This window comes from Cryptomeria japonica, chromosome 4 (genome assembly GCF_030272615.1).
Source record: "Cryptomeria japonica chromosome 4, Sugi_1.0, whole genome shotgun sequence".
Taxonomy (NCBI): domain Eukaryota; kingdom Viridiplantae; phylum Streptophyta; class Pinopsida; order Cupressales; family Cupressaceae; genus Cryptomeria; species Cryptomeria japonica.
This window is the reverse complement of record NC_081408.1, coordinates 128,102,523-128,174,611: the sequence shown is the minus strand read 5'-3', so window position 1 is coordinate 128,174,611 and position 72,089 is coordinate 128,102,523. Positions and strand designations below refer to the sequence as shown.

Sequence of the window (72,089 nt, the reverse complement as noted above, 5' to 3'; positions counted from 1 at the left end):
TTTCCATAATAGATGTTTATGTAAGCAATAGATGATGATCCATGGATGATCATGCTCACCCTTTTATATCTATTATAACAATAATAGGTTAGTCACAATATAAATCCATATCTTAAACTTTGAACATCATTAAGGGTAGCATAGATGTCACCTTATATAGATCATTAAATAACATAATGTGACATGGTAAGGTGTTGGTAAGGAAGAAAGAAATTGTATAAATTTTGAGGCTTGGGGGTTAAAAAAAAAAAAAAATACTCAAATCTTAGCATGCTAATAAAGATGGAAACACTGAAAAACCTCATCATGCTGAACTAAATTGATCTTCTCTATACTTGCTATTCTCATGTCATCAAATTTACCTCTAAGACTTTCTTCCTTAGATTTTTGAACATGTTTGTCACCATCATAGATTAGTTCTAATTCATGTACATCAATGTATTTAGTATTAGACACTGTACTTACAATAGATTCCAATGCTTGATTGTTCTCCTATTGCTCCTTAAGCTGATCTAGAGTCAAAAGACCGGTAAGGGGTACATATTTAGAAGTAACATGTTGCCAAAACTAAGAACCTATACCTTTGATGTAAATCTTCATTTTGTCCTTCCATATTGTGTAGTTGTCCTTTGTAAACATCAGACCCTCGTTCTTGATCATCTTTCTCCGAATCTTTTCCTCATGTGGTTAAGCTTCCACACACAAATGACCAATGCTTTGATACCAATTGTTATTTGTGAGGATCCAGTATTTACTAAGAGGGAGGGTAAATCGGTAATTACACTTAAAAATTTTAAGAATCACCACCAACTTTATTGAAAACAACTCATAAACAGTACCATTAATAACTAAAATCATACTGCTAATCAGATTTATCAAACTGCTCTTCTAAACATGTTCATCAATATGCATGCAATAGAAAGATATCAAATCAACACATAAGAAATCAATCAACACATGAACACCACGATTTTCACGTAGAAACCCAAATGAGAAAAACCATGGTGGGAATTGGTACCCCAATATTTTTGTACTCTTTTGAAATGTGCCCTATTAGGAGCCTAGCTCGGCTAGGAGCTTACAATTATGCCTAATTAGGAGCAGAACCTGTTAGGAGTCCCCTTGTTAAGGGATGTACCTCAGCCCTCTTAGGAGCTTTACTCTGTTAGGAGTAACCTTGTGAAAGGATTTAGATCCCAAGCTAATGATTCACCCAATGAAGGGATTTCTGTCAGGACCTACCCAATTAAGGTATTTTGACTTTGCTACAACTGTTAGGGAACAACAGATGTATGATCTAAAAAATAGCATGCTTGCTTGTACAAATCCTTTTCTACTCCAATCTGCTTCACTCTTGCAGATGCACACACTGGTTCGACCACACACTCTTTTCTTTGATCAGCGACATAGTAAATAATCACAGACTTACCCTAAATAGACTTTACAACTTAGTCGGTTACAAAACCCTAATATTTATATCATAGATCATCACATATCTTTACAAATCATTATAGATCATCAAATAAATCATTACAATTAATTATGAATCAATTGCACTCATTGAATGATCATCGCACTTTGATTTGATACACTTTCATACCCTTAGCTCATTCTACTAAGCACTTTACTTATTTCCAAGAAATTCGCTCTTTGATCGTGCCAAAACATCATTTAAAGTCTTCATACGGATTTAGCCACATCATCACCATCTTTCAAACATAATGTAATACACCACTGAACTCAAAATCATTACCGGTTATTAGATTTGAATACCGGTTCTTAAACCCTACTAAAACCCTATAGAAAATGCATCAGTCAATCATAAACATGACTTCTAGTAGCAAAAACATGATGCGGTTCTGGTCACAACCTTATTACAATGATACAAACACATATTCCAAAACGCAACACCAAATTATTCACCAATCTCAAGATCCAATTACTTAAGCATAACACAGTTTCACATTTATCGGTTAAAGTCATATTTGCTAGTTAACTGTCAAATGCATTCCATAGCTTTCGGGTCAATCATAGATGACTTAAATAACATGATAGAACAATATAACCATAGTTTCCATCAATGACAACACAAACTGATCATCAAGTCATCAAACAACATCTCAACTATATCATCACCAATAGTCCTTCTACTAGTTCATCAATATCATCGATAGTTATGCCAATATGCCAACAAAAAGAAGAGAAAATGAAGGATGGAAGGCACAAAATAATTGAGAAGACTAAAATTATAATTGAAAGAAAGGAAAACAAAGTTGGAAGGAAAGATATGTACTCAAGAAGGAAAATAACACAATAAAATATGACTAAGATAGACATAAGAGATAAATAATAGAGTTTAACAAGGAAGAAAGAGAAATTATCTTTCATCGAGGGAGTAAAAAATATTTTAGGAAAAATATATCTGAAATCTTCAATATCAATAATAGAGATAGATAGAGAAAAGGGTAAGGTTGGTAGATAGAATAAAATAGTCCAAGATGATAAGATTGCTATCCATTAATAGAAAATCACCATGCAATTCATTTGTACTCTTTAGTAAAATCAATATTAATAAAAATGACATGCTAATAAGTATATTGAGCCACTTGTATTACCTCTCATATATAAATAATATTATCTTAAAAAGAATTTAATTTCATCCTTAATTAAATATCCCTAAGATTTATAATGAAATGGTTCTATATAAAAATTGTCAAGGTATTCAACTATAATATACCCACAAGGTTTATAAAATTCACAAGAAAATACATTTAGACCAAATAACTTTTCATTAGACATGGAAAATATGCATCCCTCAAATCATTTTAGTGAGACAATAATCACAAGTAATATTTTGGAAGCTGGAGACCTAGTACTAAACCTCATTAAGGGATTATTATAAAGTATAACATTACTTTGGAGTAAAATATTTATTAGAAAATGCTTGATAATAGTGTTAGGAAAATGCCTTTAGAATTTTGAAAAGCTCCTTGATGACATGCTACGTTTAATTAATTTTCTTTATATATTAAGAAGTATGTTGGAGCATAAGGGATGAAAAGTTGTTAGAGATCCTACTTCCTATCATGAAGCTAGTGAAGTTGAACATTGGTTTGGTCTCCCCTTACTGGGTGAGCATCCATAATTTTATATTTGTGTTTAAGATAAGCCACTTATGGTTAAGTACCTAAATCAAATCATTGCACATATAAGGTGATAATGGATTAAAAACTCTTCAAGATGGTAGCCTCATTAGGAGTTACAATGAAATAATACCAACTAATACCTAATAAGATATAGAGGAAATTTGTAGTATTAGTTATTGCCTCATTCGAACAAGCCTACTAGGCAATCCCATGAATAGGGCGTGATTTTAAATTTTAAGAATATTGAGGTTGTGTTGATGTGACAATATGAATGGACATCAATGAGTTGAGAAAAATTGAATTCCTGTATCGTTGGGCTTGATAACTTGCTATCCAAATTAAATTTATTAAAAAATTTCTAACAAAAGACAATAAAAAATAATTGTTCCATTGATAATTAATATGATATTATTAAAAGAAAAGAATTCTAAAAACATAACATGATCTAAGTGTTTAAATAACTATAACCCCAAGTCATAGAGTACTCAAGTGTACCACATCATATGGTAGTGCTAAGATTGGGATAATTTTTTAAATCAACTCTATGATATTAAAGTCCCTACACATAACTCTAGCGGTGGATGTACATGAATTAGTAATTCATCTCCAAAGGGTATATCTCAAAAAAAAATTCATTTCAAGAATTAATATTAATAACTTCAAAAGAGTTTGAAATTAAGGATTGTGTAGGAGCGGAGCGATGGCAGCCTGGTGTAGGTCATGGCGTCCGAGCTAAGGAGACCCTAGCCGCATTGTTTTGTGTGGGGGTTCGGGGGTTTAAGTGTTAGCGGAGCTGGGGTTGGCTGCGGCAGAGGGCCGTAGCCTCTCCTTCTTTTTCATTTTATTTTCTATATTAATTTGTGGGGTGGATTTTTGTGTTGGGTATTCGGGGTTTTTTCTATTTCTTCTGTCTGGTTTCGTCCTGCGTGGATCTGCATTTTGGCAATTTTCGTGCATGCTTGTGGCGGCAAGATTATGGTGGATTCAAATGGTAGCAGCCATAAGGCTTCATCGGAGGCTAGGGTTTCTTTTGACCCTTCTCCTTCGGGGCACGCATTCATTTCAGAGGTTGGGGCCAAACCCTCGATGGGAGGTGTCAACCAAGGGAAGAATGACCGTCTGGAGTGGAGTATGGATCGTCCGGTTCTGATGATCCAACTATAGACTATTTCAGAAGAGGTGACTTATTGGAGCAACCGTGTTCTCATCTACAATTTTTTGGGGCTGCATCTTCTCCTACAGGTCTTGGAAACTTGGGCTAGAAAGGTTTGGAATCCAGAAGGGGATATTTGGGCTAGAAAGGTTTGGAATCCAGAAGGGGATATGGAGATTTTGGGTGCCCCGAAAAACTATTTTATAGTGATCTTCTCATCCATGGCAGATAGAATCAGGGCATTTGAAGGAGGCCCGTATTTCTTCAATAAGGTGGGATTGTTTATGAAGCCCTGGCATGTGGCTTTCAGCTCTGTTGAAGAATTACCCTCGAGAGTTCTATCTAGGTCCACCTCCATAGACTACCGCTTGAGTTTTGACAGAATGATATTTTTAATTCGATTGCACTTCTTATTGGTAAGCATGTGGGATCTGCTTCTCAAATGTAGGACCACAAGGTAATTTATTTTGCACACATTTGTGCTAAAATTGATTTGAATAGCCCTCTCCCCAATTATGTGGAAATTTGTTTAGAATCTTCTTCTTCGGTTCAGCAGTTGGAATATGAGACTCTGCCATTTAGATGCAGGCTATGTCATGAGTATGGACATTTTCAAAAGATGTTCCCTTGGTCTAATCAATAAGGGGAAACACACTTCAAAACTTGTTGCTAAGATGGACTAGGGTAAAGCTACACTAGGTGGGGATAGTGTGGATAAGGATGGATTTGTCTTGGTTAAGTATTCTATTTGGGGACAAGGCCAAAAGAGAACCTTAAGGGAAGGGAAAAGTGAGGAGAATTTTAATAGGTTTGATGTTTTGGATGATTTGGTTTAGGAGGAAGGTATCCTTATGAAGTAACTTCAAGTGCGAAACCGATGCCTCTTGGTAAGGTTGTAAGCCAAGAGCGGGTTGATTTGGATGCAACCCCAACAAAAAAATAGGATGGTCAAATGAATATAGATTTACCTTTTAAATCTGTAGAGGGACACAACTCAAAAATCAAGGTGTCTTTAAAGGAGGATGAGACAAAAAGACCTAAGACACAGGCTCCTCTGACAGAGATCCCTAGACTTGGAAAGAATAGTAGAGTGACTCAAAACTTTGGATTGCAGCGAAAACCCTTTAAAAGGGGCTCTCTTGAGAGGCCTTTGAGAATAGGGCATAAAAAATATTAAAAAAAGGTTAAATTAATGGGGGATACATTTGTGGACTCAAGGTTAGTTAAGACTATTGGCATACATATTATCCAATCTCATAAATGACAGTTCCATCTTGGAATGTGAGGAGTTTGAACAACGCCTCTAGACAAAAGGTTGTTCATAGATTAATTAAATCTTAGTCTCCTAATATATTCTTTATTAAGGAAACTAAGCTAAGAAAGGATGATTTGGCTAATTGTTCTTCTCGTGTCTGGCCCCATGTCCATTGGCAAGGAGTTGGTGCTCATGATAGTTCAAGGGGGGTAGGTCTTTTCTAGAACTTGAGGAAGGTTACTCCCTTGTGGTGAATTTCTAGCCATTGGTCCATTTCTATGGTTGCTTCTAGCTTTAAGACTAGAGCAAGATGTTGTTTATCTAATATTTATGCTTCCACTGATGTCTCAGGTAAGTCTCGTCTTTGGTCTCACATCATTCTTGTTCGATCCCTTTCTCCCTTGAATTATGGTTGGTGATTCTAATAATGTTACTAGCTTATATGAAAAAAGAGGTGAGTTAGTTAAGTTGGACCCTTCTTCAAATTTTCTCAGAGATAATATTGGCCTCTTCAATCTCATTGACGTGAAGCCCATTGATGGTGTCTTTACATAGAATAATAGGAGAAGTGGTGTAGAATTTATTTCAAAAAGGCTAGATAGGTTTCAAGTTTCATGCTACTAGGTCAACAACAGGTGCTCTACCAACTTAGAAATTCTGGATTTGAGCGGCTCTAATCACTGGCATATCAAGTTTTCTACTACCTCTTATAGAATCTCCAAAAACCCTTCTTTCAAATTTTAATTAATGTGGTTGTGGGATTAGTCTCTTTAGGATCTTATGATAGACTGATGGTACTAAGGGATGCCTGGTCATGGTAGGGATATGTATAGTTTTGGGAATATGCTTCAACATGTGAAATACAAGCTCAAGAGGTGGAATAAACAATGTTTTGGGAACTTGCATCCTGGGAAGATGGAAGTGTAGTCTAGGTTGGACAATGTCACTCATTAGATTCAGGATCAAGGGATGACTTCTAATCTTAGTAAAGTTGAGTCATTATCTCTTAAGGATTTAGAGGAGAGAGAGTTCCCTAGGGGGATTTTCTAGAAGCACAAGTCTAGAGTTGATTTGCTTCAGGATGTGTTGGAACTCTGTTACTTCTCTCATCTCTTCGGATGGGGCTCACTCTCACCCAGGGAAGAAATTTATAGAGAAGTTGTCAATTACTTTTCAAATTTGTTCACCAAAGAGGACCCCATAGCTATGGTGGAAGAGAGAGCTATTTTGAATTGTACCCCCTAGTCTCTGTTGAGATGAATGATTCTCTCTTGCATCCCATTTTGTTGCCTAAATTGGAGGAAGTTGTGTTTCATATGAAAAAAGGTAAGGCTCCTAGCCCATATGGGTTTCCAATTGAATTCTTTCAAGAATTTTGGGAGATTATTAAATTTGATCTTCTAGCAGTGGTTCAAGAATCTGATAGGAATAAACAAATTCTAAGTTCTATGAATTCTACCTTCTTGCCTCTCATTCCTAAGAACGAGGGGGCTAGTAGTTTTGACTAATTCAGGCCTATTTCTTTATGTAATGTGATCTACACGATTATCACCAAATTGATTGCTAAAATACTTAAACCATTTCTTTATGCTTTGATCTCTATCGAGCAAGGTGGTTTTTTGGGTGGAAGACATATTTTTGATGGTTTTGTGATAGCGATGAAGGCATTTAGTCTATGGCAACCTCTAAGGAGAAAGATAAGTTTATTAAACTTGACATGGCTAAAGATTATGATCGGATGAGCTGGGATTTATTACAAAATATCTTCTTGGCCTTTAGCTTTGAAGAGGAGTGGGTGAATTGGGTTCTCAGCTATGTGACTTCGACTTCCTTTTTTGTTCTTATTAATGGGGAACCTTTTGAGTTGTTTAGTGCTTCTTGAGGACTTCAACAAGGGGACCCTTTATCTCCCTATCTATTCATCATCATGCTAGAAGGACTTGGCAAATTTATTAAATTTCAGGTTAGGTAGGGTCTTATTCAGGGCTAGAGCTAGAACAATGCTCTTCCTCCCTATTCTCATCTTTATTTTGTGGGCGACACTGGGTTGATGGGCATGGAAATAATCAATGAGGCAATGAAATTTAGGAGAACCTTGGACATCTATTTGAAAGCTTCAGGTCAGAGAATTAATGAAGATAAATATTCCATCTTTTTCTTTAATACTCCTTAGCTTATTTAGAGAAGCACTACTGAGATCCTCTAATTTTAGTTTGGTTCTCTTCCCTTGATGTACCTATTATTATGAGGATCTAGTTACTATTGAGAAGGGGTGGTGAATTAGTAGTAAAAAAAATCTACAATACTTCAAAAGATTGTACCGGTAACTAAAAAATTTCTTTAATCTGATTTACCAAACCATTCATTTAAGTGTTCATCAATATGCAAATAAAGTAATGATATCAAATTCTGAAATAAACAATGCAACCACCACCACATGAACACATAGATTTTTCACATGGAAACCCAAATGAGAAAAACTATGGTGGAAATTAGCACCCACAAAATATTTGCACTCTTTTGGAATGCACTTGGTTAAGGGACTAGCCTTGTTAGGAGCTTTACAATATGCCTAGTTAAGAGAAGACCCTATTAGGAATCACTTGGTGAAGGGATTTTTCCTTAGGCCTGTTAGGATCTCTACACTATTAGGAGTAACCTTGTTAGAGGATTGAGAAATAAAGTTAATGAGCCACCCGGTGAAGAGATTTACAATACCAAACCTGTTAAAGTATACCTGGTTAAGGGATTTCAAACTATTGTAACTGTTAGGGAACAATAGGGAAAAGGATCTAATCACAACACTTCCTTGCTTGCTAGTACAGATCCTTTCCAGCTCAATCTCTACTACACACATGTAGACTCTTCAATCTAGTTCGACACACTCTTTTTCTCAAACCACTAACACAAAATCTCTTCTCCAACTCGACCTAAATACACTTTTCAACTAGGTTGGTTACATAACCCTAAGTATATTCAAAATATAATGAATTTACATTTAAGCATGACAAAATAATCCACCAAAATACATTCTAGATCATTACAATAAACTTCTAGACAATTTCCATCATTGAATGATTCCTACATATCACCACACATCGATTTGATAAGAAATCAAACCCTTGTCACATTCTACTAAGAACTTCATTGTTACCGAGGAAATTCAATCCTTGTACGTGCTCAAATACCATCTTATCATTACGCATTGTTTCTTACACATCATCTCTAAGTTATGAACATGATAAGATCCACCACCAAACTTTAAATCATTAGTAGTTAAAGATCTATTACCAGTATACAATGGTGTCATTTGGGTTGACAAACGTGCCTTCAGTTCTCATGAGCCTCATGAATGGGGTTTTTTGCACCTACCTTGATCATTTCATCATTGTGTTCTTGGATGACATATTGATTTATTCTAGAACTATGGAAGAGCATGAGGGTCACTTACGTCAGGTATTGTAGTGCTTGAGGGAGAATCAGTTTTATGCCAATTTGGCAAAGTGTGACTTCTTCTAGTCTAAGGTGAACTATCTTGGTCATGTGGTTTTAGGAGAAGGTGTATCTATGGATCCTTCAAAGATCCAAGCCATTATGGATTGGCCAGTGCCGACCAATGTTTCAGAAGTTCAGAGTTTTATGGGTTTGGCTGTATATTGCCATCGCTTTGTTCAGGGTTTTTCCTGGATAGGACACCCGATTACTTCTCTTCAAAGGAAGGGGAAGAAGTTTGTTTGGTCAGAGAAGTGTGAGTTAGATTTTCATACCTTGAAGGAACTGCTTATCAGTGCTTCGATTTTGGCAGTTCCTAATCCATCTAGAGATTTTATGGTATGCATAGATGCCTCTTTGGAAGGTATAGGTGCAGTGCTTATGCAGGATGGACATGTGGTTGCTTATGAGTCTTGCAAACTCAAGAACCATGAGTTGAACTATCCAATTCACAATTTAGAGTTGGTAGCTATAGTTCATGCTTTGGTTAGGTGGTGGCATTTCCTTTTAGGGCATCAGTTTGAGTTGCATAGTGACCACCACAGTTCGTAGTATATCTCCATGCAACCGAACTTGAATGCTCGATAGCAGAGATAGATGGAATTCCTCTGCGAGTAAGATTTTGAGGTTCGCTATATTCAGGGGAAAGAGAACGTGGTGGCAGATTCTTTGAGTTGTAGGTGGCATGAGATTTCAGCATTGTCCCTTGGAGTAGACTTGAGAGGGAGGATTCTTGGAGTTCTTCCTCAGGATACTTGGTATCAAGATGTTAGAGCAGTGATAGAGTCCAGAAGGCCTTTAGAGGGTAGATTTTCTAGATATAGGCTTGAGGCAGATGGACTTCTTCATCACCTTGGAGGGATCTATGTACCTCGTTTGGATGGTCTTCACATTTTGATCAATACTGAGGCCCATCGTGCACCTTACTTGGCACAGTCAGGTGTGAAAAAGATGCACGCAGATCTTAGACAGGTTAATCATTGGGATGGTATGAAACGTGACATTGTTGATTTTGTGTCGAGATATTTAAAATGTTAGCGAGGGCAGGGCTTTTACAGCCTAATTTGGTACCAGATTGGAAACGGGATATCATTTCCATGGATTTCATTCTTGGGTTGCCTGTCTCTTTGGTATGCATAGATGCCTCTTTGGAAGGTATAGGTGCAGTGCTTATGCAAGATGGACATGTGGTTGCTTATGAGTCATTCAAACTCAAGAACCACGAGTTGAACTATCTAGTTCACGATTCAAAGTTGGCAGCTGTAGTTCATGTGTTTGGTTAGGTGGCGACATTTCCTTTTAGGGCATCGGTTTGAGCTACATAGTGACCACCATAGTTTGTAGTATATCTCCATGCAGCCGAACTTGAATGCTCGATAGCAAAGATGGATGGAATTCCTCTACGAGTAAGATTTTGAGGTTAACTATATTCAGGGGAAAGAGAATGTCGTGGCAGATGCTTTGAGTTGTAGGTGGCATGAGATTTAAGCATTGTCCCTTGGAGTACACTTGAGAGAGAGGATTCTTGGAGTTCTTCCTTAGGATACTTGGTATCAAGATGTTAGAGCCATGATAGAGTCTAGAAGGCCTTTAGAGGGTAGATTTTCTGGATATAACCTTGAGGCAGATAGACTTCTCCATCACCTTGGAGGGATCTATGTACCTCCTTTGGAGGGTCTTTGCATTTTGATAAATACTGAGGCCCATCGTGCACCTTACTCAGCACATCCAAGTGTGAAGAAGATGGACATAGATCTTAGACAGGTTAATCATTGTGCTGGTATGAAATGCGACATTGCTGATTTTGTGTTGAGATGTTTAGAATGTCAGCTAGGGTAGGGCTTTTACAGCCTAATTTGGTACCAGATTGGAAATGGGATATCATTTCCATGGATTTCATTGTTGGGTTGCCTATCTCTTCACATCGTCATGATGCCATCATGGTCATTATCGACAAATTGACAAAGGTTGCTCACTTTATTCCTATTCGAGTTTCCTATATGATACCAGTGGTGGCACAAGTCTTCTTGAAAGATGTGGTGAGATTGCATGGGATTCTAACGTGGATCATCTCTGATAGAGATCTTGTCTTTGCCTCAGCATTGTGGACCTCACTTCAGCATACTTTGGGGACTGAGTTAAAATTTAGTTCAGCGTATCACCCAGAGATAGATGGTCAGATAGAGTGAGTGAATCAGGTTTTAGAGGACATGCTTCGCATGTATGTTATGGACCAGCAGTCATGCTGGGAGGATTATATCTATCTAGTGGAGTTTGCTTATAACAATGGATATCATAGCTCCATAGGTATATCCCCCTTTCAGGCATTTTATGTTCATCCTTTCCGCACTCCTTTGAGTTGGGATTGGCTAGAGGACAGGGTGCTTGTAGGACCAGATATTCTTCGAGAGATGGAGCAACAGGTTGAGCAGATTCGTGAGTATTTGGTAGCTACACAGGATAGGAAGAAGAAGTATGCACATGCTCATAACTATCCAGCTATTGACATGTCTAAGAATCTGATAGTTCACTCTAAGACTAACCATATATCAATAAAGTATAACTTTATGAAGGACAAGGTAGAAGGAAAGGAAGTCAAATTGGTTTATGTGAACACTAAAGAGCAAATTGTAGATATATTCACTAAACCACTATCTAAGGAATCATTTGAGTATTTGAGAGATAGGTTAGGGGTTTCTGCCCCTCTAACAGAGACTTGATTGATGCATTTTGTCATCAGTCCGACATGCATTACTAGAGATATTATTCATTCCGGCACTGACGAGTAGTGCTACTACTCAGGGGGAGTAGTCAGCTTTGAGATTTAGAGGTTTATATTCTTTCTTTGATATTTTTGTCAGATTTCTAGCATTGATGTCAAAGGGGGAGAGATAGTGATGTGAATAATAAATTCAGAACTTTATAGAGATATCATTCACAGGGGGAGACTTGTTTGGCATTTCTTGGTACTTAAATATTTTTCACATCTAGTGTTGCCATCAATACCAAAGGAGGACATTCTTGGCATTATGGATGAATTGACTATGTGTTGCATTGATGTTTGTCATTGATGTCAACACTAGCTATTAGAGTTGGTTGTCGGTAGATGGGTTTTGGTTACCAGTAGAAGATCTAGTGTTACCGGCAGAAGAGACTATCTATTGGAGACTTCTGCCATGTTTGGATCAAAAGAGTATGTTTGATTTTATGTGTTACATGTTCCTTGAGCATGTTTTGGTCAATTGGTATTGACTTGGTAATCAGATGCTATCATACACTCTTGTAAACCCTTACCAGCATTGGTTTAAGGTTTAATCGGCAAAGTTTTCACTGAGAAATCTTGACAGGATGCATAAGTGGTGTTCGTATGACTTCTAGATGGATTTCAGGATGCTGAAGATGTTATTTTTTGAGCTTCAACTGCTTGAAGACACTGCTTTGGCATGGTGGATCCAGAATAGGTCCGGTACCTATCTAGGTTATGGACCTGTATCATGTTAACGTGTACTCAACATGTTACAAGGATGTTTCTCGATGATCTATGGATTGGTTATTGTTGTTTTGGTCTTAAGCCGACATGGTATATCATTGTATTATGAATTTATGTAATGATCTTATTGTAATATCTATAAGTGGCCAACCTAATTAGTTTAGGCCTTGGGCTTGGTATAAATTGATGTAAGATCTCATTGTAGATCATGTTCGTGGTCATGGAATGTAATATCACATGCAAAGGATATTTGGTCAATCATAGGTGATCAAATTGGAATTTAGGAAGAGGTCAAAAGCGTAAGGTATTGATCTTAACTGAGACTATAATCAGGCATGGTAGATGCTATCTCTAGCAGTTCATTATTCTGGATTGTTCTCCATTTATCTTGAGGTGGTTATAGCCTCTCTGTAGTTAGTGAGACTCTTTTGTAATGAGCAGTACACTCTAGGCAATGTACCTTCTTGCATGTGCAGGCCCCTCATTGTATCACATACTTTTTGCAGAAGTATCATTTGGCTATGGGTAGGCTTTCCACCATGGTTTTTGCCTTTTTGGGTTTTCCATGTACAAATCATGGTGTTATGTGGTATGGTTGCATTATCTTTATTATTTGTTTCATTGTTCAGTTTGATTTCTTACTAGTATCTGTTTATTCTTTACCGATACTTAATCTAGTTTAAGGTCATTAAGTGGATTAAATGATATAATTTGTTAACAACTAATTCATCCCCTCTCAGTTGTTCATTGGTTATCCTAACAACACCTCATTGCCCAAGCTACTTGATTTCCCTAAGTAATCAAGTAAGTTGAACACTTCCACTAAGAATTCATTCTCTCTATTTGGGATCCACAAGCGAGTATAAAAACTTCCATTTCTACCTTCCCTCTTGGGTAGTAGGTCTATTCATTCTACTATTGTATTGGATTCTTCTAGTCTTAATACATTAGGCCAAGAAATTGAAGACTGTAGTGGCCCCTTTCTTCTTGGAAAATTTGACACCTTAGTTCAAGAAAAAAATTTCAAAGTATGCATGGATGAAAAAACTATACTTACATATCAAATAGCCCAAGTGAAGGACTCTCTTGTGAATTTAGACATTTTTAGTCTAGATGGGTTGCAAGATGATAATGTTGCTTTAAACAATTAATTTAAGCTTACAAACTGGGAGGTTGGAGATACCCTACCAAATAATAATCCTCATGAGGTATAGATGGCAATTGAAGAGGAAATTGTTCTAGAATTTTTTCTTGATGATTATGTGTGCAACTGCCCCTTTAAGCATTCTATCCTCCAAATAGCCTTAGTAGTATCAAAAACACCTTCTATGAAGAAATAAAAAGATAAAAAGCATAACAAACTAAATCTGCTAAAGATAGAGGATGAGATAAGAGAAGACATCCAAACAACTCTAGATGACACAATGAGACTATGGACAAGATGTCATTCTCAATGTTACCTATGAAGACAATTCCATGGAATGTTACACGCTTAAATGCCCCTAAAAATGTAATTTTATCAACTCTCAACTTTATTTTGTGGGGTGGATTTGATTCTACTTTAAGAAACCAAATTTTCTAAAGATGATAAATTGTACCCTTTTCTTCATGGAAACAATGGGGCTATGTGGCCTCTACTTCATTAGGTGCCTTGGGAGGATGCACTATGCAATGAAAATACACCATCTGAAAATGATTCTGTGAATGCACATGTTAATGATATTGAAGAAGACATACCATTTGAATTTGATGTGATCAATGGACATAATGCACCTAATGAAAATGAAGAGCATGCACCAATCTTAACACTTCTTAGAATAATTCATAGAAAACCAAAGTTCCTAATAGATATTGATAAAAATATTGTGAAGCCAATGCATGATCAAATATCCGAAAGAACTTGTAGAAGAACGATTAGAAGAATTTGGAATAACTATTTTGAAAGCTTAAATCAAAGTGGAAGATGCCAATTAGTTGTTGAAATGATTTAAAATCTGAAATTTAGAGAGACAGTGAAAATTTTGGGGTTAAGAACATTTGAAAATAATAGTGAAAGAACCATTGTGAGAAATCTTTTTGAAGCATACCAAACCATTGGTTCTAAATCATGCACTAAAGATGCTAATGTTACTCATCGTGTCCTCACATCAACCATAATAGGAAAGGAAATGAAAAAATCTCATTTAATAAGAAAAACACGACCCCATAGGTTGAAACGGATCGTCCATAAATTGCACGGTCTCCAAGTTACGTGACGTCAAAGTTTGACCATTTTTCCACTTTGAGCGCTCAAGGGAAAACGTCTCTATGAGGTGGCTCAAAATGATCAGATGTCTTGGGGAGTGAGACAAGGGCCCACCTAGCATAAACCTAGCCACTTGAATGCCCTTGCACTGATGGTTCGCTCCCATGACAAGCAGAACGAAAGATGCACTATTTTGCCAGCTCCCATTAACGGTTTTTGATGCGATAGAAAAAATCTCACCACAAGAAAATGGAATTGATTGCCTAAAATCGAGAGAGGATTTTTTAGGCAGAAACAACACAACCCCATAGATTCAAATGGATCATCTATAAGTGCCACGGTCTTCGAGTTACGCGACGTCAAAGTTTGAAATTTTTTTCCACTATGAGCGCTCAAGGGAAAACGTCTCTACAAGGTGGTTCAGAATGATTGGACATCTTGGGGAGTGAGAAAAGGGAACTCCTAAAATAATCCCAGCCATCTAGAAGTGCTCGCATTGACAATTCATTCCCACGACAAGTAGAACAAAAGATGCACTATTTTGCCACCTCTCACTAACAGTTTTTTATGCGACAGAAAAATTCTCACCACAAGAAAATGCAATTGAGTTTCTCAAAACTAAGAGAGGATTTTTTAGGAAGAGGCAGCATGACCCCATAGGTTCAAATGGGTCATCCATAAGTGCCATGGTCTCTGAGTTACGTGACATCAAAGTTTGACCATTTTTCCACATTGAGCGCTGAAGGGAAAACGTTGCTACAAGGTGGCTCAGAATGATCAGACATCTTGGGGAGCAAGACAAGGGAACACCTAGAGTAAAATAAGCCACCTGGATGTGCTCGCACTGGTGGTTCATTCCCATGACAAGAAGAATGAAATTTGCACTATTTTGCCACCTCTCACTAATGGTTTTTGACGGTTTTTTATGCGACAAAAAAAATATCACCACAAGAAAATGGAATCGAGTTTCCTAAAACTGAGAGAGGATTTTTTATGCAGAAACAACACAAACCCATAGACTCAAACAGATTGTCCATAAGTGACACGGTCTCTGAGTTACGTGATGTCAAAGTTTGACCATTTTTTCCACTTTGAGTGCTCAAGGGAAAACATCGCTATGAGGTGGCTCAGAACAAACAGACATCTTGGGGAGTGAGACAAGGGAACACCTAGTGTAAAACTAGCCACCTAGATGCACTCATAGTAAGAGTTCATTCCCATGACAAGCAAAACAAAAGATGCACTATTTTGCCACCTCTCATTGACAATTTTTGACGGTTTTCTATGCGACAAAAAAAATCTCACCACAAGAAAATAGAATCGAGTTGTTCGAAACTGAGAGAGGATTTTTAAGGTAGAAACAACATGACCCCATAGGTTCACATATATCATCCATAAGTACTTCAACTCTTTTTTTTATAGGCGAATTGGATGAATAGGTGTGTCTCTTACCCTAAGGGCGACTTGTTATGGAATAAAATTCAAATGAAAACCTTACTTAAGCCCACTCATCCTTAGATAAATTTCAAATCTCCTTTGTGCACTCAAATATTATCTTAATTGGTTCTTGAAATGATGAACTTCACTCCATAAGCATGAGTTTATGAAATAATAACTTCACTCCAATCTCTTCATGCACGGAGGACTCAAAGAAAATTCGCTCAATCAAAATACACAATAACAACATTACCGGTGTCGATACTTGGGTATACACAATATGAGCAATAGATAGTTTAAAAGTATATGCCATATGAGTTACAAGTAATGAACAAATTGGATCACATTTCAAGACATATACACAATGAACAAGTTTGATCACATTTCAATAGAAAATAACAAGTTTCAAGAATATCAAGTTTCATATATATTAATGAATAAATTGGATCGAATATCAAGTTTCATATATATCAAAATGAACAATAATCATGTACATATCAAAAAATGGCATAGATGCCAAATCAATAATAGTTAAAAAAATGTGGCATGTGTCATGTCTGTCAAAGTCGATATATACATATACAAATGTCGAATATATAAAAAAATTGGTCATTCAATGACCACAAATATAACTATATGTCTCTATTGGTATCTATGACTATGGCGGATCATCAAAATTCATCCTCTTCAAAGCAGTATGTGGCTCTGTAGGTGGCTGCACAAGGACAATTCAAATGTCGAATCAAATCTATTTTCTCAATATAACATCAAAATAACTAAATATTGAAGTCTAAATTATTTGAAGTTGAGATGTTGATTACCTCATCTCTGTCTTCTACAATTGGGTGAGGCTGAGGCTCCGTGGGATGTCCTAAAGGAGGTTGTAACTAGTAAAACAACATTAATACATGTTAATAACATATATTTCAAATAACATATAATAACTAAAAATGAATAGACTAAAAAAAAAAGCATAACGGAGCCTCAGATGGATGTGTTGTGGTCGTAGGAGGCAAAGTCACAGATGAATTAGTTACGACCATTTCCTATATCCATGGTAAGTGATCCAAAAGGAGTTAACTAGATGGTTTCAACTTCGTTGTGCAATTAGTGAAAAGGAGTTGATTTAAGACAGACATACCTTTTCCCTTGGTCGTGTTGGATACCATAATATACTTGTAGGACTTCTACTGAAATGGAATGGTAGAATAACAATAGGAAGTTTGGGAGGGGCTTTTAATTGGTTAAAGACAATCATACAAGTTAATAACCCAAAGTTGTTGACAAACTAGATAAAACAAATATTTTAACATATGTAGAACAAATGCACACTGAAGCCTCATATAGTTCTCTTGTAGCCTTAGGAGGCCTAGTCAAATTTGATGCAGCTATTACCATTTCCTGTATGAAAAATGATAACATATGATATAGACATAAAAGGATTTAGTTATTTTGAACAAGCAAGAATGCAATCCAAAGTGCATATGAAGATATCACCTCTTCCCTCTACTGAACCTCATCAACATTAGGTACATTCATTAATTCTATAAACCCCATATGTTTCTGTATATAGAACAAATAAATTAAGTTCATTTATAAATATCTACATATACATGTTTAATCATAATACATTTCAACAAATGAATTTAAATTGTACTGAATTACCTTCTGTCATTTGGGTGTCTGAGAGGATATCTTTTTTTGCCTTAGAGTGCTAGAGGATGGCTTTCTCACACAAGATGTCCTCAAGGCAGGTGGGGTAAAATAATGGAAAAAAATTAACATAAGGGAAAAGAACATGTATTTTATATATCACTTAAGTCAAAAATATATAAATCTAAATGGTACCACATAGCTATCTTGGCCAAAGTCAATGGCCGAAAGCGTGATATCATCAAGTTAGGACATCTCAGCCACTAATAAGCCCTATAAAATACCAAGTAATGATACATATAATTAAAAAAGATATTTTTAAACCAATGTATTATTATATTTTTAGCAAATTTACAAATCTTTACCTCTGGTGACAAAACTACTCCTAACCATGGAGTCGACTAAAAAGTATGTGCTATACTCCCACTACCTGCTACAGCCTGCAATGCATTTTATTTATATGTCACCTTAAATTGTTCCAAAAATAAATATTCATTTCTTTTTATAGGATTTAGTCACTTAATTGATAACATGTCATAAACAGAATTAAATGCACCTGTGTCTGATAGAGAGGGTACAACATATTGATCAGTTCATTGGTGAGGGCCACATCCTCTATGGTGGAAGCATGGAATCTACTCTGGCAACATGTACACTAATGAGATGTCAAACCATCCTCATCCCTGTCCGTGTCTACACCAAAACATACACCCTAGCAGGTGGGGCACTTATGCTGAATGGGGTGACTCATGCCAAATGATGCATGAGGTGTTGCTGATGAAGGAGGTGCTGCTAATGAAGGAGGTTTATTGAGGAAGGAGGTGTTGTTGATGAAGGAGGTGTTACTGATGAAGGAGGTGTCACAAGTGCTGGTACATCCTCTGCTCCGACCAACTGTGTGCCACATTGAACAATGACATCAGTCAATGATGCAGCTACCTAAAGAGTATAATTCCATAGAGTTCTTCAAGGATATAGGGACAGTGACATGAACCATGGGTTTAGGAGTTTTATGCCTCCTATGTTGTGGCTTTACCATCCTATGGGCCCCAGGTCTATCCTGTGTAGAGCATCTCCCTCTACTCTGAAATTGTCAGATGTCAAAGTAATTCAGCTTCTTGTCGAGGATAAACTCACAATACAACTTTCTCAAACAATATAGAGGCACCTCCCAATTATTAGAAGGTGGTTGGTCAAAGACCATATACCACATATCCCAAAAAGATTCTTTCAACCTAGCATGAACACACCAATGTATAGAAAACCAATTCGTATTTAGTTCTAGGTTGTTACTGTCATGGGGCTAGATTTTCCCATGCGGTGCCGATGATATTTTAGGTACATTTTTGTGAGATCCAAGCACTTCCAAGAACTCAGACTATGCCTGTAAGAACTCCCAAGCTCCAGAACCTACACACACACACTTGCACAACACGTACAAACTTCCACAATGAAATCCCTACACAATATCACAATGTTGGGGCAATAAGATAGCTTTATTGAACTAAAGAAATAGCCCCTTTCCTGGTCTACAAACAATACTGACAATGTCATTAGTCACTACCTTGAGTACTTCCCAAGCATTGGATTACAAGTTCCCACCCCTAGATCTGTGTACACTCTTGAAACATCAATATAGATACCACTGCACCTCGGCCTTGGCTGTAGCTTCTCACAGATACTCTCGATCCATAAATACCCTGTCTTCTTCAAAACTAAACCTAGCACACCATTGACTCTCTCATGAGCCCACAATGACTTACCCAGTACTCGACCTAGGCCCCCTCCCTGAATGGGGACTCCAAGTCTCACTGCTGCTTCTACTTCACACCTCTGCTCTGCAATCACTCTGAACACCTCTGCTTGAAAGAATGTTGTTTTGGTTCTCCTTGGATTTCTCCACCATGAACCTTCACCTTGGAAAAGTAAAGCACACTATAGAAACATTCTCTCGTGAATGATCAGGGTACTCTGCTTCCTCCTATATAAGTTTTTCGTCTAGTTCTCACACAACTATAGCTTGGCATTAACCATTTGTTAATCACCACAATGTCCACCTACTGAGAATAAGAAGGGACTTACAACCTTATAAGCCTACTGATCTCCCCAAGACAAAAACCCCTTACATCCTCCCCCACTTAAAACAAGCAACATCCTCGACGTCGGCAACATAGTCCCAGACTTGTGCTATAGAGGTACCCAACTTTGTTTACACTTAGAAGGGGAGGCTAGAGTTCCATTCCAAGAACTCCAAAACCTTAGTTTCATATTTCCAGAGGTTCTCAGCCTTCTCCCAAGTTGCCTCTTCTCGGGACTAGCCTTGCCAGTGAACTATGAACTCTCTCCTCTTGTTGTTTCCAAATCCTCACTCCTTTACAACGATCACTTCCTCCACATCTAGTCCCGGCCTGTCCTTGACAAATGCTGGTCCTCGGGTTGGTATGTTCCTGTTGTTGTCCTCTTTATCCTGATGATATGGATAGAGTTGGCTGACATGGAAAACATTGTAAACTCTAAGATGCACTGGCAACTTAAACTTGTATGCAACTTTCCCAATCCGCCCTGCGATTGTGAATGGTTCATCAAATCTATGACCAAGTGATGCACTCAACCCCTAGGGTGTCTTAAACTGAATTGGGTCCATCCTGAGAAAGACCTTGTCACAAACTTTGAACTCCACATTCCTCCTCCCTGAGTCTGCATAATGCTTCATTCTTTCTACAGCCTTGACCAAGTTATGCCTCGCATGATCCACTCGATCTTGCCACTCCTTCAACCTATCTTTTGCATCCAAACAATCCCTAACATACCTACTCAAAACTGTATGAGGAGTCATTGGCTATTGTCCTATAGCCAATTCAAAAGGTGAATACTAACTCGATGCACTCTTTTGCATGTTGTATCTAAACTGTGGTGGGTCCAACAAATTTAGCAAGTTGGATTGGTCTAACCAAACAAAGTGCCTAAGATAGTCCTCCAGAATCCCATTGATCCTCTTGGTCTAACCATCTATCTCCAGGTGATGACTCATCAACATGAGAATATTTTTCCCAATTATCTTGAACATCTCCTTCCAGAAATTGCTGGTAAAGTGAGCATCCCTATCACTAATGATACTCAATGGAACACCCCAATACTTCACAACATTCCTGAAGTAGGACCGGCAACGTCCTTGGCTCTGCATGGTGCCTTGCATGATACAAAAATAACATACTTTGAAAACCTGTCAACCATGACCATTATACTACTGTACCCATCCACTTCTCGCAACCCTATGATGAAGTCCATACTCACGCTTGCCCACAGTCTCACTAGTATGGGTAAGGGCTACAACAATCCTCTCGGAGGTTTTGTTACCGCCTTATCTTTTTGACATATATTACAGCTCCTGACATACTCATCCACATCTTTCCTCATGTTCTGCAAGTAGAAGCCTCTCTCAACCCATGCAAGGGTTCTCTTCTGTCCTGGATGGCCTGCCCACAAACTATCATGACATTCATTGAGAACTTTCCTCCTCACATTCTTCCACTTCAGAAGGTAAACTCGATCCTAGGTGAACAACAACAACCCATCCTTGATGCTAAACTTCTGAGTCCTACCCTCCTTAGCCTATTTATATAGCTCCGCTGCCTGAAGATCCATCAGATAACCCTCCTTGATAGACTCCAACACCTCGCTAGATAGTTCCACTCAGCTAGCCTCGGGTCGTGCCTCCTGGACCCCTTCAATAGCAACTAATTTTCCCTTCCTACTTAGACCATCCGCTACAACATTCTTCTTTCCTGGGTTATATAGGATCTCAAAATCAAACTCTACTAAAAACTCTTGCCACTTGGCTTGCTATGGAGTTAGCTTCACCTGAGTCTTGAAATAATTTGAGGAAACATTATCTGTCTTCACCACAAACTACGTTCCCAAGAGATAGCACCTCCAAGTTCGAAGACAATGAATGATCCTAGTCATTTCCTTCTCATGGGCAAGGTAATTCCTCTCCCTATCCTGCAACTTTCTTGACTTGTAAGCCACTGGATGTCCATCTTGCATCAACACCCCTCCAATTGCAAAGTCTGAAGCATCACTTTGAACCTCGAATGGCCTCATGAAATCAGGCAATGCTAACACTAGCACCAATGTGAGTCTCTCCTTGAGTGTCTCAAAGGCTGTCTGACACTTGTCTGGCCACTTCCACTTCAGGTCCTTCTTTAGAAGTTCTATTAAGAGAGCAACACATCTAGAAAACCCTTCAACAAACCTCTTATAGTAATTTGCCAAACCAAGAAACGCCCTGACTCCATGAATATTCTCCAAGGGTTCCCAATCCCGGATTGCTCTCAGTTTCTCTGGATCTGGACGAATGAAACCTTTTCCAATGATGTGCCCCAAGAAGTGCACCTCTTCTTGATGACAATGAAATGTTTTATAGAAAGAAAAAGGATGCCTTAAGATAAATTTAGAAGAACTAAATTAAAAGAATGAGCAGTTAAATAAAGCTCTACTATAGCCAAACTAAAGAACCACAAAGCGAGCTTAAGCCAAAAAAGCATAGCTCAATTTAAAAAATCTCTAACATTCCCCCCTTAAGTGAAACATATCAAGAATTAAAAAATCATAAAATCCATGAATGTGAGAATGGGTCTCGGCAACAAAAAGTGTGATGAGGTACCCATCTACAAAAAAGAAGTCTCTCAAAGTGGAGAAAAGGAGTAAAACCACATGGGAAAAAACCCCTCTCCAAAAGTGAGAGATGCAATGCATGAAAAAGACGTGAACAACTGAAAGGAAGGAAAGCCTCATATAGACCCACAAAGAAAAAATTCCTTCACCCAAGGATCAACCACTAATGAAGGTAACTTGGGGATACCAAAGGTTTAGTGAAGATGTCTGCAACCTACTCCTCTTTAAGTATGTAGTCCAAGGTGAGAAGACCATCCTAAATCAGTTGTTGAATGAAGTACATGTCAATCTCAATATTCTTAGTCGTCTAATGCTCCACTAGGTTATGAGAAATGCGAATGACACTCTAATTGTCACATAAAAAAATAGTGGAACCACTAGGAGGAAAAACAAACTTGGTCAAAAACTGATGAAGCCATATAATATGTTGGTTACAAAAAATAATTGCTCAATACTCAGCCTCAATATATGATAATGGAATAGCAAGTTGCTTCTTTCATGACCATGGAATAAGGCTAAAACCAAGACAAAATACAAAGTCAAAAGTAGGATTTTGATCATCAACATCACTAGTCTAATCTGAGTCCATGAAGCTAGCAACCTGAGAGTCTCCTGATGTATAATGAATACCAAAGTGTGGTGAGTCCTGAGTATACCACAAGATAAGTTTGCCAGCCTTCCAATGACTCTTATGTGGGTCATGAGAGAAATAAGAGACTAGACCAACTACAAAGGAAATATCAAGATGACTGTGTGTCAGGTTCAAAAGATTGCCAACCAACTTCCTGTATAATGTAGCATCAACTGAAGGAGTAGAACAACTGGTAGAAAATACATCACTCAACTAAAATGGTGTGTGGGAAAGTTTGCAATCAAGCATGCCAAATATTTGAAGCATAACGAGAGAATACTTCTGCTGACAAATAGAAACCTCATCTGAAGACTAAATACCCTGAAGACCAAGGAAATAATGTAGAAGAACAAGATTTGTCATGTCAAACTGCTCCATCACTGGTCTCTGAACACTTTGAATCATGGAAGAAGAATGGCACGTAAAATCAAATCATATACATAAAAGACCACTATCAAAAGATCTCCCTCTTTTTATTGAGTGTAAATAATGTGATTGGAATGACAACTTGAGAAATAATTAGATAGTAGAAATGTGTCCATCTTCTCATACCAAGCTTGAGGCCCTTGCTTAAGACCATATAATGAATGGCATAACATACACACAAGTAAAGTGTCCTCCACAAAATATTATGTCTGCTCCATATGAATCTCCTCATAAATATCACCATGGAACAAGGCACTCTTTACATCCATTTGATATGTTGACTGTCCCTATGAAGTTGAAATAGAAAGGACAAGGTGAATAGAATCCATCTTGATAATAGAAGCTATGTTCTCAGAATAATCAATGCCCTCAACTTGTGAAAACCTCTTAACAATAAGATGAGCCTTATAATTATCAATAAAACCATCTACAACATACTTCTTACAAATACACCCACTTGCATTACACCAACTTTTTTCCCTTATGAAAAGTAACAAGATCTAACAAGTCTGATTCTTCATTAGTGAAGAATACTTCTCTGTATAGCCATATCCTACTTAGGAATACTTGCCACATCTAAAATCTTTAGAGGATTAGCCAAAGTTTCTTTACTAGCAAGAGAAACCCTACAAATTTGTGAATGAGTGTGACAAGAATCTTGAGGATCACCTGCCCAATCTCCAACTGCATCAACAATACTATAGGCCCACTTGGGAAGTGGAGATGGAGGTGGTGGGTGCTGAATTGGAACATCATTTGCATCCTCATCATCACAAGGCAAAGAATTCTCTAGAGATGAAAGAGTATGAAGTGATGGAGAAGCTGGTGCTAGAGAGTCTATAAGAGGATAATGCTCATTGAATTGGACATCTTGCTGAAACAAGACCTCTCTAGAAATGGCATCAAACAACCTGCATGCTTTAACAATTGAAAGTTGAGTAGAGTCCACCACTGCAATCTGTGAAGTGGTACAATCTGAAAGAGAGAGCACCAGAGTCAAGTATCTAACAATAGAATCTTAAATTAATGGGTTTGCTAGGAACCACTATATGACTATCTACATCTACAGAAATACAAGATTTAAAAACAATATCAATATAGAAAGATAAGACTAATATAATAACTATTAAACAACAACTGCTGACTAAAGCAATATTCCTTTTAATAAAAATGGAACGGAAAAGAAATAACTGAAAAGGAATGATTGGCTTACCATCCATCATTCATTTTCATTTCGTACAACCAAAGGAGTTGGCTGCAATCTAAGTCTTCTAAGAGCATTTTCTGGGGTAAGAAAGAACAACAAAGGCAAAAAAAAATTACATCATAATTTAGTCTATAAATTATTGCTCAAATACTATATCCGGGGCAAAAAAATTCAAACCGTCTAATGCTCTTGACTTGAAAGCCCCTAACTTTCTTTCCAATGAAAACAATACCCTCATATCCGAAAGTCATAATCTAACAAAGGAGTGAAAAGTAACAAGCTAAAGAGAAAAATATGAAAAGCATATAACTATCTGGGTACGTGTTGTACTGGAACTATGTTTAAATTCGACAATCATTTCTTCAATGAATCTAACACTGGTGATCCTGGCATAGTTTGCCTCAGTCCATCGATCTGTGGTCTCTGCTTGGAACTGTTGTAGATCCCCTCAAGATGGAACAAATTTTTTGAGCCATCTCAAATAACAGTTAGCTTATGTCTGCCAAAAACCAGGAAGGTGAGAATTATGAGATTGATATAGTGTGCAGTTTTTACTGGACATGGCAGAGGAAGTTCAAATACAGTGTAACTTATATTGGTTTGTTCTAGTGAGTATGAAAATGTATAGAAGTTTTCACAAGGACGTTAGGATCCTTTGATCTTGTGTCTCATGATGAGAGTTTAAAGGAATTTAATCATCAAGCCAATCCAAACTGAAGTATACTTCCACAATTTTCACTTTTTTATTTTTTCTTTGGATATATAATACTTATGACTGAGTTCTATAGCATAGGCTTGTTTGATTTCTTATGTAAATTAATTTAGTAATGTAGTGTCTTATTTGATTGTTTGATTTCTTTTGGTGTGTAATTATGTGTAATCGTAAAATATAATGGTTTTTTAAGATGTTGAAATGTAAGTTAGATGTTAATAATATAAATTAACAATTACTGCTTTTTAATTCTTTAATCTCGTGAAAAGATTAATTTTCTTCACTTTTTGTATAAATTTTAAAAAGAATGAATCTAGAATACACCAAAAAGTCTCAATGGATGAGTTCAACACCAACTTATATGTCTCACACCATTATATGACTAGCTTACATATATTTGATTTTAATCAAATATATATATAATACGCCGAGAAATATCCTTATTGAGGTACCTATTTTTCTCATGCACCTAAACTCTAATAGGTGCCTCGATAAGGATATCTCTCGGCGTATTATATATATATTTGATTAAAATCAAATATATGTAAGCTAGTAGCAGCGACGACTCAACATGGGAAACAATAAAAAATTCAAAATAGAACTATATAATATTATATTAATAATGTTTGTTGCAATAATATGTAATATTATTATTGCTATTATTATTATTATTTTTTATTTGTTTGTACTGAAATAAATTATATTATAATATTATTATATTATTAATATATGAAATTTCAAATATCTATTTAAACTATTTTATATTATATTTATGTGTTGCAAGATCAAAGCAAATTCTAAAATCTAAGATATATTAAACTTTATTTAATGATAATATAAAACTTTATTTAATCATGAGTATTATGGTTATGGTTAGCATTAGGGTTAATATTTACATCATGGTTCAGGTTAGATTTATGATTAGGGTTAGAGTTAGCATGAAGGTTAGGGTTTGGTTTTGGTTTAGGATTATGGTTAGGGTTAGGGTTCAATGTTAAGGTTAACTTTATTGTTAGGGATACAATTACCTTTAGGGTTAAGATCAAAGTTAGGGCTAGAAATAGGGTTAGGGTTCAATTACATTAGAATTAGGGTTAAATTAGTATTAAAGTTTAGTAAGGAATAGGGTTTGGGCTTGACTAAAGTTAGGAATAGATTAGGATTAAAGTACAATTTGGGTTAGGGTTAAGTTTAGGGTAGGATTATTGTTATGCTTAAGGTTTAGGATGATGGTTAGATTAGTGTTATCATTAGAATTAGGATAATTATTATGATTAGGATTATGGTTTGGGGTTATGGTTAGGTTTGTTATTTACATCATGGCTGGGGTTAAGGTTAGGTTTAGGATTATGGCTAGGGTCATAGTTAGGATTATGGATAGGGATAGGGTTTACATCATAGCTAGAGCTAGGGTTAGGGTTAGGTTCATGAGCAACATCATGGTTAGGGTTAGGTTTAGGCTTAGTGTAGGATTACCATTAAGATTACCATTAAGATTACTACCATAGGATAGATCTTGGGGTTATTGTTAGGGTTGAAATATGGTTTGACTTATAGTTTAGTTAGTATTATTGTTCAATAACAGTTATGGTTAGGATTAACATTAATTTAGGACCGAGTTTTAATTAGAGAGAAATATTTGAGTTAGGGTTAAGTTATAGTTAGGTTCATTTAGGGTTCAGTTATGGTTAGGGTTTGGTTATGGTAAGGGCTTAATTATAGTTAGGATTTAATTATAGTATGGATTATAGTTCAATTAGGGCTAGAAATAGGGACATGATTCGATTTCATTATGGTTATGGTTAAATGAGGATTAGGTATTGGGCTAAAATTTAATTAGGATTAGGTTTCAATTAGGGTTTAATTCCAAGGTTAGAGTGAAGCTTAGGGTTAGGTTATGGTTAGGTCTCAATTATGGTAGGATTAGGTTTAGGGTTAAGGTTTTTATTGTAGGAAAATGGTTGGGTTTATTTATATTTAGATTAGAGTCAGGGTTAAGGTTAATGTTAGGTCTTGATTAATGTTACTATTGTAGAATAAATCTTGTGGTTAGGGTTAGGGTTCAAATATGGGTCGACTTATAGTTTAATTAGCATTACAGTTCAAGCATAATTATTGTTAGGGTTAACATTAGGCTAGGTTTAAATGAGGGTTATGCTACAATTAGGGTTAAACTATTGTAGGATAATGCTTGGGTTCAATTATATTTAGACAAGAGTTAGGGTTAAGGTTAGCTTAAATTAGGGGAAGGGTTAATGTTATGTTATGATTAAGATTACTATTGTAGGATAAATCTTGGGGTTACGGTTAGGGTTCAAATATGGTTCTAGTTATAGTTTTATTAGCATTTTGGTGTAAGCACAATTAGGATTAGGATTAAAATTAGGTTAGTATTGGGGTTTAATTAGTGAGAAATATTTTCCAAGTAAGGGTTAAGTTATAGTTAGTTACAGTAAGGGGTTCACTTACTGTTAGAATTTGATTATGGTAAGGGTTTAATTGTAGTTAGTGTTTGATTATGGTTAGTGTTTGATTATAGTATGAATTGTCATTCAATTAGGGTTAGAAATAACATCATGATTCAATTCTATTAGGGTTAGTGTTAAATGAGGATTAGGGTTTGGGCTAAAATTCTATTAGGGTTATAGTTAAGTTTAGGGTTAGGGTTTAATTATTCGTAGAGGGTTCAAGTTGTAGTCAAGGTTTGATTGTAGGGTTCTCTTTTAGTTTAGGGTTAGGTTTTAATGATTAGGTTTCAATTATTATAAGATTAAGCTATAATGATAGTTACTATTCTAAGATAATGTTTGGGGTAAGGGTTGGGGTCAAATTATGTTTAGGGTAAATATTATGTTATGATTAAGGTTAGTATTGTAGCATAAATTTTGGGGTTATAATTAGGGTTAAAAAATGGTTCAAGTTATAGATTAGTTAGAATCATGGTTCAAGCACAATTAGGGTTAGGGTTATAATTATATACATACTATTTTTAATTGGGTCAATATTTTGAAGATATATTGGGATTTTCTTAAATTAATATTATTCTTAGGGTTGAATTAGGGTTAGATTAAGGTTCATGTTGTACATAGGGTTTACTTCTATGGTTATCTAGTTAAGTTTTTTGTGAGGTTAGGGTTTCCATTCAGTTAGATGAATTAGTGTTAAGGGTTAAGATTATATTTAATTATATTTAGGGTTCAATTATGATTATAGTATGACTATGGTAAGGTTCGATTATAGTTAGGGTTAGGATTAGAGTTGAAATAGGGTTAGGGTTTGATTATGATAAGGGTTTAATTATAGTTATGGTTAGTATTACATTTAAATTAGGTTTAAATTAAGGTTATGATTTAGTTACATTAGGGTTAGGATTAAATTAGGAATAAAGTTCCATTAGGGTTAGGGTTTGGCATAAAATTCAATTTGGATTAGGGTTTGATTATGTTTAGATGAGGGTTCAAGTTGTAGTTAGGGCTTAATTGATGGGTTATAGTTATGTTTAGGGTTAGGTTATAGTTAGATTTCAATTATGGTAAGATTAGGTTATGGTTATGGTTAGGGTTTAGTTCTGGGTCTACATTTAGGATAAGGTTTGAGCTTAAGACTAGGGTTCAATTAGCAATATGGCTAGGTTTAAGGTTGGGTTAGGGTTAATATAAGGTTATAATTAGGGTTACCATTGTAAAAAATTTATTGGGGTTAGGATTACGGATCAATTAGAGTTACTGTTAGGATTATGGTTAATGTTGAATAAGTATTTGATTTAGTATTATAGTTCAATTAGAATTCAATTATTAAGGGTTAGGGTTAGTGTTGTGATTCAATCATAACCCTAGTAACTATTATATCAATTCAACATACAAAAAAATGATTGTTTTAGAAAAAATACATTAAATATGTTTTTTTTAATAATAAATATGTTAAGGTAAGAGAATTTATAATAAAAGTATACCTTCCATGTAGGAGTCAAACATAAATCAATACAAAATAATGTATTTCTTAATTTACCATAAGACCCAAAATATTGACATCTTATTCATTTCTTTTAAATTAATACATTATAAGAGAAACTAAAATGCATGATCAATGCATCCAAAACTATCATATAGGATTAGGGTTACAATTTGTGGTAATTTTTATTAAGAGTTAAAATTAGACTTCAATAGGGTTACAATTTTAATTAGGATAAGGGTTAGCATTCAATTTAAATCAAGATTATGATTACAATTCAATTTGTTGAAGGGATAAGGTTTAATTTGGTTTAGTGTTAGAGTTAGGGTTAGGGTTCAAGCTTAGGGTTCAATTCGTTATAGTATTAAGGTTTAATAATATTTGAGGTTATGGTTTATTTTGGTTTAGTATTAGGTTTAAAGTTCAATTTGATTTACTATTTAATTAAAGGTTTAGAGTTAGGGTTCAATTATGTTTATTGATATGTTTAGGGTTCAATTTTTATTTAAGGTTTTCTTTGAGTGTGGTGTAGGGTTAGGGTTCAATTAGGTTTATTGGTATGTTTAGGGTTCAATTTTGTTTAAGGTTTTGTTTGAATGTGGAGTCTAGTTAGGGTTAAATTAGGTTTATAGTTAGCATTCAATTTAGTTTAGGGTTAGGTTATGCTTAGATTTCAATTAGGTAAGATTAGAGGTTTAACACATCCTTCTTAATAGATAATTGAACTCCCAAACTTAAAGTAGAGACCTCCACCAAGTTATTAGATGCCTCGAGAAAACAACTACAGGCCAACACTACCACCTCACCAAGCTCATTGTGCATCACTATACCAACTCTCAACACCCCTAGATTCCGTCTCAAAGTATCATCAAAGTTAAGCTTAATAAAATATGGTGAAGGAGGTTTCCAATTCTTTAAGATAAAACTATCCCATGATGTAAAAACATTCTTAATTGGAATAGCCCTGAACAAATATGTCATTGCAACCTCTGAGATAGATCTTTCCACTCTTTTTAATTAGCTTATCAATAGTAGAGATCTTTGAAAAGTTGTATTATTTTGTTCCAACTAAAATTGTCATACAATAATAGATGGGCTAGTATTCCACAAGCAAGAGAGTAGCCTTGGCAAACAACAAGGGCCAACTCTAGAAGAAAGCCGATAACTTGCTAGGCCTAGGACCACAACATCCTAATTTTATTGGTAACCAAGATCAACATCTAGAGGCAACAAGATATTTCAAAAAAAGATTGTATGTGACTTCATGCTCAGTGCCACACAACACACATGGCAATATCATTGTTATCCCCAACCTATTTAATGTAATGGATGTTAGAATGTGATCATAAAATGTTAATGATGTTGGAGCATGTGGGTGAACGTGCTATCTGCATCACCCAAAATAGAAGCAGTTACATTCTTTTTTTTTGTTTTTTTGTATTGTTTGCAGGTTGGAGGTTACGTTGCAAGCTGACCCGACTTGGAAAATTTAAACCCACCATAGGCTCGGTTTCCACTTAAGCCAAGCCATATTGGGAATATTCCCATGAGTGGAGGTTGTGTCTAGTAGGGGTGCCTCACTCTTCAAACAACTGTAGAACCTATTTTTTAGGTTGGGAATTTCTCTTGTTCCCTTATTCATTTCTTTCTATGTTTTGGGGATCTCTTTGGTCTTCTCCCTCCTTTTTTTGGGTTGGGGAGAGTAGTTTTTAGGTCCTCCATTGTTGTTTTCCCCTATGGAGCCTCCCCCCATTCTCTAGGGTTTGTGTCTTGGTGCAAAGGGAATTTTTTGTGTCTAATCTTTGATGGTGCCAATGTTTCTCCACCCCTTTCTTTATGATGTGTCTACTTCTAGCTGGCCTATGTTCCTGGGACCCCTATTTTATTTTCCCATCAGAGATGTGGTTGAAGAATTTTTCTTATGTTGTGCTTATTGTGAACTAGATTTGGTCTATGTTACTTCCAACTCCATGTTTTCTATTTGTGCTCTCTTTCAGATAGAGGGTTGTTTTCCTACTCCATGTTTCCTATGCCTCCTTTGTTCAAGTTGTAGAGGGACCTAATTGTGGTAGTTGGTGTGGCACGGGGATCTATTGCTTGGCCCCCTAGGTGGATGTGGTCAATTTTTTTTATTTTTCCCTTTGTTATTTTTGGGTTCTCTAATTTTTTTCAATGTTTTTGGTTACTATGTTTTTGGATACTCCCATTGTTTTTGAGGTAGTGTGGTATGACAACCTAGCTTGTGATCCTATTAAGCTGAACCCTTGGTGGGTTGCTTGAGCTTCGACCTTTAGCTTGTTTGGGTGTACATGGTATCGGGGGTTCCCAAAGGTTGTGTCTTCTTCTTATAAGGATGGATACCCCTTTGGTGTCATTTATTTTCTTTGAATTACAGGTGGGCGTTGGTTGCATAACAAGGGCTGGTTTCCCTATAAGAACTTAACTAGTGTGTGCTTTCCTTCCATCATGCTTGTTGTAGTGTTAATTGTTGACTTTAATTGGTGGATTCTATCCTCTTGGACTTTGACATTCACCTACTTTGTCTGCTACCCTCTTGAATCTGGTTTCTTGCTAAGGGGAATGTGCTTAAGTATTAAGCATCTGTGGGGGGAGAGGGACCTTTTTATTTATTTATTGTCTCATAGAGGCTCTACTACAATCAAACCTATTGAGGTGGTTTACTTTCCTGTGTTTGTTGTTAAAAGGTTTTGGGATGCCTTTAAGAACCTGTTGGTAGCTTCATGTTTCCTCCATTGTTTGCCCAGTGCAAGGTTTTCATTTGTTTCTTGGTTCAAGGTACTTTCGTAAACCCCTTTGTTCTAAGAGTGAAATCCTATTGAAGGTTTAGGACACTTGTTCGCATAGATTAAGTGCTTTGGTCAAAAGCCTTGCCCTCAAAAAAGGGGTGTCGTCTTTTTTTTTGTTGGGAGATCTCATAGCTTGTGAGGTATTATTGGTTATGTAGGGTACAAGCCCTCTCCTTCTTTTTACTAATGAAAATAAATGAATGAGGTGTTATAGAACAAATGAATAACTAATTTTTTTGGTCAGTTCCTTTTAAATAGAAGACTCCAATAAATCAAGTTTAGTTTCTCATCGTTAACATAAATGATAATGTTGAAAATGCTTATTGGATTATTATTGATGATGCTAAAAAAGAAGAGTCTCTAATTGAATGTAAATCTACATCAATATTACAAGAAAATGAAATAAACATTAAAAGTCCCTTGTATTGAAGTTGTGTTAGGTCAATGGATAATCAAAAAGTTTGTAATGAAGATATAAAATAAATGTAAAAATATCACTCACATTGCATTTTATCTATCCAATCATGCTATTATGAGTGACTAATCTTTCCTAATTATTATTTTATTCAAACTAAAAATTAACAATACATTGTTTGTTCTTACTAGGTCATAATATTTCATATTCATATTTTAACATTTATCTATTTACATCCCTAGCAATTTGGATACCCAAAAAATAAAAGTTTTAAATTGATATATACTCCAACTAATTTTAATATCTATCTAGAGAATCATTATTTCACCTAATCTATATTACTACCTATAAACTAATAGGAAATTCAATATTTCTTGCTAACAAGGAAGAAATCCTATAAAGTGGTAGGTGTCCATATCTTGCACTTAGCCTCTTAAGTTAAACAAGCCTTAGAATTGATCCCTTGTCCCTTCACAATGGCATTGGTTTGGGTTAAGAGGGTTTTGTATTCTAAAAGAGAAATTAAAAATAAAAAAATAAAAAATGTAATGTAAAAGTAAATTATATTTAACATATACATTTTTAGATTTTAATTAAATTATATTTAATATATACATTTTGAAATTTTAATTCAATTCAAATTATGCAAATAACATTTCAAAAATGAGTCACTAATAAAAGTCTTTGTGTGCACCCACATGTGTGTGCATGCCCACACACATTATCTAAGTGAAGAAACAAAGAGTGTTATCCCTTTATCGAAAGTTCATCCTTATTGTGGAGTTAATCTATTACCCAAATTCTTACTTGATTACCCGTCTCTTGCATAAGTCTAGGAGATACTCATCAATCTAATCGCATAGTTTTTCCTAGTCAGTATATAGGTTGAACATAGATTTGAATAAATCACCTCTCACATTTCTCACTTTTACTTTTTCTCTTTGAAAATATTGCATCTTTGGATTTTAGTGAGGCAACTATGACTTAGTCAATCCATAATTGTCTAAATTAAAATGGAAAAATAAGAATTAGAATTATATCATAAGTGCAATAAGTCTTATTAATTTGAAAAAAATTGTGGACAAAATTTATTTTTTAGAAAGATTATTGGGATTCTCACCCCCCAATCTATATGTTGCATTTTTCTTGAGTCAAACCAAGATTGAGAAGGAATATATGTGATTGAGGCAAACAACAAGATTAATAAATGTCAAATGCATATAAACCTGCATTTAGATATAGAATTTAATGATTGAATATGTAGAAATATATGTAAGTCATGATGGATGATTGATTGAATAAAGAAGCCAACTACAAACAAAACACTGTCATTTATCTATATGTAATTGTACTAAATCATTTGATCAAAATAAATGCGAATTGATATACATCTACGACTAACACTATTAAACTATTATTTATCATAAAGAAAAATAAAAACAATGAATATTTAAAAAAATTGAACATATTGACATTACATATTTTGAAATATGATACCTATGCAAAGGGTTAGGAAATTGAGTCCTTCCACTATGGATTCTTTATGCTTCGTGAAGTTTACACAAAGGAATTTTCTGTAACAATATATTAAAATGAAACAACCGCCTACAAAACTGATTCTGATTTTCCTAGCAGCACATATTAACAAACTCGGAAAGACAGAGTATTATTCTTTAGAATTTCTTTACATCAAGAAGAAATCCACAGAACTTGCGATTTTTCGGAGAGGAGTGTTCCGCGTTGCAACGGACAGAGTGGTCCATTAAGTCCACTCAAGTCAAGAGATGCCTGAATCGTCGTGACTGTAATTTGATTCGACGACAAAATCATGGCTATTTGGAATTTGATTCTTAAGCCCACATCCTCATCTCTTCGTGCTGCCTTCATTATACATTTCTGGGAAGCCAACTCGATCATTTTATTACGCGTCTCAGAGTTCATAAATACTACATGTCTGATAGCCTTAGAGTGGCAAGAATATGTACACTATAATGATGAATATGAGAAATACGTATAAGAGTTGATGGATGGAAGATTGACTAAATAGCTCAACTACAAACAAAATTGTACCACAAAATTGTACCATTTATCTATATGTAATTGTACTAAATCATTTGATCAAAATAAACTCAAATTGACATAGATATATCAACCAACTTGACTAAATAAACCCACAAACTCCGAAAAACAAAATATTATTCGTTACAACTTCCAAGATGAGAAAGCCCTTCTACACAGAACTTTCGATTAAACGAACAGGAATGTTCCACAACGCAACGAAAGTATATGTTCCTTCAACTCCCCTCGAATCAAGAGATTCTACGCCAAAATCATTGTGCCTTGGGATTCGATTTTTAGACCTATACCCTCATAACTTCGTTCCGATTTCGCTGAAAATTCTTTTCTTAACGCGTCTTATAGTTTATAAAATGGCTATGTCTAGTAGCCTAAAAATGCCAAGCAATATAAGAATATTTGTAAGAAGGAAGAAGCGTAAAACAAGGCTGTTTTAAGTTTCAAATTTCAGAATAAGCTAAACATTTGTAAAAAGACAAATGGCTTTAGTTCGTTCAGCTGACGGTTCTCAGTTGGTGCACGATTGTGCATATGATGTTCTTGGCAAAGCTCAGTTTTACGTGGGGTTGGAGAAATGTATTGGAGATTTGCGGAGAACGTTGTTAGAGAAAAACGTGTCAATCGTTGGCGTGCAATCGATGGGGGGCGGGGGGAAAACTACTCTGGCATTAGCTCTCTGCAATGATCCTCAAATCAAAGGTATACTTCTCATCTCTATAATACCTGTCGCTATGGTACTCTAGTTTAGGTTTTATTACATCTGATGTTTCGTGCTATTGTACTTAGTCTAAATCAAATTTGTGTTTTAATGAAGAGCAGGATACTTCAACGAAAATGTGGTTTTCATCACCGTGTCACAGTCACCAAACCTGATAGGAATTTTAGGGACTATGTGGGAGAAGATTGGTGGAACGAAGAAACCAGAATTTGAGAATGTGGAAGATGGACACAAGCAGCTGCAGCAATTGATTTTGAGTCAACCCAAGTCAACTCTGGTGATTTTAGATGATGTTTGGTCTAGAGTAAATTTGGAAAATTTGCTATTTGTAGGGCCAGGATACAAAATTGTTGTAACAACCAGAGACAGTTCTACTATCCCCACAACCCAGACTACGAGACTGTATCAGTTGCCATTGTTGTGCCAAGAGGATGCACTGTCCCTTTTCTGCTTCTGGGCCTTTGGAAGGACATCAATTCCAAGCAGTGTAGACGCAAAGCTAGTAATGGAGGTATATTTTAATGCTCCACTAATTGCTTTCATTCTCTAATACTCTAATATTTATCTTTTGAAATATATGGAATCAGTGAATACACGAAGCATAAAACTGTTTGTCTTTGGGAGGCAGAAGCAAGGTAAGAAAAACTAACATTCGGTAGATAAAGTGCATTACTAGATATATGATTCTTATTTACTCATATGTTCATTTACTCAACGATTCAGCTGAGTTAAATTTTGGAAACAATTTAATTCAATTTTTCTATTTAATTGATTCAAAAGTTTTTGATTTTGAATTATAGTTTATAATTTATAACGTTTAAATTAATAAAATAAAAAACTACATACATGTGGTTTCTTTAAGGAAGGTTTAAAAGTAAAAAAACAGAGAAGAGAAGAAGAAAGAGTATATCACACTTACTACTTCTCTGGTAATTATTGGTAATCTTTTCAATTGTTTCAAATTTTCTCACATTTTCAGAGTCACAAATGCCACTTTTCTTGAGCTTTCTTTTCAGTTGTTTCAAATTTTCTCACATTTTCACAGTTAACAAATGCCACTTTTCATACATACATAAATAGTTTTGTTGTCAAACAATTCTAAATTTTTATTTTTTTTTCCAAAATCTTTCTACATAATATTTCACAATATAACTATTCACATATTTACTTTTTCTTACTACACCACAACCTCCCTTCATCAATAAAAATTACTGTTGTAAATCTATAATACAATGGCCAAGTGTTGACTAGTTCGATAGAATACAATAATATTTTAATACAAGCAATAGCTCACAATAATTTATGATCTTTATATTCCTCTGAAGTAAAAAAAGATCTCAGAAATGTTAGATTGAAATAATATTTATAACTTTTTTAGCTGGGACATTCATAATTTGATACAGCAAGTATTGAATGAGATATCTCTACTGGTAGGCTTCATAGTAACTCTCAATGATGGAAGAGAAAGTTCAGACAGATACCAACATATTATTTTGGTACGACAGACTAAAGAATGAATACTGTATAGTACAATAATAATTTATGGACAATAATTGTAGCGTAGAACAAAGTTTCGAACCTACCTTTTCACATATAAAATTGCTTTTGAAGCACTTATGTCGTTCTTCGTAGGGCATAAGCTATGACTTATCCATACGTCTGTCTTGTCGGCCACACTGAAGATTATGAATGGTGGAAGAGAAAAGTAAGATGACTTTAGCGAGAAAGAATAATAGATAAGTCAAGGAAAGTCTCATGGAATAATTATTTTATTTTCGAGAAATATGGAAAAAAATGTGTGTAGTACAAAAATTTCTAGCATTATAGGATACTTTATTTTGTCTAATTTCAATGGATTTTTCGTGGGGAATTTGATTTTATCGACGTACGATGGACACTGGCCTTTATCAATATAAAGAATGATTAAATAGGATGAAAACAATTAATTATGTACAGTGAGTAAACAATTTTAAAATATCAAAAGTAGAATTCTAAATAATTTTAAAGTTTGGCTTGAATTACATAGAAGAGCTTTTACTTCCTTCAAACTGCTCTTCTGATTAAAATGTCTTACGTTTCATGAAATGAAGGTGCAAGCAGAATGTGGCGGCCTGCCACTTGCTGTAAAGGTGATCGGAAGCTCTTTGCGTGGGCAACCACATGACGTTTGGGAGAGAGCAAAAGACAAGATTTCTAGAGGAGAATCCATTTCAGATTATCACAAGAAAGGGCTATTTAAATTGTTGGAGATCAGTATCGATTCCTTAGATGATGTATCCAGGGAATGCTTCCTAGACTTAGGTTTATTTCCGGAGGACAAGAAAATTAGCGCTGATGCACTTTTGGACATATGGGTTTATGTACGGAAGATACAGTGGCAAGACGCTTTTCGCATCTTATCAGATTTTGCAAGCAGAAACCTGTTGAATTTGACTGGCACTCCAAGGTAATCCTCTTTCCTTTTACAAGTTGTGTGTTTTTATTCTCACTTTTTATCTATAAGTTGACGTAGTACGACTTCTCAGGAGCAATGTAGCAATCTCATATGGAAGTGCCTCGGAGCTGTGCTTTTCTCAACACAGTGTTATGCGAGAATTGGCCCTCCATTTGGGTTGCCAAGACGGTGTAGCCGACAGGAAGAGGTTTTTGATGCCTAGGAAGGAGGCTCACTTGCCAGAAAACTGGGAGATGCTTAATCATAGAGCATGTGATGCTCAACTGTTGTCCATTCAGACAGGTAGGATATTCCAAAACTCTCTTCCTAATTTATTTCCAACCTTTAGTTCAAAATTTCATTGAATTATTAGCGATATGTTTTAAGATATGTTTTAATATTTACATCGTTGCTTTTCACAAGTTCTGTTGATTGAATACAATTGGTGAGGATGATGGTATGTGATATAAAAATCATTGATCAATGTTCAATAGCTCTAGAGGTGTGCTGGGAATAGGTTCAGTCTAAAAATGATTTTGATAGATTAGATCCTATTTATATGTATGCTTACTCAAATTAGTCTGTGTTGGGGATAGGTTCAACTTCTGAATGTTTTTGACAAATTAGATCTCATTTATATGTATGTTTACTCAAAATAATCTAAAACAATTTATGTGTATCCTTATTCAAATCAATCGGATCTGATTTATACGTATTCTTACTCAAATTTTTCTAATTAACTATATAGATGTCGTGATACCAACATCTATATAATCTCACCCATTTCCATTAAAAAATCGTAGTAATAAGATTTTAATATTCTAGTCACTTGTTAGGTGAAATTAAATTGGCTATGCCAACTATTCAAAATTTAGGATGTGTTGGGTGTTTTAATCATACTCTCTCATTATAAGGATTATGAAACATTACTGTTCTGAATCATAGTGTAACATTGAGCACTAATGACGAAAATTAAACCCATAAACCTAGCATTCATAACCATCATGCATATTGATCTAATTCGATTTCCTTTATGAATTATTCGTGCAGGTCCTATGGAGGCAAGTCACTGGTTTGAGATGAATTTACCTGAGACAGAGGCTCTCTTGTTATTCTTTACTTCAAGTGAATACTTTCTTCCCCCATTTCTGAAGTCTATGAAAAACCTAAAATTTCTCATGGTATTAAATTATGGGACAAAGAGGGGAACAATAAAAGGTCTACATCTGTTGTCTTCACTAACTCAACTCAAGAGTGTCCGCTTGGAGAGGTTGATTGCATCCCCAGCTCTAAAACAAAGCAAAGAAATATTGAGGTTAGAGAAGCTATGTTTAAGCTTATGTGAAGGGTTTGAATATGCATCCACATTCAACAGTATCGAGCTGCGAGATTTTAATCTTGATCATTCCAGCAGCTTAGAAGAGGTGCCCCTTAGTTTCTGTTATATGCCCTCTGCTCGGATTTGGTCTATTAGCAACTGTCACCTGGTTAAGATGTTACCTTATGACCTTGGAAATATGACCTCTCTGAGAATGTTAAGGTTATCAGCTTTACCAGGCCTAAAAGAGCTTCCAACATCAATTGGAAAACTTGAGCGGTTGGAATATTTAGACATTTCATCCTGTGAGGGGCTGAGAGGACTTCCAGAGGAGATTGGGCAACTAAAGAAACTGAGAGATTTTGATATGAGAGACTGTTCTCATTTGACGAGTTTACCAAGAGCTGTTTGTGAACTGACATTCCTTAGGCTTGTTATCTGTGATGAGAAGATTGGGAAGCAATGGTTGAGGGCAAAGAACATTTCTATTCCAGAGCTTAGGGTTGAAATTGTTGAAGCACACTTTAGTTTGGAGTGGCTCGATGATTAACTTCTTTTCTTACCTCTTAGCGTGAAGCACAATATCCAAGCAACTTGACAAGTACCCTTATATAGTTATGATCAACTATTTACTATATTGTGAGTGCAGGCCAACTTCTTCTCCATCCAAAGGCATTTCTTTGTTTCGAATAAAGCCAGGAGGTGGATGTCATGTAAATTTGTTGGAGGTTTCTTCGGTGCAATTATATTTGTCTCTGTTATTTAGACTGTCTACAATTAATAACAATGCAGAGCAATTAATCTAAAAAAATATCACTTTCATTTTCAGTCTGTTTACCCACAAATTTTCTACTCGTTGCAAGTCTTATGAGAAACATTTCTCGTGCGACCAGAAAATCCGAGGACATGAAATGTCAGATATTCTGTAGAAGAAATATAGAAAGCATAAGCATAACCTTTATGCGTCGTAATATAATGAAAGAACTCTCAAAATGAATAAATGCCTAAGCGTTCAATCCACGCCAAATAAACATAACCACGTGATTGCACATGAGAGGAAAAGTCGTCGACGTAAAGAATCTTTAATCAAAGATAGTCAGGGATATCTCGCCATTAAGAAAATGAATTAATTAAAAAAATAAATATATAATAATATTATAAACAAAATAGTGTATTAATATCAATCCAGTAATAACAAACAAGATTATTTACTATTAGTTGGGTATCCATGTGGTTGATAAAACCAAAATGCATGAAAGTAATATAAATTTTAGAGGGTGTTAAATTAGAGTATCTACTATCACTTTACTATATCAACATTGTATCATAAATAGAAGTTAGAAACAAATTGTATAACAAATATAATAATGTATAATTTTGTTAAATATTGAGCTATGAACCATTATTTGATACTTGAGTTGGAGAATTTCTCAATTGCTAATCTTCCATCTATCTCTCCTAAATGAGTCAAGCTAGCAATGAATTTGAGAAATATAGATCCATTATTTTTTATGTTGCTAGAATTGTTGTTATCCCGATCACACTTTGTAAATAAGAAACATAACCCTAACATTCTCATCGAGAACCTAACTACAATAGAAGAAGCAAGGAATGTAATGTCAAAACAATACATACCAACTCTAGTGGTGGTACCATCTAGGATCATTTTCAAACAATTGAGAAAACCTTAATGATTTAAAAATATAAAAGTCAAAAGTTGATATCTATTAAAGAACACTACTTTCCTAGATACAAGATAACTAGTTTATAATAATAAGCTTAAAAGTGGTGCATTTTTTGTTTAGATTTAGCTTATGATAATGCACATCTCAATCCCTCTAAATAATTGAAAATGGGGCCATAGACCACCTATAGCGCCAAGAGTTTCCCAACCTCACTCTACAAAAATATTGGAAGTAGTTATGCATTGCAAGTTAACCAACTATCCAAACACTAGACATTATTGCGGGTGATTTTTTTCATTACATAACCTTATTAGTTGTTGGAGGTTCCAATGGTATAATTCAAGATAGTTTATATAGGCCCACACCTTGTAATATAGTTGTGAATTGTGACTTTATTTATATAGTTACTTTGAAATTATATGTATTATGGGTATTCAAAAAATAATGATTTGAATTTAATACATAGAAGGATATTTGAGGAACTAACCTCTTATTATATATATTATATTTGTGAAACACCATTATATAAGGAGGATAACTTCATTTAAATGAGAGGCCAAAGGGGAGTCAAAATTGAGAGTTTTCTTTCAAATGTAAAAATTTAAACTTTAATTATTAATTCAAAATAACTTAACAATGTAATATCTTTTTTGTAGTTATAGATAATGATAGATTTCTAAAAGATAGCAAGAACATGGAGAAGAGTGTAGAAATGAGAAAAGTTACCCATGATAAATATATATCCACACAAAAGAGGTCAACTGTACAGGATTAGCAATACATGGTTTCCTATAGCATTGGATTTTTTTCTATTGAATGGGATCTAGAGGCTTAGTAGAGTATGTCACAAACAAGAATGAAGAATTTGACATCATTATCCTTCGCAAAATAAGGAAATACTCCTAAAAAAGTTCTTATACACCAATCAGTTAGATGAATTGGGTAAGGTCATATCTTTAAACAAAAATTGGAGATTGCATGGGATAAAATATGTCCAAAGACTTTTGTAACAAGGATGTAATGTATAGGACTTAAAGGAAATATTTGGTAAAAGACATGGATAATTGAATATTAATTATAGTGCAAGTTGAGGCATCAATGAATGTAATCAAAATAGAATGAATAAAGTGAATCCTAAAGCTATGCTCCCAAAGAATGGCAAGAATAAAGTGATATTTAATGAGAATGTAGGAATTAGTAAAAAGAATTTTAACAAACATTGTAGGTTTTTTTTATAAAATTCAATGCATTTTGTACCTTGCTAGAGAAGATTGGGCAAACCAAGAATATGAAATACTTGGTTGATATGGTAGAGGCTCTGCAAGAAATAGGACATAATGAGGAGGAATATGGAGAGTATATTTGATCAAAATAGGGAGATAATTAATATTCAGCTACCAGAGAATGCCAAAAGAATCATATAAACTGTAACACAGAACTGAACAAGAACAAAATTGAAAAAAAATATTTTTTTTTGGTTGATGCAAGATTGCTCACTGATCGGGGACGCTCTTCTATCAACCACCCAACAGTGATCCACCCCTTTTGCAAACACCGTATAACTAGTTATATTCTCCTTAGAGTTAACACTCTCCACATAGTTTTTCCCATTTGAGTTTTTCACGAATAAAATTCGGTGTTTATTTTGTGGTTATGTTCTTCATCTTTATTCTACATTAGCTATTTTATATTAGTTAAGTTCTTTTGATATTTTAGTAGAAGGTTAAAGTTAAAAATAAATTTTGTAAATCTATTGGAATACTGATTCACGCCTGCTCTTAGTAGTCTGGCACTTTCAATGTGATCAAGAATTGGTATGAGAGCTTTTATCCTTTGCTTGGAAGCTTAACTTCTTAAGGGAGATCCATGTTGGTTGAATCATGCAACCTATATACATGACCGAAGACTATCAGATGGAAGAAGATTTGAACACACCTCTTGAAGATTTAGAAAGTGTTGAATTAGAGAATGATGAATTGAAAGAGAATGTGAAGATGGAAAATGAATGTGTGCAAAAATTGAGAGAACAAATCTAGAAATTCAAATTGAGGCATAAGAAAGTTAACTATCAATTCAAGCAAGTAAATGAGACTATTAAAGATCTAATGCCAAAGATTGAGGAAAAAAACAAGACAAAGCAATTCCTGAAAGAAACAATAAAGCAGAAATATGGAGAATGTGAAAAGCTTGAACAAGAGGTGGAGAATCTAAAGACAAAAAATAAGATCCTTGATAGTAGTAAGCTCCTAGAAGACTTGATCAACATGCAACAAGTTAATTTAGACAAAACCAGATTTGGTTTCCAACTAAGTATGTGTTTAGATCGCAATGTTAAAGAAGAAAACAAAGAAGTCAAAGCTAAAGTGGAGAAGAAGATAGAAGATGAGAGGAAATCACATAATCAGAATCATAATGCAAAAAGGTCATCGGTTCATCAACCTAATGCACAAAGGTACCCATCTTTCAATGGCTATTATTTTAAATAAACTAAATTTGGACATAAGGCAGTAAACTATAGAAGCATTCAGTGTTTTGGTTGCAAGAGGTTTTGACATAAAGCAAGTCTTTGTAGAAATCATGTTGTGAATCAGAGTTATAATCTAGTTGATGCAGACAAGAAGAGTTACAACTTTCATGGATATTGTTACATTTGCAATAACTATGGACATAAGGCTAATCAATGTAAACATAGATCACATCTAGTAAGATTTGAAAGGAAGGTTATTAGTTGTTTTAGATCTAAGTAGTCTTAATAGTTTGCTAATCAATGTAGAAGTGAAAACATGGAGAAATCTATTGAGAAGAATGGTGAATCAAAAAAGAAAGAAAATTTGGTCTAGAGAAAGAAGAGTGAGAATAAAGGAAGTGAGCCTGATTTACCAGAATCTAGTGCAGGCACCTCTTCCTCCAATAACTAAGTATAGAGCTTTGGGCTAGACGTAGTTTGTTCTAAAAGAAAAATATTCTATCCTCCTCAGCTGAGTAGATCATGTCATTAATCTAGCATGAAAGTGCTTTGAGTGCTATCTACTAACTAGAGAAGTTTTCGTTAACATCATCAATAAGACAATTCTTGGCAACAAAAACCTAAAGAAGTATTTTTGGCAAGATAAGTATCGATCTTTTTGAATTCATTATTTCATATCAGTTACTTGTGCTAGAGAATTTTGCAAATAATAGAGGAGTAGAAAAGTAGATAGTGCAAGAAATCATGGAAGGAAAATTGATCGTCTGAGAATCTAGTAGCGAAGAATTTCAGATTTTGGACAAAGTACTCTTGGATGAATTTAAATTGGAGAAAATCAAAGTTGTTGAAGCTGATTTAAGTGATGATGAGTTCTAGAAGTTCAAAGAATTGGAAATCAGAGGTTTGAATATGTGGATAGAATTCCCTCGATTTGATAATGTGGAGGTAATCAATATGATTCTTAGGCATGTGCGATATGATAGTATCATGTTGAATAAACCCTACCCGATCACAAAGGAGGTTATTTATATTATCATTGGGCTGTGAAACAATACAAAAAATATGAAAAACAAGTCAATCTTGAGTAGAGAAGTGGAAGCCCTAACTGGCATGGAGGGTGATCAACAAGCTTTAATCATTAACACTATCAACAACCCTATGCTGAGGTATGTTGCCTATGACATCTCTTATTAAATTTATTTCAGGAATAGGCAAGGTCCCACCTTGGCAATTACAATATATTTGGTACATATGCTTGTGATGGAGAATAAATCATTTGACTTCTGTGAATTGTTGAAAGAATTATTATTAGAGAATATTAAAATGATAAAAGAGAAGAATTATGCTTTCTAGTTTGGGTCATTGCTTTTGAGTCTGGTTATGTACTATTTGGGATCTCTTCCAACAAAAGATAATGTCATATGGGAGTCTAGTGTTCTGATTGCAAGGAAGATATTTAGATATTTGAATAGTTTGGTCAACAAAGAGGAAGCTTGTGATGCCTATTTTAAATTATTTTTGAAAATGTGGAGTGTTGGCTAGGTATCTGTGTCTTTCATTTCTAGTTTTGGAGACTCTTCATCTTGGATGAAGAAGAGGAGACAATTTGTTCCCATTAGTGTTTCAAATCCAAAGAGAAGAAATGTTGAATATGTTGTGGTGATTGATGATTTGGATCCCCTGTGGTTGAGGGAGATTCAATAGTTGTAGAGAAGGAAGCTGGAGATTCAAATGATGAATCTAATTTACTAAAATTGGTTGATAGTATGGATGGAGTAAAGAAGATTGGTGTAATATGGTTGACTTTAGTAGAGTCAGATAGAATTGGAAGCATTATGCCGAAGCATTTAATCCAAAACAACATGGGCCTTGAAGATATTAGTAATCTGCTTCTAGAATCTCTAAATGAATCTCTACAAGAGAGGATATTTGAGAAGACAATTGAGGAAAAAGGTTTGGATAAGTAGAATTTGCTAAATGAATGTATTGATGCACAAAAGATCTTATGAACATGTATTGAATAATTAAGGAACTATATCCACAGTGCTAGTAGAGTCTATAGGTATTGCATTTCTTGGTTGACAGTTGCAGTGAAGCACAAAAGCAAGATTGATGCTGTTGAGGATGAGCTAACAAATGTAGGTAAGTTTGTTGATTTTTGGAATGATAAGGATGGTAAGTAGAGGAAAATAATTAACTCTCTTCAAGTTGAGCTCTTACTGTTGCAAAGGTAGAAAGAAGACTTTGTAAACATGTTTTGGAAGGTTAAAGAGATTGTTGAGGCTAAATTAGAGCATTTTTCAGTGTTGTTTACGAATGTAGTTGAGTATGAGTAGAACTCATCTACTCTAGATAGTTTCTCTCATGCATTTGATCTGTTTATAGAATGTAGAGACCTTTTAGTTAGTATTAAACTGGCCATACATTGTTGGGAATTTCTTCTTTCAAATTTGAAGGAGAAATATAAGCTTATATTTCTGAAGAAGAGCAACTGAAGGTTCTTGTTTGATATTCAGTTTTTTGACATTCTTTTGTAGTTGTATAGATTATGTCCTTCTTCCTTTTTATTGTCATTCTCTTTTTCATCAAAGAAATCCTTTGTCCTTGATGTCAAAAGGGGAGAAAGAAATTCGGTTTAGGAATGTGATTTCAAAGGAATGTAGTTTCTAGGATTTGAGGAGTTGCATGAGTAAGGGGGAGTTGTATTTAGTTATGCTTTGGATATGTTTTTCCATCAATGAAAAAGGGGTTGATTGTTAGACTTGTATGAATATTATTTTTATTGATGTCAAACCAACTATCTTATTTGGACCAGATAGTCTATGTGGCTCAGATTCGTCCAAGTATTAGTTTGGATATTGTATATGATGTTGTATGTAACCAATATGTGCAATTCTCTTGTTATGGATAGATGTTGTTATCCTCAGATGTTATGGTGCAGTATGATGGAGGTAATGTGTTGTGAAAATCTCTAAAAGATCCTTGTTCAAGAATTTTGAGTTCTCATTAATCCTAGTATCAGCTATGTGTCTCAGTATTAGCTAATTTAGTAAATGTCAATAGTATCTCTTCAAGTTTTGTATTGCGGTATTCTTGGTAGATGTGGAGTCTACATTTTAGAGACATTATACTTAATCTTGTTATAATGGGTCGGTATTTTGGGATTTGGATGACCCTGGGCCATTCTAGTAATCTCATCATATACATTGGCAAATGAAATATGTGAAGTGTGTAGAAGTCTTGTGTAGGTCGACATGGGCATATTGATACTGTGTTGGGCTTGGCCGAGATAATATTTTGTATTTGTGTCCTCTGGTATATATATAGTAGTATGAAAATGGAATGATGATGTGAAGGTGTGTGATGTGCGGAAGAAAGTTAGCAGAGAAAATAGCAGTGTGATAATTATGAGTTTCAGACAGTGAAGGTAGACAGTATTGCAATGGTGTAGTAGTCCTTCACCAGACTTGTCGTAGGATAGTTATACGAAGATCTCTAACTAGATCTGCAGTAAGGTTTGTGAATTGTAATTTGAGCTTAAACCTAGAATTGATCTCATGCATTTGGAGATGTAACCCTTTTTAGTTCAACCTTTTCTATTGTAGTAAGAATTTTGGTAGTAAGTCGTCACTTGTATCTTTATAGTGAGTTATCTAGCAGTGAGCCACCCGACAATGAGACACCATATTTGTAAACACCATGTAACTAGTTATATTCTCTTGAGAGCTAGCACTTTTTGTGGTTTATCCCATTAGCGTTTTTCACATATAAAATTTGGTGTTTATCTTGTGGTTGTGTTCTTCATGTTTATTCTGCATTAGCTATTTTATATTAGTTAAGTTTGTTTGATATTTTAGTAGAAGGTTAAAGTTAAAAAGAAAGTTTTTAAATTTATGGGAATATTGATTCACCCCACCTCTCAGTATTTTGGTGCTTTCAACCTAATCAACACATGTGTGTTGGTGGGATATGTGATCTCCCTTATGTAGCTAGCAGCTAGGAAGTATGTCAAGAAATAGAGGATTTTTGAGAATCCAAAAGTGACATTTCTAATAATGCTTTAGATAATTCTGCCTCACCAAACATCTCCCAATGAGGGGAGAAAAAAGTTTTAATGTCTATAGGTTTCTAAATCATGCCTTTGTTTTCTTAATAACTAGCCTCAAGAGTACAATGATGGCTTAGTTTGGGATGCACTATTAGAGTTCTTCATTTTGTAACTCACCACTATATACCAACCTTCTTCTTTGTTTACAAGAGGCAAGTTCCTAGAAGTGGGTTGAATGCTACTACTAGAACATGGAGATGGAAAAGCAAGATCCTAGATCTTATGTTCAAAAGACTAAAATTGACTATAAGTAGAGGAGAATTTGAAATAGAGAACACACTGACTGTATTTTATTTCTCTAATTTGAATGTGTATTGTTCCATATAAATCATTGCATATATTATATCTATAGATAATCTCTTTTAGTCTTAAGTCAAGAAGAAATTATTTATTTTGACATGCTTGAAAAAGGCTAGAGAGGAATCTATTTGTGGTAAAGAATTATAGCATGACAATGGTAAAATAAGAATCTCCATCTAAAAGGGTATCCATAGAAATTTCTCATTAGACATGATAAAATTTATAGATTAGGATTAGAAATTAATTTGGAAAGAGTGAACAAATTGGATGAGAACTAATTTGTGATTAACTTTATCATAATTTAATTCATTAATATAAATAAAAAATAAGGCAAACTGGTAGTTGATAAAAAATAATATTTACATCAAAATAACATAAACAAAAATCTTGATAGAACCGAATCCTCTCTTTCAAAGAACATTCTTGTCACCATAATATTAAAAAATCAAGCCAGGCTAAACATAGTCATCTCTTCTTATACACATACCACATACAAAGAGAGACAAAACCACAATTTAGATAGAAGTGTTCTTCTAATAAAAGCCTAAAATAGTAAACATAATTTTGAGGGGATATAATCTTAATTTGAAGATAATTGCAAAGAAGCAATATGACAATAGTCTTCCTACCACCTCCAAACAATATGCAATGAGAGACGCAATGCCCTGTGGAACGAAAGATCTTAGAAATTACCAATACATTATGCAACCCCATCTAAAACTAAAATTTTCCTCAAACATTATCATAACAATGCATCGAATCTTTCACCATTTAAGAACTGTCAACAAAATGAACCAAAACCCCTTGTTAAACTCGACAATTTTTTCCCAATTTGAAATTACTGCTCTGCAATTCTAAATGCCTTTTCCTTAAAATGTTTCTTTTATGTGATTTCTTATCTTTTTTAAGGAAATTCCATATGCGTCTTTTGTATATAATGGATATGACAATTGTCAGAGGAGTCATTTTTAGAGAAGTTGCAATGCGATCAACATCCTCAGCGTATACTCTGATAGTTTTACAAAGAGCAGAAACAGATAATCAAATGAAAATCTACACAAGAAAATAAAGACACATCATAAGCAAAATAAAACAGCACAAAGCATTTTAAGATGGTTTGGCAATCTTTGCCTACGTCCACCGAAAAAGGGAGACGTCTTTGTATTAACCACAACAATACAAAGTGTGCATTACAAATAGTCCAATATAATGGACTCTACAACCGGTGTATCACCAAAATTTGGTTTTACGTTGAAACTGATTTTGTTTGCATTGGAATTTTCATGAGATTTGGTTTACAGAATTTGTTGGAACTGGCTGTACCAGAATTTTGTTTGCTCATTTTAGAAAAGAAACAATAACGGGACTTCACATCCCAACAATCTTCTACTTGAAGTCCAAAAAATACTGAGAACAATCATGCTTCAAGAAATCTCTTGCTTTCCAAGACCTGTTGTCATAGGCTTACCAATCCAAGAGAAGCTCTAGAGAACTCCAACTTCTCTTTTAAAACAACCTTTGTAAATACATCTGTAGGATTCAAATTTGTATGTATCTTTTCCAATTTGATCTTACTCTCTACATGAACACTTCGAATATAGTGATATTGAAGCTCTATGTACTTTGTTCGTGAATGAAATGCTGCATTTTTGGCTAGGTGAATAACACTATTACTATCACTATATAGTACAAATTCCTTCTGTTTGTTACCCAATTCAGATAGTAAGCTCTGCAACCACAACATCTCCTTTGCTCCTTCTTTCATCGCAACATACTCTTCTTTAGTACTGGAAAGAGCCACTACTTTTTGTAACCTAGAAATCCAGCTAACTACTCCTCTTGCCAATGCGAGCACATACCCTATTGTAGATCGTCTTCGATCTAAATCTCTAGCCACGTTTGAATCAACATATACATGTAATTGTGCATCTTCACCTCTAAACCTCAAAACATGGTTTTATGTGCATTTAAGATATCTCAGAATCCATTTCATTGCTTGCTGATGAATTTTTCCTAGATTACTCATGTATCTGCTGACTACTCCCACTACTTGGGCAATATCTAGTCTTGTACAGACCATAGTATACATTAAACTCCCAACTGTAGATGAATATGGTATTGTTTCCATGTACTCTTTTTCTTCAAGTGTCTTGGGACACATCTTGGAAGATAACTTGAAATGCTCTACTAGAGGCATGCTTATGGTCTTGGCATCCTTCATGCTAAACCTTTCTAGTACTTTTCCAGTGTATTTCTCCTGTGACAATATGATTTTCTTTTTATTTCTGTCTCTAATAATTATCATTCCAAGGATTTTCTTTGTAGCACCCAAATCTTTCATTGAAAATTTCTTAGATAATGCTTGTTTCAACCTGTTACTAGCAACCATGCTAGATCCTACAAGTAGCATATCGTCAACATAAAATAACAACAATACAAATTCTCCATTATCAAAAGAGTTAGTATAAACACAATGGTCAAATTCACATCTAGAAAATTTATGTTCAGACATGAAAGAATCAACTTTCTGATACCATTGTTGAGGAGCATGTTTTAATCGATATAAACTATAATTTAGTTTGCAAACTAGTGCTTCTTTACCCTTTTCCTCAAAACCTTCAGGTTGCTTCATGTACAACTCTTCTCTCCAAGTCACCATGAAGAAAAGTTGTCTTGACATCAATTTGTTCCAACTCTAGATAATGAACAGCTACTAAGCCCAACACTACTCTAATTGAGGTCATTTTCACAACTGGTTAATAAATATTTGTAAAATCAATGCCCTTTTGTTAACCATATCCCTTGACCACTAATCTAGCTTTAAATATTTTATTTCCATCTTTTTCTTCCTTTACCCTGTACACCCACTTATTTGGTAATGCTTTTTGATTGGGTGGAAGAGTTACTAATTCCCATGTGTGATTTCCCTTAAGAGATTCCATCTTATCTTTCATGGCTTCCATCCATTTATTGCTATCTTTATCTACACATGCTTCTTTAAACCTAGTAGGTTCAGATTCATCATAAAATAATAAATATTAAATAAAATATTTATACCTGGTTGAGGGCCTACGCTCTCTAGTGGACCTTCTAACTAGAGAAATCAACTCTTGTGCATTACTAGCTGGATGATTGTTTTCTTCATTATCTTGGAATTCTTGTGACTGTTCATGTGTTTGAACTTGCACTGGTGGTTGTGGTTGGTTTACAATCACCTTTTGTTTAAACATATCACTACCATTCGTGATATCTTCTAATGGAATATACTCCTTAGGGGATTTTTCTTCTTCTTGTAAACTTGGCATTACCTTTTCATTAAATATCACATCTCTACTTCATGTAACACAATTATTAACTAGATCTCATAACCTGTAACCATACGTTTCTTCTCCATATCCAATAAAGATACACCTTTTTTGATTTCATGTCAAGCTTAGTTTGTTTCTCTTTTGAAATATGAACAAAAGCTTCACATCCAAACACACGCAAATGATCATAAGAAAATTTATTACCTAACCATTTTTCTTCTGGAATTCCAAATTCAACCTGAGTGGAGGGTGCTTAGTTAATCAGGTACACTGATGTATTTACTGCTTCTGCCCAGAACTCTTTTCCTAGTCCTGCATTTGAGAGCATGCTCTACACTCGTTCCATAATCGTTCTATTTAACCTTTCTGTAGAACCATTCTCTTGTGGTGTAAGAGGAACAATCTTTATTCTTTGAATACCATTCTCTACACAGTATTGATCAAATTATTTCAAACAATGCTCACCTCCATTGTTAGTTTTAAAACTTTTAATTTTATAACCAGTTTGATTTTCAACAAGAACTTTGTAGGTTTTAAATATAATAAAAATTTTAGACTTCCTTGTCATCATATAAACCCAAACCTTCCTAGTGTAATCATCCAAAAAAGTAACAAAATAAAAGGATCCTCCAATAGATGCTACCTTTGTAGGACCGAAGACATCCGAATGCACTAGCTCCAATGGACGAGTCTTCATTTTCTGTTCCTTTTTAGAGAATCTTGTCCTCTTGTGCTTGCCATAGATGCAATGCTCACATAACTCCATATCTACTTCTTTCAACTAGGTTCTTCAAAATCTCAAGTTCCTTTTGACTCATGTGTTCAAGCCTTTTATGGCAAAGCTCTGTTGCATTATCTGCTACGGCCAATGTAGGTCCCACTTCAATTGGACCCTCTAGTACATATAATGTACCAGATTTGCTTCTTCTTGCTATGACCAATGCTCCTTTTGTTACCTTCCATGATCCTACTCCAAGCGTAAGGTTATATCCAAGAGCATCTAATTGTCTAGCTGAAATCAAATTTCTTTTGAGTTGCGGAACATGTCTCACATCTTTCAGCAACTAACTACTACCATTCTTCATCTTCAATAGAACATCTCCACTACCAATGATATCACAAGGTTCATCATCGCCAAGATAAACCTTACCAAAATTACCAGTTTGGTAATTTCTAAAACAATCTCTTGAAGACGTTGCATGAAATGATGCTTCTCAGTCAAGTATCCAAACATCTGCAACAACATCACTTGAAGATAAAATAAGAGCGTCACCTTCTTCTTCAGAAGTTGTATTTACCTCATTATCTTTAGATTGATTTTCAACCTTCTTCTTGTTCTTGAGGGTTCAACAATATTTCTTCACATGGCCCTCTTTACCGCAATGCCAACAGCCACCTTTTGTACCTCTGGATTGGGATTCTCTTAGTACCAGACTTTGATCTTTTCCTTTGGTTATCCTTGCTGCGTTCTTGTGTTCTCCCTCTGCTGCCAACTACCAATGCAGCACCTGATGAATTACTTTGAGTTTTTCTTATCATATCCTCACTGAGAAGAACTCCTACAACATCATCAAATTTTTGCACAGCGTTTGGGCTAGATGTCGAGTTACTAACAGCCATAACAACTCCTTCCCAACTATCAGGCAATGAACACAACAGTAAGATAGCCTTTATCTCATCCTCTACATTAATATTTACTGAAGTCAACTGACTAACCAAAGTATTAAACTCATTAAGATGATTTGTGATGGAACCACCTTGCATTTTTAAAATAAACAATTTCTTCATTTAAAATACCTTGTTCAATGCAGAAGGTCTCTCATACAGCTCTGATAAACGATCCCAAAGTCCTTTTGCTGCGATCCAATTTTTCTTTTGGCAGCTTGACTTCTAAACTCAGCCTCCAATATTGAGATGGCGCTATGAAAAACGTCGATATCATCTAGCTCAACAAAAAAAAAACGATTTCCATAATGTTTGAGGGCGGCTCAGGAGAAATACATGGCTAGCAGAGCAGCAATTTCTGCTTCCTATGATTCGAGCTCTTCAGTGATCTTGGGTGGCTTTGACTAATCAGCGACCACCTTGCTTCACATGGCAGCTCTTTTGCATAAAAAAAACTACGATCTTCCCGAAGAAAACAAACACTGCTTTGATCTTCCCAAGATTTTCAATCCTCGGATCTAACCAGCTCGGTAGGAACGAATTGAAGGATCTATCAGCAGTTACCAAATCTCCTCCAACGCACCCTTCTCTACCACCTTCCTGTCATGCTCTGATACCAGTTGATAGTTTTACAGAGAGCAGAAACAGATTATCAAATGAAAATCTATGCAAGAAAATAAAGACACATAAATAGCAAAATAAAATAGCACAAAGCATTTTAACGTGGTTCGGCAATCTTTGGCTACGTCTACCAAAAACAGGATAAGTCTTTGTATTAACCACAGAACTACAAATTTTGCATTACAAACAGTCCAATATATAATAATCTCTGCAACCGGTGTATCACCAGAATTTGGTTTTACGTTGAAACTGATTTTGTTTGCATTGGAATTTTTACGGGATTTGGTTTACGGAATATGTTGGAACTGGCTTTACCAGAATTTTGTTTGCTCATTTTAGAGACAATAACGGGACTTCACATCCCAACATAATCGAACAAATCTGCATAGATTGTCTCTTTCCTGGGAATTGTTTGATAATCCTCAATAAAATTGTTTCTGGAATAATTTATAGAGGATATAACCTTTAACTCGAAAATTATTACAAAGATGCAATGCGAGACTAGTCTTCCGGCCACCTCCATACAATGCACAATGACAGACACCACGCTGTGGAATGAAAGCTCTTTGAAATGAACAAATTTCTCCAACCCTACGTAAAACTGAAATTTTCATGAAACATTATAATAAAAGATCGTCGAATTATTCACCATTTTAGATCTGTCCATAAAATGAACCAAAGCCACTTGTTAAACTTTTCACAAACGGCAATTTCTTCCTAATTTGAAGCATATTGCTGCGCAATTCTAAGCCTTTTCCTTATAAAAAAATTAATGTGATTTCTTGTCTTTTGCAAGGTAGTGCTAGACACGTCTTCCTTTTGTAATACACGCAGCAAATGTCAGAGGAATCGATTTTAGTGAAGTTGCAATGCAATCAGCATTCTCAGCGTATGCAAAGATATATCTGCATAGATTTTTTTTCGTGGAAACGATTTTATAATCCTAAATAAAAGTGTTGGAATTCAATTCTAAGACTGCATCCTTATCAAGTCTACTACTAAATCCCCTACCTTCCTTCTACTCTCATACAAACTTGAAGAAAATTAACGCGAAAACAATTTGTAATAGCTTCGAAAGACATGAAATTTTGTGGGGTGAACCAGTATAAGTATGAGCAATAAGTAAATAATATTTTCTTCCTTTTTGAAGGACTAAGGATCAGTGGTTAAATATTAATTGTTTCTTTTATCAATCAAAGTCTATTGTTTTACCATGGGCTTACGTTTATTTCAAATGATAAACAGTTTTAGTTTTAATTATATATATATTAATAAATATTAATTTCTATTGTTTAAAAGTTAATAAAGAACAATTTTAATGAGGATAATATTTGTAAATGGTTATAAATCTGTTTTTTTTTTATCATACATATTAATAAATAATAAATAAAAATATATATTATTAAAAATAAGATCTTATTGAAGAGGAGCAATATTCAGTTTTTTAAGATTAAAATCTATCACAATTATACATTTATTAAAGGGCATCTTGAATAACCTATTCAAACGGTTTATATTGGTCATATTAAATGTTATTAATTCCCTTTGAGAGGTTTCACTTGTAAGCAGCACAAGCATCCTTAATATATAACAACAATAAGGTATTGTTAATGTTAATGCTATTATGAAATATCTTAAATACGACTTTCTAGAAAATAAATGAAAAGTTATAAATTTAGAATTATAAAAATTTCCAAAACTATAAATTTAGAGCTATTGTATTTAATTTTATTATCTTAAATACAACTATCTCTATAAAAAATTTAGTATTCCTTTTAAAAAGTCATAATTTCGATAATTCTATGGTTTTATTCACATCTATCTTTTTATGTTTATATTTGGAAGAAAAAATATTTTATATTTGTAATATTAATTATTCTAGAGGAATTTTTTTTCTCGGCATTGACTAATAGTTTTTAAGTAGCTTGAAAAATTTAATAATCAAATGATAGATTAACTTTGAAAATTTTTAATTTTTATATTTTAAATTAATTAATGAAATTTTAAATAGTAAATGGTATTCATACATCTATGTAAAATTTTAAAACTATTTTCCTAGTTTTATTAGTTATTTAATTATTTCTTATTGTCTATGTCTTTATTTTAATATGTTGTTTATTTTAATAATATTATTATATTTTTTATTAAATATTAATATTTAACATGTAAATTACCATCAAATTCAAGATAAAAGATTATATTTTTTAGAGCACAGTTAATCCATTACACTACATTCTTTACCATCATTATAAAATGGTTCTCAAGATTAACAAGTGATAATCAATCAAAATACCCATTAATCTTCCCATACTATAATAGAATGAATGACTATGGATATAGGATGAAATAACTCGTCAAGGATACCCTTAAATATCCTTTCTAGTCAAGTAAAGCTTGAAAAGATAAGAAAGTCCATAAGTTGAATCAATATAAGATTAACCATTATCAAATTCTAAATTACAAAAGAAATTAATTATTTGTAAAATATTCAACAAATCATTTTAATTCATTTTATCTAGAGTTTTGAAATAGTAGATGATTCCCCATATGGTTTTTCTTGACAATATTAGAGTTATGTTAGTTTGGAAAAAAGTATTAGAGATTTACTGAAGAATAAATTATGATGTTTATATAACTAGACATAAATAATGTTTGAATATATATTCAAATATAATGATTTTTAATTAATGAGTTTATGTCTTAAAACTTTTATGCTATATGATTGTGTTTCTCTAGCTCCAATTTTTCATTATTTGTGTAAATAGAACATATTCCACAATTTGTATTGTATCAATCTTAAAAGATAGAGAATTATCTTGAATTTCAATTAAATCCTAGGAGATTGGTCTATTGATTGCATAGAAAACCATATAATTGAGAATTAATTGTAAGATACTTAAGGATTGAATCATGGTAACAAATGAGCATGCATAGGAATTAATGTAGAGATGCAAAATAAATGGGTGAGAAATGAGAGGTGAGAGGTATGATCTTGTAACCCTTGGATCTAAACCTCTCTCATAGACACAGTGGTCATTCACTAGTTCATACATTTATGCACTATTTTCTTCTAAACTTTTCTTAATCATATTTTTTTTTTATCTATCTAACATTATGAATGTAATAATTTATATTTGTAACAAATTTATGCTTCATATATCCTATTGCTTCATAGGTTTATATCATTGCACACTCGCACAAGTAAAGTTTTAAGAGAGGTATTTGTTTAATATGCTCACTGGTTTGTAATTGTTACATAATTTAGCTTGGAATAATTTTTTTTTATTAATTATAAAGTGGGCACTATACAATAAGTCTATTACATTAGTTTTGTAGTACTAATTTGTCTACAGTTATGCAAATGCAACTAGTATAAAAAATTGTATGTAATCGGTAGAGTTCAAATTACATCATCTACTTGCTAGAGTTTAGGAAATATCACAAAAATGTTACAACTTAATTAATCATCATAAAACTATTCACCTAAACTGAAATTCTCCCATTGGTGAGTTGGCACCACCAATAACTTCCATCCATGTGGTTTAACCAACAGGAGTATCCTACCACTAAAGTGACTTGAGGACATTGATGGGTTTCATGTAAGGGGATATGAACAATTCTGCCATAGGTATCGTTGCCCTCTGCTCCTAAATATCCTTCTTCTTTTGCTCATTAAGGCCCATGACAAATTTTTCCAGACAAATCTTGAATGGTGTCCTCTCTTTTATCCTTTATGTCCAAGTAAATCCATATGATATTTCCCATGTAAATACTCTTACTATGCCATCTTGCGGAAGCTTTACAAATGTTTTCCTTGCTAAGATCATGGTGACCAATACTTGTATGTTAACATATTGTATTATGAGTCTCCTTAGAGACCTGGGAAGAATCCTATCCCTTCCACTAAACACATCATCATTCCTAAATTTTCAAATAATCCAAAGTATTTCAATAGAAAGAACAAACCAAAAAACATTAGTATCTTTCTTGAGGATTTCAACATAACTATTATGTCCAACAACAAGACCAAAAATGTTCCATATTTCTTTAGTAAAAGGAAATCAAAGAAGATATGTTTCACTATCTTAGGGAGTTTGCAATATTTATAGTTTCTAGGCTTCCCACTTGGGTCACAGATAGATAATCTATTAAGGATAAGACACCAAAGGAAACACTTTATTTTAGGTTCAATTAGTCTTTTCAACATGTTCTCAAAAGTCTTATGCTAGTAGGAAGGAGGATGAATCAAGCTCCAATAGTTATTAACATGGGAAATGACATTATCATTATCAGTGAGTAAGTTATAGATGGTTTTAGCTTTAAAATAGTAGAGGAAGGTTCCATTAGACCAATGGTAAGAGGTAAATCTATCACTGTCTACATCATAGGATTTGGACAAGCTAAGGTGGGAACAAGCTTCTATAGAAGAACAATATAGGCCCTCTAGCATGTCTGAGGCACATCAAATTTTAGGAAAAATTTATTCCAACACAACAAGTGACCATCTTCAATGATATCAACAAAGTATTGAATGCATTTTGTTTCCCAACTTTTGGTTGAGCACCCTTCCAATAGGGCTAGAGGTTTATTAGTATGCTCGAAATTCCACCATATAGACCTTTCTTTGTATGCCCTGTTTCCTTCTCCAATGACTCCATTACGTGTGATAAGGTGTCTCACATTCTCCTAGGATTTCCATATAAATCTGAACACCACACAACCTGTTGGCTTAACCAAGAACTGTCTAGCAAGCAAATCAATAAAAGGAAGATTTTTCCATGATAGCCCTTTTTTAGGTACCAATTTAGAAATATTATTTTTGATAAGGATTCTCCAAGGTTGATTTCCTTGGAGGGTTTTGAATATCCATTTGGCCACCAAAGAAGACACTCCCTACCATTTTAAGTCCTTCAGCCCTAGCCCCCCCTTAAACTTGCTCATTGTGTACCACTATTATTTAATAGCATGTCACTTCTTACCTCCTTTCCCATCCAACCACATAAAGTCCCTAATGAGTTTTTGTATATAGTTGAAATGATAGTTGTTGAATAACCATGCAAAAGTGTAATAAATATAATAGGATGAGAGGATCTTTTGACAAATCTAAAATTTGCTAGCCATCGTAAGATAGTGCTTGTTCCATTTTCTTATTTTTTAATCAATTTTCTCTTTTACCCATTTCCACATCTCTATAGGGTTGGGGCACACAACAAAAGGGAATCCCAAGTACCTCACCTGATGATTTGAGCTCCTCCGCATGATAGGATATTTGTTGAACCAGTTAGGAGGTTGGTCCTCCCACCCAAGCATAATGGACTTAGGGAGAGAGGCCTTGCTACTTGAGGCCTCACAAAAGGTATCCAATTTATATATTAACAGCATCCTAGTTACTCTCTTCTAATTCTACCAAAATAGCAGTATCATTTGAAAATTGGGTAAGTGCAAAGTAATGGGTCACAAATTTGTGGAAGTCTATGCATTGGAAAATGTGCTCTAAGAAATGGGGGCCCTTTTTCAAATAACAAGGGCCTATTTTTTCTTCGGGCCACCGAGGTGAAAGGTAACGAGGTCTGAGGAGAAAATAAATGGGCCCCCATTTTGTTCTTAAACGGGGGCTTTCTTTCAAATAAAATGGGGGCCCGAGTTGTAAAAAAATGGGCCCCCATTTTCTTCTCAAATGGAGGTCTACTTTCAAATAAAATGGGGGCCCATTTTTAAAAAATGAGCCCCTATTTATAAATTTGATTTTACCCTTTTTTTTTTGAGCGGATTTTGTCATTTTCACCCTACAATTGAAGTGAGAAAAGAAGATAAAAAATGGGCCCCCATGCTATGGATTCCATTTCAAGCCTCCAACAATATCCTGGGTACACATTTGATCATCCATTTTCACATTTTGTAATTTTCTTATATATTTTTCCTATTTTTTGAGTATTATTTAAATTTTTTTGGTATTATTTTAGTTGTTTTTTTAAAGTAGTGTATAAGTAAATTTATTTTTACATTTGTAAATTCTTAATTTTTATCTGAAATATTCTTCAACAGTTAACCCTAAACCCTATTCAACAAATTTACAAATCAAAACCAAATTTAGATAGTTAACAAAACAAAATATCAAATTTACAAGATACAAGATATCTCACAAACATCAAAACAAAAACCAAATCGAAACAAAACCAAATCTAAATGGAAATCAAAACCAAAACCAAAACCAAATCGAAACAAAACCAAAACTAAATAGAAATTAAAATGAAAACTGAAACCAAATAGAAACAAAACCGAAACTAAATGGAAATCAAAACCAAATCCAAATCAAACCGAAACTAAATGGATGTATCAAAACCAAAACCAAAATGAAATATTCATTAAGAATTAGGCATTGACAATCAAATTATTATAGATTTGATAACTATTTTCCTATTATTCCATGACATGACATAATAGGACCAATTATGAACCTATTATGGCATGTCATGGCATAATAGGACATATTATGCCATCATTTCATATTAAGGCATGTCATGGCATAATAGGAATATAGTAGGTCCTATTATGCCATGACATGGCATAATAGGACATATGATGCCATGATGGCAAATTATGTTCCTATTATGCCATGTCATGGTATGATAGGACCAACTATGGACCTATTATGCCATGTCATGGCATAATAGGACATATTATGTCATGATGGAATAATATGTCCTATTATGCCATGATGGCATAATAGGTCCATAGTATTATTGTGCCATTACCACTATTAGTTATTGGTACCTTTCTAGTGCCTTGGATCATTTTTTAGGTGACCATGTGGCCTTTTGGGATATTATAGTGGGTTATGGGAAATCAAAAAAATAGGCGAGATGTTTTATATTTCATGGATTAGACAAAATCCATAATTAAAACTACAATTTGAGCTACTGGACATTGGGGTTTAACTAGAAATTCATTTTAGAAGAGGGAAATCCAAATGTACAACCTTAAAAGTAATTAACATTACTCTTCAAATTTTAGATATCAAAGTTTAGGCTTAGGTTTATGCCATGTCATGGCATACAGGTCCTATTATGGTCCTATTGTGGTCCTATTATTCCATGTCATGGTATGAAAGGACCAATTATGGACACATTATGCCATCTCATGGCATAATTGGACACATTATGCCATGATGGCATAACAGGTCCATACTTGGTCCTATTATATCATGTCATGGCATAATAGGACCTATTATGCCATGACAACATAATAAGTCATATTATGTCATGACATTGCATAATAGTCCACCTATTATGCCATCATGGCATAATAGGTCCATAATAGGACCTATTAATCCATGACATGACATGATTTTCTCGAATTGCCAACTTCATCATCTAATTCAACATGTTTACTTAGTAAATGACCACTTAGAGAGGTTACCATCTAATATGTTAGTACTATTCCAACACAAAATACTAATTTAACATGTTTACCAGAACTCTGACTAATTAATTATTATATAAATTACTTTATATATCTTGATCTTATTTTACTTTTTTTACAAGTTCGTGTATGGAATACTTTATATTGATTTTAATAGTTGATGCATTTTACAAGAAATGAATCTATTAAATTGAATATAAAATAGATTTATGAAGTTTAAATGAAATTTTTTATTAAGTTTTGTGCACAAATTTTATATTTAAAGATTCAATAGTATGTACATGTATATTTTTTCAAGTTCAATATTATATTAAAAGTAATTAACATTACTCTTCAAATTTTAGATATCAAAGTTTAGGCTTAGGTTTATGCCATGTCATGGCATAAAGGTCCTATTAAGGTCCTATTATACCATGTCATGGTATGAAAGGACCAATTATGGACACATTATGCCATGATGGCATAATATGTCCTATTATGCCATGACATTGCATAATAGGTCCATAGTTGGTCCTATTATATCATGTCATGGCATAATAGGACCTATTAAGCCATGACATGACATGATTTTCTCGAATTGTGAACTTCATCATCTAATTCATCTCCAACACTGAAGTGCTAATTCAACATGTTTAATTAGTAAATGATCACTTAGAGAGGTTACCATCTAATATATTAGTACTATTCCAATAGAAAGTACTAATTCAACATGTTTACCAGAATTGTGACTAATTATATATTATATAATTTACTTTATATATGTTGATTTTATTTTAATTTCTCTACAAGTTCATGTAGTGGAATATTTTATATGAATTTTAATAGTTCATGCATTTTACAAAAATTGAATGCATTAAATTGAATATATAATATATTTATGAAGTTTCAATGAAAGTATGTATTAAGCTTTGTGCACAAATTTAATATTTAAAGATTCAATGGTATGTACATGTATATTTTTTTAAGTCCAATATTATATTATATTTCATGTGTATCTCATTCAATAACATAGACATGTTACTATTTATAAATGTTTTTTTTAAAACTAAAATAGATTCTTCTTTGACATAGAGTTGTATATAATTCATGTATATTTTTATATATGCAGGATCTCTTTGTTATGATGGATATTTTTGACATAGATGAATTATTAGGTGAGAATCCCCCACCGTAACCACCTCCTCCTCCACCTCCACCTCAAACTCCACCACCACCACCACCACTACCACCACCACCACCTCCACCTCCACCTCCACCCCCTAGACTAGATGAAATCCATTTAAGAGAAAAAAATAATGAAAACCTACTAGTTATTGAACAAAATATCACTTCAATCCAAAATGAGCCAATCCCCCCCCCAGCATGTTCTAGAGTTTGCCAAATCAATGCAAATTGTTGTCAAGTTAGTTAGATCAGTTAATTCTCAACTAGATCAATTTCATAGACGACAACAAGAGTTGTGTGATTTTTATGCTAATGGATTAACTTATAGGCAAAGCACTAATCTTAGAATAACCAAAGCTCATTTATGTTCATATTTTACTAACCCCAAAATAAGAGAACCAATGCAACCTAGCCAGAAAAGAATTTCAATTAGGTGGTGTGATCATCCAGAAATGGCTAGACACTTTTGGGATAGATGGTGGATGGTTTTTTATTATCCACCACATCATAATTATGAGGTCCCTTTATATTTTTTTAATAAATTATACCGTGAGTTTGTAATGCACCAAAAATGAAATTATTTTGATATTAAGTCATTCCAGGGTGTTGGTAGTGGAATGCCACAACATAGATTAGGGGCACGTAGTAATAATCCCCTACCAGATCCACCCATGGTTCCACTTGTTGCTCCATCGATTCTGGTAGATGTGTAGAATACATCATTCATTTCAACATTAGGTGCTTTGATTTCCCTCATAGGTAGCTTGATTGAGCAAGTTGCACACATTTCATCCGCTCCTCGATTGATGCCACATATGTGTATGAGTTATCATCAGATGTGTGTAGGTCCTACTACTAATCTAGGATCTGCTTTAGTTGCAGTTAAACATGATGCAACAGATGATACTATGATGACATCATATATGGATTTTCTTTGCTCTGATGATCATCTTGAGTAGGTATAGATATATATACATGCACATTTCAATCTAATACTTCATTAAATATAGGTATAAATTAAGTGCATGTTTTTTTTATAAAATTTAATACTTCATTAAATTGATTTGGCTTATATAGGTAAGGGCTACACCAAATGTTCGCGTCAATATTGCATCTACTCCTACATAGCTTGGCACACCTTTTAGGGTATAGTATCAATTTCTATCTAGGCATTTACTATCTTTTTAAGTTAATATGTTATCATCATATACTATATAAATTTTCATGTTGATACATTGAATGCTTCTTTCTCTAGGCTTCAGGTCATGAGGGACCCTCTACATCACATCGAGAAGGTACACAACTTGGCACACCTTTTGGGGTATATTATCAATTTCTATCTAGACATTGTACTAGCTTTGTAAGTTAATATGTTATCATCATATACTATATAAATTTTTATGTTGATACATTTAATGCTTCTTTCTCTAGGCTTTAGGTCATGAGGGATTCTCCATATCACATCGAGAAGAGGGTGTAATAACTATGACACCATCTATCGTATATGTCTTAGAATTCATAAAATGAATATGTTCTTACAAAATTGCAACTTAACTTGAAATTATGTAATATTAGAAGGGATCAACATATAGATTGTAGTCTGAACTATATTTGACAAGAGATTGTAACCAATTTTAATATAATAATATATTTTGGGGGATTTTACGCATTTTTGTAATTTTCTTTTCACTATTTATGAATGGTGAATTCTTTTATGTAAAGAATGTTTTTAAATTTTCTTAAAAAAGATTGGTGGTGTGGCTGCAACTCCTCTCTATCTGGTAAGACTCAGAGGTCTTGGTATCTGTTAGTTAACCATGTGAATTGCTCTACCTTTTGGGAGATAAAGGTCTGACCATTATAAGTTACCCATGTGAATACTCTACCTTTTGGGAGACAAAGGTATGACCATTATAACTTGTATGGCCAATCCAATCTCTAAGTTTGTTGTATAATGCTTAAATACTCAAACTTTACTATGTAAGTGCCACTAAAGTCTTTGTGCAAATGATTTTATTTGATGTTTTCAAAAAAAAATACTTATTTTCTATATCTCATTTTTCATTTCTTTTTTTCACATTCATTATAAAATGGAAGGAAGAAATACATTTCCATGTCACTCTAGGATGGAGAGCTGATCTATCAATATAAAATTAATCTACCACAAAGTTGTGCCAAGAAACCTGCAAGTGTCTTTTAACTTCCCCCAAACCATGACAAGCATCCATGAGCTTATTCCCATTCCAAGCTTCCTCTCGAAGCCTTCACACTCTTACCATTATTAATCACACAAGATAGGTGTGCAAGGAGAATATCCCTTAGACCCCTTAGGAAGATTTTTTAGAGTGAAAATATGTTCCCTTTCCAAAGTATCCAAATATTTATTTCTTATGAGCCTAGCCAAGTAGAATCTAGATTGGAATATAATATCAATACCAATTTATCTCCTGATGCTTGAGTATTTTCTTGAAGTTTATGTATGCCAACACCTCACCACTATTTTCCAAAGAAAACTTTATCCCATTCCGTAAGTGGAACCTTCTTCTTTCTTGTAATATTATTAGTCCACAGAAAATCTCTTGACAAATCTTGCAATTACTAGAGAATAATTTTTGCAGAACCTAGAACTAATATGATGCATATAGGGATTCCATTTAAAGCAATTTTAAGGCTAATTTACTTTCTAGTGATGACCATTTCACCTTTCAAGATGTGATCTTGTTTGTAACCAAAGAAACAATGTTTTTTTCATAACTTTGTCTTAAGTTAAGTTGTAATATTATTTGACTCACAATTTGATACTTTTGTTGAATTTTAAGAGCAATTAAGACCATTAATTTTTTTTATTTTTTCCATATCTTATGTTGTTTTTGCTTTATAGGCATGAAATAATAATTTTTTTTTCTTCCATATTTTTATGAAATTTTAGCATATTTTATATATTGGGTCTTTCTCATGCTTTCTCCCTTTTAAACCCAAGCAATTGAATTATTTATATTATCAATTTATCAATTTTATGATTTATAAATAGAAATATCATATGGTTATATCAACACATTAGGATGTAGAAAATACAATGTTATTACTTGTAATTTTTAAAGAAACCAAAAAGCTACAACAAAGTTATTGACAAGGAAATATGTACATGAATCACTCTATCCAATCAGAAAAAAACAATGGTACATCAAATTATAATATAATTACAAAACATGTTATTTTGTTGTAGTCGTCTACAAAGGTGAAGAAATAAAACTCATTGAGACCATGGCATGTGACTTACCTTCAGATTTTACACAAATTGTGCCTTCTATCAACAATGTGGATAAGAAAATAATAGAGCTTGTAGGATATTTAAGAAACCTAATTGCAACATATATGTTTCTAAAAGAGTCAAAGCAAAATCAATCTTTGTATAGTTGTTACTTCAACGTATTCACAATTAACTAAAAAAGAATTTGAGGATGATATTTCAAGTCCTTAATATTTATTTTTTTGAGCATGAGACAACCTTCTTGACATGCATGACTTTATTTAGTGGATAACAATAAAAATGTTTAAGAATGGAATAAAACATAACAAAAAGTAATCCATGCACATACAAATTAAAAAAAAAAAAACTCATTTGAGCCATGGAAAGTGACTTATCTTAAAATTATACACAAATTATGCCTTCTATTAACAATACCAATGAGAAAATGGTAGAGTTTGTAGGAAATTAATGAAAGCCTACTGCAACATAATTTTTTAAAAATGAGATGAACCAAAACCAATCTTTATACAATTGTTGCTTTTATGAAAATATTGATACCATTCCCAATGGTGACATAGCATGATTTGGAGAATTTTTTCTTATTTTTATTTAGATGGGAATGAAGAACCATTAAATAGTGATTTTTATTTCTTTATAATAGAAGTGACCTAGTCACTAAAAAGTTTCTATTAATAAAAATAAAATTTACATAATTATTGTACCTTGAAAACACAAAATCCAAGGTGAAAATACAAGTTTGATAGAATAAATCCCAACCATAAGCCATCTACCATGACCAAGCTAGAAAAAACTAGCAATAAGAATTAGATACAAAAAATATTCTAATAAGAGTAGAACTATACATTAGGGAGATTCACTATATGAATAATTAGGAACAATGTCCAAAGGAGAGGCCTCAATTTAAGAATCATATTGTGAGGACTCACCAGTCACATATTTATCACTAAAAAAGTCAGTCTCCATTGAATAACTCTCAGAAGTACTTTGAGAAGAAACAACATCAAAAGGAAGAGAATTTTGAAGCCCAAGATCAGGATGAGCAATAGCTTGCAGTGACAAAACATCCAAAGGAAGCCAATAATCAAAGGATAGAGGAGGCCCCAACAAATTGTACAATCCCACATAGTAGTCCAGAATAGTAGATACAATATCAGGAGCAACTAATTCTATCAAATTCCTAAGATCCTTAATGGGGTCTTGAAAGGAACCACCCTGTAGACCAAACCTAATAATAAAATGAAGCTCACGTAGACAATTATTAGCCATGAATTTAGAGAATCTTATAAAACCCCCAATGGGAAGGGACTCCAATTGCAATTTATGGTTAGATAACTAAAGATCAAGTAAATCATCATCATAAGGAGATGAGATAACATATTTTTTAGTAATAGATCGAACTATACAAAAATCAAGTAATAAAACTATAGAAATAAAAAACAATCAAGATATAACTTCCAAAAAATAAGTAGAGGAGTTACACTAAAGCCATTCATTACCAATAATTACTGTAATGAAATTTCAATATGTGAGCAACCTAAAGTAAAGACCAAGAAAAAACTCTCAATATTATACTGGGCTTCTAATCTAACCTTATAGAATTTTCAAGGGAGAGATATACAATACTCCATGATAAGAAAATGTAGACTGCACTAATAAGAATAATCAAGCTATGAATGTAGCCAAGTATTAAGCTCAAAATTCCCATATATAACATATTGCCACAATAAAGCATAATTATAAGATATGCAATAAACAGCCAAGGAAAGATGAGAATATTGAAACAAGCGAAGAGATACCCAACCATTATAGCACAATAAATACCAAACCTTAGCCAAGATAGCCAAGGGAAATAAAAATCAAACAAAATTTAACATTTAAAGAGATATAAAGGGTGATAGTAGAAAAATTAAATTAGATTCATCATTCAAAATGAGATTTGAATAGATATTGCAATCTATCATTTCTATATTATACTTGAAAAAAAAGTTGAGGTTAAAAAAATTGGTGAATTGAAAAGAAAAACTAGATGAGATAATCAAATACTAAACACATTTTATTGAGCACTAGAAATTCTTGAAAGGGCACACCATAGAGCCATGTATCCTTGTGTTTATGATCTAGTTGAGTTTTGATAGTATTCATTATGCTTCACTAGGATTACCAGTTTAAAGTCCCCAACATCACACTGAACTCAAAATCAAGGAAAACTTTACTAGACTTAATGTCTTGGTGAACAATGCATTTCTCCAATGACTTGTGAATATGAAAAAGTAAAATCAAATCTCTCAAATAAAGTTGTCTTACCTTAATCCATATCTCTGATGGTTAGAATGGAAAAATTCTAATTAAAGTCTATCAGATAAAATAAAATCCTATTTCAAATCATATCTTCAATATTTACACCTAATTACAAGGATTAAAAATTGCTTATTACCTATTTTTAGGTGTGAGAGAATTTTGGGCTGGAAACCCTGTGCAATATAGCTTATTGGCTAAATATTTACACTATAGTATCTCAAAATATTATATTGTTGTGTTAAATTATACAATGATATTTTCTATAATATTTCATGAGCATTGGATATAGATTTACCAAACATTTATTTTAGGTGTTAATTTTTTAAATATAAAATTGGAGACTATCTTTTTAATTATTTACAAGTTTAAATTAAATTTTAAATGGTGAGTAAAAATATTCAAGTAATAATGGGGAAGGTTATTGGTTTCACGTGTTAAATGTGTTTACACTTACACCTCATCTAGTCACAGGGGCTTCACTAGCTAGGCAATATTATATCACGCACATTCATATTGGGGGGTTTAATATATCTAAATATAAGCTCGATATATTGCCTATTTGGTGAAAGTAGGAGGTTTTTTAATTTGGGCTATGAAAAAATGTAGGGATTTTAATTTGGGTTGTATATTGGGAAGGGGTGACAAAAAAGGATTTTAGGGCAATATTTTTTTTAAATAGGGGGATTATTTATTATGCCATAAACGCAAGTGTTCTTTAACCTAGGTTCACTAAGTGAAGCCCCCATGCATCTAGTAATGGCTACCAGTAGTATCGGATGATTTATTTTTATCATAATTTGTATCAAACTTTGAAAAGGTATGGTACCTGTAGTGTAGTATGGGATGTACCAACAATACTTTTCTATTTGGGTATAACTAAGATCTTATGTATTAATGAGCTAGTAAGACAAATGATGTTCAGAGAAAGGTTGTCATGAGTTCCTTTTTATCAATTAGTCAAAACCATTTTATGTGACAAATGCATGATTTAGTCACTATATGTGCTTGTGATGTGTGTATAAGCTAGTCAGAATATTTATATTTCATGTATGCATGATCTAACCAATATATACATCATGATGTGTGTATGAGATAGTCACACTATGTATAGCTGATGTATGCATTAATTGGCCACTATCTATATTAGTGACATGTGTACAATCTAGTCATATTGGGTATATGTGATGTATAGATGAGTTAATTACAATGTAACTATGGTGTGTATATGAGTTAGTCACACTATCTATATATGACATCTACATGATCCTTGCCATTATATATAATAGTGTTGTGTATATGCGATAGTGACACTATTTATACTTGATGTATGCATGAGCTAGTCATTATAGATACACGTGATTCATATATTTGATCTAATAAAACTTTATATATAAAATAAAAAATCTATATATGTTATTTCAGCTTGACGTTATCAGAATGTCTATCTATGATGTATATATGTGCTAGTAACTATATGTATCTATGATGATTATTTGAGCTAGACACACAATGTATAAATGGCATGTTCATGACCTAGCTACTATGTGTGCCTATGATATTAGTTATTCATACTAGGTATATATGATGGAGTCATGAAATAGTCACATTATGTATATATATGATTTTATTTCATGAGTAGATTGCTATATATGTAGATCTGATATATATGATTTGGTCATTAATATGCAATTTTGTGTGTTCATACATTTTTGTTGGCTTAAATATAACATTTGACTTGAATGAATTTTCTACCATACTAATATGAATGGATTATATTGGAAGCATAAGAGAAATGAATCCCAGGGATTCAAATGTGAGATGAAGGATCTCATATTAGATTAGAGATGGAATTATTTTATTATTGTTGTGTGAACTATGTAGCCTTTATTTTTTGAAAGACATATGTAAGCAAGGGCATTATGAATAAGCCCTCGAGCTATAGGTCTAGGTGTAGGTTTAACTATGACAATAGGAGCTTACCATATTCAATGTATGGAATGTTAGAGAATAGAGTTATCGTATAGCTATGGTTAGTAAGGTCATCCCAAGCTAATACATTTATATTGGATAGAAGTTTCTCAGTTGAATAACATCATATTTTGCATGTAATTATATGAATTAAATAGAGGTGGCGAAGGTAATTATTACAAGTGTTAGAAGAGTATGTTTGAAGTACTAGAGTATTGATAACGTAGAGTATCTTGAACTACTATCTCATTATAGTTAAAGTTGTTAATAATTAAGGAAGCACAATCCTTGAGTTTCTTTATTGAATTTGATTGTTATAAGAATGGTTATCTAGTCCTAAATAAATATACTTAAATTTGTGCAATATGTAATGTAGGTGCATGTGCATGGAAATGGTGTACAAAAGAGTGGCCAAATGACTAATTTTTTACATAAAACACTCACATTATGTTTAAAACAAAATAACATGATCCTATTATGGCTTGAAAAATACCAAGCCATAACATAAGTGCATTTTGTAAAGGTCAAAATATTCTCGTCTTTTGTGAGCCATAAAAAGTAAGCCTAGTTTATGACACGTAAAATGTGAGTGCATTTTGGGGCTCATAATTTTTCTTTAGATTTTATATCTTATAAATCTCTTGAGAGAAAAAGGCAGAAGGAAAGGAGAATAACATAAAGAGAGAGGGGGGATAGAGATATAATGAGATAGAGAGAGATAGAGAAATAGAGAGTGATAGATATATAGAGAGAGGGGAGGGAGAGAGGGAGATATAGATAAACAGAAATAAGAGAGAATGAGGGATATACAAAGAAAGGTAGAATGAAATATAGAGAGATAAAGATTATGTGGGAGATAGATAAAGATAAGGATAAATAGATATATTGAGAGAGATAGATGCAAGAAAAGAGTATGGAGGAGGGAGGTATAGGTAGACATGTATGATTGAAAAATATTTGATAGAATGAGGGAGGGAGGAAGAAGAGTTGGAGAGAGAGAGAGAGATATACATGAGAAAAGGAGAAGTGGAGAGGGAAGAAGTGATAGAGGGATCTATGTAGAGTTTGAAAGAGAGGTAAGAAAAAGAGCAGAGATGAAAGAATAGATGGAGGAAGGGAGAGGTAGAGAGAGAGAGAGATGGGGAAGAGCTAGGTACAGAGAGAAGCAAGGAAGTTGGAGGGAGAGGTAGGTAGAGAGAGCTAAGAAAAAAAATAGAGTGAAGTAGGGGGAGAGAGAGAGAGAGAGAGATAGAGAGAGAGAGAGCCATTCATGGAGGGATAGGTAGGGGGACTAGGGGTGGGTAAAAGAGATAGAGAGGTTGGGTTAGAATGAGGGAGGGAAGGTAGAGAGAGAGGTGAGAAAATGAGTAGAGGGGAGAGGGACAAAGAGGTAGGAGAAAGATATTTAGAGAGAGAGAGAGTTGTGTAGAGAGAGATAGAGAGAGAGGTAAGAAAAAGAGTAGAGAGGGAACAATAGAGGGCGAGATAGGAAGGTAGACAGAGAGGGTGCATTAGATGAGTTGAGCGAGAGGTAAAGAGAGTAGTGAGAGAAAGATGGAGTAGGAGTAGTGTCTCATTTTATGGACATCAATTGAAAGGTCTTGTTGGAGCCATTACAACCACATTTATAATTGTCAAAAATAGAATATCCTTATTTTTAATCTAATTTTTTTCCCTCAGTAACTGAAAAGATTGATTGACTCTTATGAGTAGAAGACACTCTCTAATTATACATTTAGAAAAATAACACCTAAAATAAAAATTTGATAAGTTAATATAATACTTATTTAAACAAAGTAGATATCACCATTTTTTTATTTAACACAACAATTTTAAATTTTAAAAGACACTATTTTAATTTTTTTATTGAAAAAATATTTAAAAATTGCCCGATTTAAAAAGTAAACTTAGTCATCATAATTTAAAAAATCCGAAATCCTGTTTTTAACTGTATTTATTAAATATTTTAAAAATTATAACACGTTTTTTAAATTTTTAATTAATGATAAATAAGGTCAAAGTTATATTTTGATTGTTGTATTACGTGTTTACCAATTTTCCAACCCTTTATCAAAAAGGGAGAGCGTTAAAAGTCAACGTATGTGTTTGAAATGAACAAGTCATGTAATCAATTTTACTATCATAATGAGGGAAATTCGGATGCACGTATACGCTGAGAATTCTGATTTCATTCGAACTATGTTTACTATTTGCCGCGTCTACTTTTTATATAAAGAAGACACTTCTATTAGCTTTCCAAAGACAAGGAATCGTAGAAAACAAACACAAGGACAAGGCGCTAGGGAATACGCAGAGCTAAGCTCCAAACTGGAAAGAAATTTACCGGTCGTAAATACTTTAACAAATGGTTTCAGTGATTGCGAGCTCTACGCATGGGGAATCGTGCAAGGCTTGGATGAGGGCAACGAACAAGATTATGACAGAAAAGGGCTATTTAGATTGCCCCAGATCAGTATTGACTGCTTAGATGATGTAGCCAAGGAATGTTTCTTAGACTTGGGATTATTTCTCGGGAACAAGAAAATTTGTGTTGATGCACTTTTGACCA

General features: G+C 34.0%; 1 protein-coding gene across 1 annotated transcript; it reads left to right on the top strand.

Moving 5' to 3' along the window:
* Window positions 1-35,189: 35,189 nt before the first annotated feature.
* Window positions 35,190-39,889, top strand: LOC131079863 (probable disease resistance protein At4g33300). Its single transcript, XM_058017903.2, has 5 exons — window positions 35,190-35,472; window positions 35,593-36,002; window positions 37,582-37,937; window positions 38,017-38,228; window positions 38,976-39,889. Exons 1-5 carry the CDS (start codon window positions 35,253-35,255, stop codon window positions 39,791-39,793), a joined length of 2,016 nt encoding a protein of 671 aa, XP_057873886.2. The 5' UTR covers window positions 35,190-35,252; the 3' UTR covers window positions 39,794-39,889.
* Window positions 39,890-72,089: the final 32,200 nt, after the last annotated feature.

Bases quoted from the DNA above. Each gene is read 5' to 3' on its own strand.
- LOC131079863 (XM_058017903.2), top strand. From the start codon at position 35,253: ATGGCTTTAGTTCGTTCAGCTGACGGTTCTCAGTTGGTGCACGATTGT. The intron at 36,003-37,581 runs GTATATTTTAAT...CATGAAATGAAG, and splicing joins ACGCAAAGCTAGTAATGGAG to GTGCAAGCAGAATGTGGCGG. The intron at 37,938-38,016 runs GTAATCCTCTTT...ACGACTTCTCAG, and splicing joins AATTTGACTGGCACTCCAAG to GAGCAATGTAGCAATCTCAT.